Here is a 72089-nt window from a genome sequence, read left to right on the forward strand (position 1 = left end):
ATGCTTGCAATGGGAGGAGGGAGGAGTCTGCGAGTCCCACTCAAGACTGGCTGATATAGCCCAGGCTTCACAGGTGCACTCGCAGACTCCTCCCTCCTCCCATTGCAAGCATGGCCACATGCTGGAGGTAACTGGTGAGCTGTTTGTGTGTCGGCCTTATGCTCCTGTAATTTGCCCACTGGTTCCTGGTATCGCCCATACGGCTCAAGTAGGAGAGTGTTAGGTCCCGGGCTACTTGAGAAACCTTGGCGTGGTGCCCGGGCTTAGACATGTTCTACACCGTAGGACATGTTGACTAATCTCTCAATTTTAAAATCAGTTTGAGGGTTTAGTTAGATTGTAGAGTGCACCTGTATTTGTTATTGTTTTGTTATATTGGATCATGTGATGGACCATGTGATGAACGCAGGGACATCATCAAAAGGTCCTATTGCTCACAGTTAAAGACAGAAGAGATGCCGGCTGCGCGAACAAGTGGATTAAGGCGAGTTACATTTATTTTTATTTTTTTTAACCCCTCCATCCCTATTTTACTTAGCATTCTGTATTCAGAATGCTATTATTTTCCCTTGTAACCGATCCCAAGCCCGAACTTCTGTGAAGAAGTTCGGGTATGGGTACCAAACAGGCGCGATTTTTCTCACTCGAGTGCAAAACGCATTACAATGTTTTGCACTCGCACGGAAAAATCGTGCATGTTCCTGCAACGCACCCGCACCTTTTCCCGCAATGCCGTGTGAAACCAGCCTTAATGTAGCAAAGTTGGAAGATTCAGAGTTGATGTAGTGGAGTGGCAGAGCCAATGTTGCTGAGTTGTTTGTGGCAGTGCTGATGCAGTGGAAGGAGCAATACAGCAGAGTTGGATGCACAGTGTGCACAGCCCCATAGAAATGAATGGGTCATGATTCAGTGCGGGTGCAATGCGTTCAACTCGCGCATCGCATCCGCGCAGAATACTCGCCCGTGTGAAAGGGGCCTAACTCTACCACTACATAAACTCTCTTCTACTTCCAACTCTGCAACATTGGCCCAGCCACATTAACTTCTCTGCATGTCCACAGCTCTGCATGGATCCTGCAGTACTATATATATAAGTTTACTACACCAAGTGTGCTTCAACCCTGCTTCATCGCTACATGTCTGCAATTCAGCATCTATTTAGCACTACTACAGGTCTGCTGCACCAGGTATTCCATAACTCTGCATTAGTATCACCACTCCAACTCTACTGCATCTGTACTTCTGCTCTGCTGCACCAGCACCACCTGTCTGTGTTGCACAAGACCTGCTCCCCTGGACCAGTGGCTGGAATTGGCTTAGGAATAGCCAGCATGCCTTTAAAAGGGTTGTGCCAAGTGTGAAAGGAATATCTAACTCCTGGGGCAGAATGGGGATCTCATGAAGTGGCAAGACACATATGCACCCTGCCCTGGTGCTTTATTCATTCCATGTGGGACTGCTGGAAATAGCTACCCCAGCAGTCCCACAGAGAATGAACGGTGCGCCAGGGTGGATGCTTGGTTGGCCGCTTTATCAGGACGGGATCCATGAGGAACACCTAGAGGTCAGAACCTCATCAATCATGTTATACACTGTCTTGTACAATACTGTACATATCATACTTGGCACAACCCTTTTAAAGGGTGTTATCCGGTGCTTTTTTTCACGTGACCCTATCCCCTGTTTTAATTTACAATGCTCACGGAGTGCGCATGTGCACTTAGGTAGTCTCAGGCGTGGAGTGCATTTTGGGTTAAAATGGGGCTATATCACCACTGTGGGTGAGATGACAAAAAATATTACCGGATAACCTCTTTAACAGATCATAAAACACTGACCAGTGTAGATCATGACACTGTGTAAATTGGGAAGTCTTAGGCTAGGTCTACACGACGACATAGGGCGCAACATTTGTCGCGCAACATTTTGTTGCACCAATGTCGCGCAACAATTTTTATAATGGCAGTCTATGGTGTCGCACTGCAACATGCGACATGCTGCGACTGCGACGCAACAGTCGCAGAAAAATCCATCTCGATGGATTTTCTGCGACTGTTGCGTCGCAGTCGCAGCATGTTGCATGTTGCAGTGCGACACCATAGACTGCCATTATAAAAATTGTCGCGCGACATTGGTGCAACAAAATGTCGCGCGACAAATGTCATCGTGTAGACCTAGCCTTAGGCCTCTTTCACACGGGCGTTGCGAGTGACGTGCGGGAAAAGATGCTGGTGCGTTGCGGGAAAATGAACAATTTTTCCCCGCGACTGCAAAGCGTTTTAATGCGTTTTGCACGCGTGTGAGAAAAATCAGCATGTTTGGTACCCCGACCCGAACCCGGACTTCTTCACAGAAGTTTGGGTTTGGGATTGGTGTTGTGTAGATTTTATTTTTTTCCCTTATAACATGGTTATAAGTTGCTTGCAGATGCTTGCGATCTTCACGCAGCCCCATTCACTTCTATGGGGCCTGCTTTGCGTAAAAAGCGCACAATATAGAGCTTGCTGCGATTTTCACGCAACGCACAAGTGATGCGTGAAAATTACCGCTCATGTGCGCAGCCCCATAGAAATGAATGGGTCCGGATTCAGTGCGGGTGCAATGCGTTCACCTCACGCATTGCACCTGCGCAGAAAATTTGCCCGTGTGAAAGGGGCCTTAACCACTTAAGGACCACAGGTTTATACCCCCCTAGTGACCAGGCCCTTTTTTACAAATCGGCACTCCACAACTTTAGCGGTTTATTGCTCGGTCATGCAACTTACCACCCAAATGAATTTTACCTCCTTTTCTTCTCACTAATAGAGCTTTCATTTGGTGGTATTTCATTGCTGCTGACATTTTTACTTTTTTTGTTATTAATCGAAATTTACCGATTTTTTTTAATTTTTTTTGCAAAAAAATGACATTTTTCACTTTCAGTTGTAAAATTTTGCAAAAAAAACGACATCCATATATAAATTTTTCTCTAAATTTATTGTTCTACATGTCTTTGATAAAAAAAAAATGTTTGGGTAAAAAAAAAAATGGTTTGGGTAAAAGCTAAAGCGTTTACAAACTATGGTACAAAAATGTGAATTTCCGCTTTTTGAAGCAGCTCTGACTTTCTGAGCACCTGTCATGTTTCCTGAGGGTCTACAATGCCCAGACAGTAGAAAACCCCCACAAATGACCCCATTTCGGAAAGTAGACACCCTAAGGTATTCGCTGATGGGCATAGTGAGTTCATAGAACTTTTTATTTTTTGTCACAAGTTAGCGGAAAATGATGATTTTATATTTTTTTTTTTCCTTACAAAGTCTCATTTTCCGCTAACTTGTGACAAAAAATAAAAAATTCTAGGAACTCGCCATGCCCCTCACGGAATACCTTGGGGTGTCTTCTTTCCAAAATGGGGTCACTTGTGAAGTAGTTATACTGCCCTGGCATTTTAGGGGCCCAAATGCGTGCGAAGTAGTTTGAAATCAAAATCTGTAAAAAATGCCCTGTGAAATCCGAAAGGTGCTCTTTGGAATGTGGGCCCATTTGCCCACCTAGGCTGCAAAAAAGTGTCACACATGTGGTATCGCCATACTCAGAAGAAGTTGGGCAATGTGTTTTGGGGTGTCTTTTTACATATACCCATGCTGGGTGAGAGAAACATCTCGGCAAAAGACAACTTTTCCCATTTTTTTTTTTATACAAAGTTGGCATTTGACCAAGATATTTATCTCACCCAGCATGGGTATATGTAAAATGACACCCCAAAACACATTCCCCAACTTCTCCTAAGTACGGCGATACCACATGTGTGACACTTTTTTGCAGCCTAGATGCGCAAAGGGGCCCACATTCCTTTTAGGAGGGCATTTTTAGACATTTGGATCCCAGACTTCTTTGCACGCTTTAGGGCCCCTAAAATGCCAGGGCAGTATAACTACCCCACAAGTGACCCCATTTTGGAAAGAAGACACCCCAAGGTATTCAATGAGGGGCATGGCGAGTTCAAAGAATTTTTTTTTTTTTGGCACAAGTTAGCGGAAATAGATTTTTTTTTGTTTTTTTCTCACAAAGTCTCCCTTTTCGCTAACTTGGGACAAAAATTTCAATCTTTCATGGACTCAATATGCCCCTCAGTGAATACCTTGGGGTGTCTTCTTTCCAAAATGGGGTCATTTGTGGGGTGTTTGTACTGCCCTGGCATTTGAGGGTCTCCGCAGTCATTACATGTATGGCCAGCATTAGGAGTTTCTGCTATTCTCCTTAAATTGAGCATACGGATAATGAGATATTTTTTTTTCCATTCAGCCTCTGGGCTGAAAGAAAAAATTAACGGCACAGATTTCTTCATTCGCATCGATCAATGTGGATGAAAAAATCTCTGCCAAAAAAAAAAAGGAGGGGAAAGGCGTCTGCCAGGACATAGGAGCTCCGCCCAACATCCATAACCACTTAGCTCGTATGCCCTGGCAAACCAGATTTCTCCATTCACATCAATCGATGTGGATGAATAAATCATTGCTGGGATTTTTTTTTATTTTTTTATATATACAAAGTGTTTGCCAAAGCATATGAACACCGCCGCCTCCTCAGCTCATATGCCTCGGCAAAAGTATCTTTTACTGCAGAGGAGAAATCTCGTCTTGCAGCGCCGCATACACCGACTTGTGTGTAATCTGACAGCAGCGCAATGCTTCTGTCAGAATGCACATCAGTGCTGCAGCTAGTCGATCGGTTGGTCCACCTGGAAGGTAAAAAAAACAAAAGAAAAAACCAGGCTGCAACGCAATAAATTTATTAACATTAACTTTAGAGAACATTAACTTTTATAAACTTTTGAAACAGAACAATAACTCTTTTGCTTACCGGTGATTTTTTTTGTTTTTTTACCTTTATAGGACAAACCTCTCCTTCCCCATGGGACAATGTGCAAAGCGCAAATCGCCCAGAGATGTGGCAAAGTACATTATGCACTTTGTTCCAGGTGAAAGGAGAGGTTTGTGGCAGCTCTGTGTGAAAGGGCCCTAAGACCCCTGTGTGCCTGTCCTGTGTGACGCAATCCCTATACTAATAGTGTACCTGAGTGTGGAACTTGCGGAAACACTCCCCTATGCATAGGGCAGGCTGGTCAGGACAAAAAAAGGTGGTGTCACGCCTTATTCCACCCCTGCTACAGACACTACATCTTTTTCTTGGGGAACGTTGAGTTGGGGTACCAGGATAGACAGACGGGAAGTGTCTGCCATGTAGCCGGCTCACTACATCAGGGACTTGGGGCACGGACCCTCCTGGATACAGGAGTTCCGAAATGATCTCTTCCTGGAATTTTAGGAAGGATCCTGTTCTCCCAGCCTTACTGTAGAGAACAAAACTATTATACATCGCCAATTGAATTAAATAAACAGACACCTTCTTATACCAGCGTCTGGTGCATCGGGAAACTAAATAGGGAGCCAACATCTGGTCATTGAAGTCCACCCCTCCCATGTGAAGGTTATAGTCGTGGACAGAGAGGGGATTCACAATGACTCCAGTTGCCAGTTCAATTTGGACAGTCGTGTCTGCGTGAATGGTGGACAGAAGGTAAACGTCCCTCTTGTCCCTCCACTTCACCGCGAGCAGTTCTTGGTCACACAAGGCAGCCCTCTTCCCCCGTGCAAGTTGGGTACTAACGAGCCGTTGGGGGAAGCCCCGGCGACTAGGTAGCGCGGTGCCACAGCATTGAATTCCGTCTAGATGTAAGTGCCGAAAGGGGGCCACGCTTGAGTAAAAATTGTCCACGTATAAGTGGTACCCCTTGTGGAGTAAGGGTGACACCAAGTCCCAGACAATCTTGCCACTGCTCCCCAGGTAGTCAAGACCTCCGACCGGCTCCAGTTTTGAGTCTTTTTCCCTCATAGACCCTAAAACGATATGTATAGCCTGTGGCCCTTTCACAGAGATTATACAGTTTGACCCCATACCGGGCACGCTTGCTGGGGATGTACTGTTTTATGCCAAGGCGCCCCGGTAAAATGCACTAGGGACTCGTCTATGCAGATGTTTTGATTAGGGGGAGGTGCAGCGTACTCAAGTTGTGTGCAATAGGTGTTTCTGGGTGTAGTAGTGCAATATACACTAACCTGGTACGGCTGACTCTCTGCATAGGCAGGTAATGGTAGAAATTGTTCGTGACGCCAGTGCCAAGTAAACGGTGGCACGCCGTTTGCGGAAAGCAGGAATAAATTGAGGAACACGTGGTATTAAAGCAGAACTCCAACTTTAGTAGTTTTCAGGCAGAGACAATATTGGAATCGCAGTTCCTCAGCATGCAGTCGATTATGTAATACGGTTGATGCAGGCAATTACAGCTTGAGCAAGGTTATTACAGAGTGTTAAACACAGGACTTGCAGTACAGGAGCTTGCACTCTATTTCTGTCTGATCCTGGAATATAGCAAATCTTCTCCAAGGCCCATTAACCTAGTTCTGGCTTTATATCCTTGGCTGTAGCTTTACAAAGTACCGCCTCTGTTCTTTTGAGTACCTCTTGCTTCTCTGCACTTTGCCTCTGTCTCTCTCAGCTTCCTCAGGTTCTAGAAACTTCTGCACTCCACACTAGATCAGATTACACTGACCCTCCCTTCCTTGTCTGGGCCTTATATAAACTAGGGCTCCCTAGCTCCCTCTAAGGACTAGAAGCTGGAATAACACCCCTAGCAGGCCTGTACATGCAAGTTTCAAGTAACAGGGAAATACATGCATTACATTACATGACATTTTATAAAACTGACATATACCAACTTCTCCATAATTAAGGAGGGACGACAGCACACCAAGTGACCTTTGGTAGTGACGGGTATTACAGTCCCCGTACACTACATACCCCACTGCTTTAAGCTGAGTACGACCTCGTACTCCATCATGGGTCGCCCAACTGGAATCTCTACCTGAAATAGAAAAAGAGACATGCAGGCATACATACATGTAATTCATCTGCATTTACATTCATATCAGGTCCAATTGGAAAAGGTGCAGGGTAGTGACAAGGGGCGTCGTTCTCTTCTCTCAGGATAGTGAATGGAACGGGGGCGCTGACCTGGCACAGCGTAACATTATAACCAGGATAGTCCATGACAATGAATAAGTCCATGATAAAACAGTAAAATGGATAAAACAGTATAAAAGTTTTTGGAGGCTCAAAGAACAAACATGAGTCCGTACCCAGGTTACTTTTTTTAGTAAATCACAGAGGCTCTCATGCGGTGGAGTCCATCTCTGGGCACATTTCCTTAATATGAAGTTGCACAACAAAATGACAGCATAATAACGGAACTACCCAGGGGTTTCCTGTGGGTGTAGCACAGGCAAGGGCTCACGTGGGGGAGTCCATTCTTGCGCACAAATGTCCAACAAGGTATTCCCAGTAGCAACGGTTTGGGAGGAGACGCCACCAGAATAGTCAAAGTCTCCTAAACGGACTGGCGGGCGTCCCCTGGTCATCCGGGTAGACCTTCTCAGTACAGGGGTCTCCTCTTCCCTTAGCAACGAAGTAGAAGGGACAGGAGCAACAGGAGGGTCTCCATCAGCGAGACCCTGGTCAGGAACAACTGGAACAACTGGAACAACAATATCCACGAGAGGGGGAACTGGATCCGGGGCATCTTGAACCGGCTCTTCTGGAGGTGAAGCTACGGTAGGTGCCGGAGCAGGCACCAGCAAGTTCAACCAAGGTGTCAGAAGCCAATGCATGGGATCAGCGTCATACCTCAGATTACTAACAGCCTGCATAGGATCCTCGGGCTGTATTGCTGACTCTGACACAGGATATTCAGATCCAGAACTCTCGGCACTAGGTTCTGGTGTCAGGCAGAGCTTCAACCGGTTTCGGTGTACAATTTGGGATCCCTTGTCTTCCCGGGTGATCTCATAAGTGTGAGTTCCAACATTTGGGATTGCAGTGACAACATAAGGACTTCGCTCCCATTTACTGTCCAATTTACTGGTACGGCGGTTATTCTTTAACCATACCACGGCCCCTATGGTCAAGGGTTCGGCATGGGCTGCCTGATCATAGTCTCTCTGCTGTCGGTCTCTAGCAAAGTCCATACGTTCCTGAACAATGGCTTTGGCTGCATCCAATCGCCTTTGGTGCTCAGCAACCCAGTCGGTGTTAGGTAATGGGTTAATGCAATCAGGTACGTGTATGTCCAATGAATGATCAGCAGGCAATGTCCCTTGGCGCCCAAACATAAAGTAAAAAGGGGTATACCCGGTGGAACAATGTATGGTATGATTGTATGTGAACATGAGCTGTGGCAACAGACTGGGCCAATCTCCTCTATTTTCAGGAGGCACGGCCCTCAGCATCTCTATCAAGGTCTGATTCATTTTTTCACATAATCCGTTACCTTGAGGATGGTAGGCCGTTGTCCGGATCTTCTTACAGTTGTGTAAGAGGCACAGTTCATGGAACAGATGGGACTCAAAAGCAGGTCCTTGGTCGGTGAGGATCTTTTCTGGACATCCATAGGGCAGGAGGAAGTGCTTCCAGAACATTTCGGCTGTAGTCTTGGCTGTCTGGTCTCTCACAGGCACTGCTACAACAAACTTTGTGAAATGGTCAATAATAGTCATGGCATAAGCATACCCTGAGCGACTAGGCTCCAGTTTTACATGGTCGATGGCGACAAGTTCAAGAGGACGGGTACTTACAATGGGTCTCAGTGGTGCCCTCTGATCATGGTGCTCACTTCGTTTCAAGGCACAGGCTACACACTCTCGACACCACTTCTCCATGTCTTCTCTCATGCCCACCCAGTAAAACCGCTGGCGGATAGTAGCCTCAGTCTTTTGGACCCCAAAGTGACCGGATTGATTGTGGTACATCTCCAACACCATACCTGCATCTCGTCGGGGTATGAGAATCTGGTGTACTCTTTCGTTGGACACTGGGTCTAGGCTTCTCCGTAGCAATAGGCCTTTTTGTATGAAGAGTTGATGGCGCTGTCTCCACAGTTTGATGAGCTCAGGATCTGCACTCTTACGCCGAATCCTCTCAGGGGCTCTGCCACTAGTAATGAAGTCCAACAGCTCACCCAGCACTCTAATTTCAGACTGTAGTTTCACCCACCTTTCTTCTTTAGGTTCAGGCCTATTGGAGGATGAAGGAACTGCAGTTCTGTTATTGGTAGCTCGAGCCTGATCCTGTTGAGCAAATTTGTTATAGAAAGCCGGCATCTCTACATCTTCCCAATCATCTCGCACATCATCAGGAGCTGTCTCTGTGGGAAGCCTGGACAAAGCATCAGCATTATCATTAGTACGTCCAGCACGATATTTTACAGAGAAATTATAGTTGGCAAGGCGAGAGGCCCATCTCTGCTCCAAGGCCCCCAATTTAGCTGTATTTAGATGCGCCAGAGGGTTATTGTCAGTGAATGCAATGAACGGGGTGGCGGCTAGATAATCCTTGAATTTTTCTGTCACCGCCCACACTAATGCCAGGAACTCTAGTTTAAAGGAACTATAATTCTGGTCATTTTTCTCAGCTCCTTTCAGGGAGCGGCTTGCATATGCTATCACTCTCTCTTTTCCCTCTTGGATTTGGGCTAACACAGCTCCCAGGCCTCGCTTGCTAGCATCGGTATACAGATGGAAGGGCTTGCTATAATCTGGATAACCTAACACAGGAGGCTCGGTCAGTTTCTTTTTTAGCAATTGGAACGCTATCTCTCTTTCCTCATTCCACTCAATGGGCACAGGAGTTCTAGGACTCTTTTTGGGCTGCCCCCTCAAGAGTTCCTGGATAGGATCAGCTATTTGAGCAAAATGGGGGATAAAACGTCTATAGTAGCCGGCAAAACCAAGGAAACTCCTCACCTCCTTGACGGTAGTAGGAACCGGCCAATTACGGACAGCTGCTAACTTATCAGGGTCAGGTTGCACGCCCTCTCCACTTACCACATGCCCCAGGTATCTTACTGCAGGTTTGAGCAGGTGACACTTGGATGGCTTCACCTTCAAGCCATATTTGATAAGGATTTCAAATACTTCTGCCAAATGTTTCAGATGGTCTTCATATGTTTTTGAGTACACAATGACATCATCTAGATACAGCAGCACTGTTTCAAAGTTTTTGTGACCCAAACACCGCTCCATTAGTCTCTGGAAAGTTCCTGGGGCATTACATAGCCCGAACGGCATACAATTGAATTCGAACAGGCCCATGGGAGTGGTGAAAGCAGTCTTTTCCCTATCTGCAGGGGCCATGGGTACTTGCCAGTAGCCACTGGTCAAGTCCAAGGTGGAGAAATAGGCAGAGGAGCCCAGAGCAGTTAGTGACTCCTCAATGCGGGGCAGTGGGTATGCATCTTTGTGGGTTATTTGATTAATTTTCCTATAATCCACACAGAAACGGATACCACCGTCCTTCTTCTTTACAAGGACTAGGGGTGCCGCCCACGGGCTACGGCTGTCCCGGATTACATTAGAGTCTTTCATCTCCTGGATCATTTCCTTTACAGTCTGATATGAAGTAGGCGGTAAAGGTCTGTATCTCTCCTTGATAGGAGGATGCGAGCCAGTAGGTATGGTGTGTTGTATGGCACTCACCTCTCCATAATCAGTGGCATGCTTACTGAAGGCCTGGTGGTGCTCCTTGACAAGCTGAAGAATCCCTTCTTGTTGATGTTGGGGGGTAGTCTCGTCCCCCACATGGAGCTCTTCCCACCAGGGCACTTGTGGCTGGGTCACCGGCGAACATCCGCTGTCTGCAGCTGGCGGCTTTTCTGTCACTGGAAGACGAATGATGTCTTGGAAGGACACCTGGGACAGCTGGGCAACACGGCAATGCTTAGTAAGCGCAACAGGATGATTACTCAGGTTAATCAGACGGACAGGTACTTTACCTTGGGAGACGTTCACCAGGCACTTGGCAGCTCTCACATAAGGATAATCCTCCATCTGGATTGGTTCCACCAGGGCTGGATAATCTCGGCCTTCGACTCCCAGGACAGCACGACACCATAAGAGAGTTTGAGAATTAGGAGGCAAAGTCACAGGCTTAATATCACGAATCTTGGCAGTACAAATTTCTCCTTTCCCATTAGCAAACCTCTGCTGGGCACTTAACACGGTAATAGTCTTTTGAATCACCCTCCTGGATGCAGAGGAAGCAGTGGGCAAAGTCTGATGTAATACAGCAAGTATTTCTGAATAACAGTTTTTGAAGACATTGGTGCCTAGAATGACAGGATGTCCTCCTCTGTCACCGGCTTGTACTACGATCACTCCCTGTTGAGGCAGGGTTACTTCTCCCACCTGCAGGGTGGGTTCCCAGTATCCATGAACCTTTACTGGTTTGCCATTGCTGGCGATAATCTCCACCCAGGATTCAGGCGGCTGGGTCAATTGGTTGGTGTCCCAGAACCTTTCAAAGGCGGGCAGCTGAATAGTAGTGACCTGAGACCCAGTATCTAATAAGGCTTCAAAGGGGACCCCGTTGATCTCTATATTGATTTTAGGATGGGATCCTACATACCGCGGCATCCAATTTGGATCATCTGGACCTAGTGTTCTACCTCCCGAGGGGTGGTCCTCAGCCTCAGGGGTTGCCCGTTTAACTGCCAGCACGTGGATTCTGTGTGTCCCAGCTTTTTGCAGTATGTACACACGGGCCGCTTGCGATCTCTATTACGCCTCCCAGGATCCCTGGGGTGAGTCTCTTGGTAAGGAGGTGGGAACGGCCTAGGAGGTGACAGGAATTCTTCTTCTAGCATTATGGGTTTTTCCCATTCCTCTATTTTTCTGCACACCTTCTCTAGACTTTTAGTGAGGTGATTTACTTGCTCTGTCAGCATGGCAATAGTATCGGTAGCTGACACTTGAACAGCTTGGCCGGCCTCAGCTCGGTTAGTGACAAGCGGTTTCGGTCTGCAGGCTGATGACTCAGGTGGGGTGCTCAACTCAGGAGGTACTGCGGACCCCAGAATTTTTATAGCCAGTTCTTTAAAGTCCAGAAAGGCACTGTTAGGGTGCTGGGCGGACAGCATCTTTAATTGGGTCCTTGTTTGCTCACTAGACACCCCGGTTATAAATTGTTCCCTTAGGGTCTGGTCCCGGTTATCAGCCTCTTTGGGATCTATCTGAATTACAGCCCCTAAAGCCTCCTGAAGGGATAGGGCATAGTCACGGAGGGACTCACCGGACTTCTGTTTCTTGCCAAAGAAGTGCATCTTTATCTCTGAGGCAGTCCTAGTTTCAAAAGTGGCTCTGAGGCGGGTGAATATCTGTTCTAGAGTACTCCGCTCAGTAGCAGGCCAGGATAACACTTCCCTGCGGGCAGCTCCCTCCAGTTGCGCCAGCAGGATTTCCATTTGCTGGTCGGCATTTATAGGGTACAATCGGAATAGTGCCAGCAACTTTTCCTCAAAGTCCCTTAGGGTATGGGTCTCTCCCCTGTAGCGAGGGAACCATGGGGCCCCGAAGTAGTAAGGCATGGTAAAGGGCATCATGCTGGGGGCTGTAGGATGATTAGGAGCCGCAAGCTCTCCCGGGGCCGGCTGCTCAGGCACTCCTGGCTCTGACATGGTAGTCTATTGAGAGGTGGCCGCTGGCGACTAAAGGGGCCGGAACACTCCCCTTCCCTCCGGTTACAAGTGCTTACCGGTATCGTCGGCTTGCGCAGGCCAAGTCTCGCGAGATCCCGGACGTCCTGAGAACGCGGTGACGTAGGAGGAGCAGGGCCGCGGCGGTGCGATGATGACGAGGGGCGGGATTCTCTGTGTCTTTGCAGGGATCCGCCCACGAAGGTCCTCAGCGGCGCGGGAAACTTCACTCCAGGCAGCCGGTGGCCATCTTTAGCAAAACGCTGTCCATTCACTGACAGCAAGCAGGGTTGTAAAAAGTCCACAAAACCACACTCCAATGTGGCGATTTTCTTCCTCTGGGTAGCGCAACACTGCACAGCGCTTTTTAGAAGTTTTTGGTACACTTTGGGTATAATTTTCAGTCCACAAAGTCCACTTGAATAAAACAGGCAATTTGTCACTTTGGTCACAGGGCAACTGTATAAGGCACAAAGTTCACGCTTCTTGCACTATAAAGCGTGCGGATCCTGTTCGTGACGCCAAAAGAGAGGTGCAGCGTACTCAAGTTGTGTGCAATAGGTGTTTCTGGGTGTAGTAGTGCAATATACACTAACCTGGTACGGCTGACTCTCTGCATAGGCAGGTAATGGTAGAAATTGTTCGTGACGCCAGTGCCAAGTAAACGGTGGCACGCCGTTTGCGGAAAGTAGGAATAAATTGAGGAACACGTGGTATTAAAGCAGAACTCCAACTTTAGTAGTTTTCAGGCAGAGACAATATTGGAATCGCAGTTCCTCAGCATGCAGTCGATTATGTAATACGGTTGATGCAGGCAATTACAGCTTGAGCAAGGTTATTACAGAGTGTTAAACACAGGACTTGCAGTACAGGAGCTTGCACTCTATTTCTGTCTGATCCTGGAATATAGCAAATCTTCTCCAAGGCCCATTAACCTAGTTCTGGCTTTATATCCTTGGCTGTAGCTTTACAAAGTACCGCCTCTGTTCTTTTGAGTACCTCTTGCTTCTCTGCACTTTGCCTCTGTCTCTCTCAGCTTCCTCAGGTTCTAGAAACTTCTGCACTCCACACTAGATCAGATTACACTGACCCTCCCTTCCTTGTCTGGGCCTTATATAAACTAGGGCTCCCTAGCTCCCTCTAAAGACTAGAAGCTGGAATAACACCCCTAGCAGGCCTGTACATGCAAGTTTCAAGTAACAGGGAAATACATGCATTACATTACATGACATTTTATAAAACTGATATATACCAACTTCTCCATAATTAAGGAGGGACGACAGCACACCAAGTGACCTTTGGTAGTGACGGGTATTACAGTCCCCGTACACTACATATACGCATCTGCAAATCTGGATGACAAATGGTCTATGAGGTGCCGAATTTTATGGAGCCGGTCATAAGCAGGGTGGCCTCTTGGATGACAGGTGCTATTGTCCTTAAAATGCATAAAGCACATGATGGCCTCAAAACGTGCCCTAGACATTGCAGCAGAGAACATGGGCATGTAATGTATTGGGTCTTTAGACCAATATGACCGCAATACATTTTTTTTAGTTAGACCCATGCTGAGGAGAAGGCCCAAAAAAAATTTTAATTCGGAAACTGTGACTGGTTTCCACCGGAAAGGCTGGGCATAGAAGCTTTCCGGATTGGCGGTAATAAACTGTGTGGAGTAGCGGTTGGTTTCTGCCACAACTAGGTCATAGAGATCCGCGGTGAAGAACAGCTCAAAAAACTGAAGGGCTAATCCTAAATGAGCCGTCTCCACGTGAACTCCAGACTGGGCGGTGAAAGGGGGCAATACGGGTGCGGCGGAAGCAGGGGATTGCCAATTAGGATTTGCCAGCACCTCTGGGAGACTAAGGGTTCTACGGGCCTGTGAACGCGGTGGCTGCGACAGGGGAGTTATTGCACGTGCCACCGTACCAGCTGGAACTGCCCTTCTGGTGCTCGCCACTTCACCAGGGAATACGGCAGTGCTGGTAGAAGGTCCAGGGTGTGCTGCGCTGCTGGTGTATGCCACACCATAAACAAGATCAGCGCTAGCATCACTCTGCTGTAAATGAGGATCATCATGCAGGGTAGGCAGAACTCTTACATGGGATCGGGTACGTCTGACCGTAGCAGGGACCTCTACCTCGTCATCTTCGCTAGCGGTTAGAGTGCCACTGCTGTCTACAGGTTCATATTCTGAACCACTGGATTCAGCGGATGAGGCGTCCCCATCACTTTCATCCATCACGGCCAGAATCCTGTAGGCCTCTTCAGCGGAATACCCCTTGTTTGACATTTTGGGTTCACTAAATTTAGGGGGTATTCCTCTGAGACTACCCGGGAAAAAGAGCAAACCTACCTAGTAAAAAGGAGTGCTTGCGAAGTAAAGCTGTGATCGCTAATAAAGATCCAAAAAGCTTAAAAGTGATCTTTATAGCGGCGCAGCGATTTTACGGTGTTTTGGCAGTGATCAGAAAAAAATAATTTCTGTCACTGCGGTGGGGCGGACTGAACGCAAGTGTGCGCAAAAGATCAGGCCTGATCGGGCGAACACTGCGTTTTGTAGAGCCTAAGGTGACCCTAATGTACTTATATAGATCTGAATGCGATCAGTATTGATCACTTACAGATACTATAAAGTACTAGTGCTGATTAGCGACAGCGATGACGCTAATCAGCGACTAATCAGTGACTGCGGTGGGCTGGGCGCTAAACTACCTAGCAAGTAGCTAACTACCTGGCAGGGATGAGGGACCCTTACAGGGGGGGTGATCAGTGACAGGGGGGTGGACAAGGGGGTGATCAGGGTGATCAGGGAGTCTAATATGGGTGATCAGGTGCTAAATAAGGGGTTAATAAATGACAGGGTAATATCTAATGTGTAGTGTGGTGATTTGGTGCTACTTACAGAGCTGCCTGTGTCCTCTGGTGGTCGATCCAAGCGAAAGGGACCACCAGAGGACCAGGCAGCAGTTATATCAGACACTATTTTCAAAATAGCGTCTGACATAACCATTTCATTCGTCGATTCAAAAATCCGCAGGCTGTAGATGAACTTGTGCACTACGCGATCCTGTGAACGCGCGCTCCTGTGTGCGCGCGTTCACAGGAAATCTCGGCTCACGCGAGATGACGCCAATCGGCGTTAGTGTAGCCGGAGAGAGCCGCAGCAATGACGCCTTTCGGCGTTACGTGTGCGGCAAGAGGTTAAGGTGTCGATGCAACTTCAATATCGGTCAGCCAAAAGCTATATGTTCCTCCTTGCCCATACGCATAGACTTTCAGTTTGACTAAGTGTGTATGTGTTCTCTGTGTTGAGAGAGGGCAAAGCTGCTGCCAGATACCTCTGGTGAAAGCTTTTCTCCCCAAAATAACAAAAGGATTGAGCATTGAAATTTATCTTGAAATCTGACATCATCTGTTGTGCGAGATCTGGGAGATTCCTATTCACATTGGATTGTTGACTGTTTCCACCAAAAATGTGTTTCAGTCAAATATACACTAATGTGTATGGGGGCCTTTAGTCTTTACCGCTGGTGGAGAGCAGATTATGCATGTTCACTGGCTCCGGGCTTTTAATATTGATAGGATAGGTCATCAATATCAGATCGGCGGAGGTACAACACCCGGCACTTACGCCGATCAGCTGGTTGAAGGGAAAGTGCAGTATGGCCGTGCCGTCTCCTCTCTCTCTTCCCGATGATAGGTCATTAATAGGGATGAGCATTAAAATTGCTGCATTGACGAATCCGTTCTTCCGGTCCACGTTTTTCTGGATGACACCGGAGAGACAGGTATTTCAATGCATTTGTCAGACGTAGGGTTGTCCCGATACCGATACTAGTATCGGTATCGGGACCGATTCCGAGTTTTCTCGGCGGTACTCAGCCGCCGATACCCCGCCCCGATACATAAATAGAATACTTTTTTTTTTTCCATCGGGAGAGAGGAGGGGCTGGAGTCCGTAACTATGGGCGGGGCCCGGTGCAGTCACTGTACTCTTACACCGGGCCCCGCCGCTCACCAAAGTATTTATAAACGTGAATCCTTATCCTGTTATTAAGTTGAACTAACGCTGCGCTCTCCCATGTTCCCCTGTATCCCCCTGTATCCCCACAGCACTTACTTAAGCTTCCATAGCAGGCAGAGCAGACGGCAGCAGTAACGTCACTCACTGACGTAGAGCGCCTGCTCCGCCCACTTTATGAATGAAGCAGGCGGAGCAGACGCGCGACGTCAGTGAGTGACGTTACTGGTGCCGTCCGCTCTGCCTGCTATGGAAGCTTAAGTAAGTGCTGTGGGGATACAGGGGGATACAGGGGAACATGGGAGAGCGCAGCGTTAGTTCAACTTAATAACAGGATAAGGATTCACGTTTATAAATACTTCGGTGAGCGGCGGGGCCCGGTGTATTGGGGGACACTGTTATGAGGGGGATCTGTGGATGACATATAGCAGTGTCATCCACAGATCCTCCCCATAACAGTTCCATCCACAGATCCCCTATAACAGCACCATCCACAGATCCCCCACCAAATAACAATGCCATCCTCAGATCCCCCCACCCCATAACAATGCCATCCACAGATATCCCACCCCATAGCAGTACCATCCACAGATCCCCATAACAGTGCCATCCACAGATCCCCCATAGCAGTACCATCCACAGATCCCCATAACAGTGCCATCCACAGATCCCCCATAACAGTGCCATCCACAGATCCCCCATAACAGTGCCATCCACAGATCCCCCATAACAGTGCCATCCACAGATCCCCCATAACAGTGCCATCCACAGATCCCCATAACAGTGCCATCCACAGATCCCCATAACAGTGCCATCCACAGTTCCCCCATAACAGTGCCATCCACAGATCCCCATAACAGTGCCATCCACAGATCCCCATAACAGTGCCATCCACAGATCCCCCATAACAGCGCCATCCACAGATCCCCATAACAGTGCCATCCACAGATCCCCCATAACAGTGCCATCCACAGATCCCCCATAACAGTGCCATCCACAGATCCCCCATAACAGCGCCATCCACAGATCCCCCATAACAGCACCATCCACAGATCCCCATAACAGTGCCATCCACAGATCCCCCATAACAGTGCCATCCACAGATCCCCCATAACAGCGCCATCCACAGATCCCCCATAACAGTGCCATCCACAGGTCCCCCATAACAGTGCCATCCACAGATCCCCCACATGACAGTGCGTCATCCACAGATCCACAGATCCCCCAAAACGGTCACATGACATTTAAAAAAAGTATCGGTATTCGGTATCGGTGACTACTTGAAAAAAAGTATCGGTACTTGTACTCGGTCCTAAAAAAGTGGTATCGGGACAACCCTAGTCAGACGGATCCGCATCCGGATCCGTCTGACAAATTCCACCCGTTTGCGTCCGGATTGCCAGATCCAGCAGGCAGTTCCAGCGACGGAACTGCCTGCCGGAATCCTCTGCCGCAAGTGTGAAAGTACCCTTAATTAATTATTTCTGTAAAAACCTTGATACCGAACTCCAGCAGCAGTATACTGATGTTTTCCATGACTTAGGCCTCATGCACACGGACGTTTTTTTCCACGGTCCGCAAAAACGGGGTCCGTAGGTCCGTGATCCGTGACCGTTTTTTCGTCCGTGGGTCTTCCTTGATTTTTGGAGGATCCACGGACATGAAAAAAAAGTCGTTTCGGAGCCAAACGGATCCGTCCTGAATTACAATGCAAGTCAATGGGGACGGATCCGTTTGACGTTGACACAATATGGTGCCATTTCAAACGGATCCGTCCCCATTGACTTTCAATGTAAAGTCTGGAGTCCCTTTTATACCATCGGATCGGAGTTTTCTCCAATCCGATGGTATATTTTAACTTAAAGCGTCCCCATCACCATGGGAACGCTCTATGTTAGAATATACTGTCGGATATGAGTTAGATCGTGAAACCTCATTTCCGACAGTATGTTCTAATACAGAGGCGTTCCCATGGTGATGGGGACGCTTCTAGTTAGAATATACTACAAACTGTGTACATGACTGCCCCCTGCTGCCTAGCAGCATCCGATCTCTTACAGGGGGCCGTGATCAGCACAATTAACCCCTCAGGTGCCGCACCTGAAGGGGTTAATTGTACTATCATATCCCCCTGTAAGAGATCAGGGCTGCCAGGCAGCAGGGGGCAGACCCCCCCCCCCTCCCCAGTTTGAATATCATTGGTGGCCAGTGCGGCCCCCCCCTTCCTCCCTCTATTGTAATAATTTGTTGGTGGCACAGTGTAACCCCCCCCGCCCCCCCCCCTTCCTCCCTCTATTGTAATAATTCGTTGGTGGCACAGTGTGCGCCCCCCCCCTTCCTCCCTCTATTGTAATAAATCGTTGGTGGCACAGTGTGCGCCCCCCCCCTTCCTCCCTCTATTGTAATAAATCGTTGGTGGCACAGTGTGCGCCCCCCATTGGCCCCCCCTCCCTCTATAGCATTAACAACATTGGTGGCCAGTGTGCGGCCTCCCATCTACCCCCCCCCCCCCGTTCATTGGTGGCAGCGGGTTACTAGCAATAGTACAATAGTAAAAGATTCATACTTACCTGGGAGCTGCGATGTCTGTGTCCGGCCAGGAGCTCCTCCTACTGGTAAATGACAGTTCATTTAGCAATGCGCCGCACAGACCTGTCACTTACCAGTAGGTGGAGCTCCCGGCTGGACACGAACATCGCAGCAGCCGGTAAGTATGAATCTTCTACTATTGTACTATTGCTAAGTAACCATGGCAACCAGGACTGTAGTAGCGTCCTGGTTGCCATGGTTACCGATCGGAGCCCCAGCGATTAAACTGCGACTCCGATCGGAACTCCGCTGCCACCAATGATGGGGGGGGAGATGGGAGGCCGCACACTGGCCACCAATGTTGTTAATGCTATAGAGGGAGGGGGGGCCGATGGGGGGCGCGCACTGTGCCACCAACAAATTATTACAATAGAGGGGGGGGCCGCACTGGCCACCAACCTATTATTACAATAGAGGGAGGGGGGGGCCGCACTGGCCACCAATGATATTCAAACTGGGGAGGGGGGGGGTCTTCCCCCTGCTGCCTGGCAGCCCTGATCTCTTACAGGGGGCCGTGATCAGCACAATTAACCCCTTCAGGTGCCGCACCTGAAGGGGTTAATTGTGCTGATCACGGCCCCCTGTAAGAGATCGGGTGCTGCCAGGCAGCAGGGGGCAGTCTTGTACACAGTTTGTAGTGTATTCTAACTAGAAGCGTCCCCATCACCATGGGAACGCTTCTGTGTTAGAATATACTGTCGGTTCTGAGTTTTCACGAAGTGAAAACTCAGCTTGGAAAAAGCTTTTATGCAGACGGATCTTCGGATCCGCCTGTATAAAAACTAACCTACGGCCACGGATCACGGACACGGATGCCAATCTTGTGTGCATCCGTGTTCTTTCACGGACCCATTGACTTGAATGGGTCCGTGAACCGTTGGCCGTGAAAAAAATAGGACAGGTCCTATTTTTTTCACGGCCAGGAAACACGGATCACGGATGCGGCTGCAAAACGGTGCATTTTCCGATTTTTCCACGGACCCATTGAAAGTCAATGGGTCCGCGAAAAAAAACGGAAAACGGCACAACGACCACGGGTGCACACAACGGTCGTGTGCATGAGGCCTTAACAGGAAAGTGCTAGGTGCTGGTAGAGGCTATTAAGGCATCAATAGACCACATCAATTTATAGCACAAAACTAACAGAGCATTGAACTGGTATGTCCTAGGAGTTATGTCAATAGCAGCATGCTGATGGGTTCCCATGTAGTAATTTCTTGGTGAACAAAAAAAGCTCATGATCATATAGTTAAAAGTTGGAGTGAAGAGGAGTTCTATTTGAGCAGACCTCTCCAATCACAGCACAAAATGATTGGAAATGATAGAAACGACATATGTATGGACTTGTACTTATTATCTGCAGAATATGTCTGCCCTGCTGGAAGCTTTATTATTACAAGCAATTATTAGGTTAGGGAGATGTTCCTTGAAGGGAATGAAGCCAAAAATCGTAGCTTTTTGCTGCTTTCAATGGAAATTATATCTGTCAACACAGAGTACAGATATTTTTATTTTGTGCAGTGAAGATGCCTCACCTTCTCTTTCCTCATAAGCCTTTATTAACTGGAGGCAGAGATTATTTCTGTGTGCAGTTCAAAAAGAGCAATAATGATTCGAGGCTCACCGCGGGGAACGTTCTCACTGCACGCGGACATCTTCTGTATATGTGTTTGGAATTAGTCTCTGCACCTTTGTTACCCTATAATTACCTGGGCCTGAGAAAGGATAAAAGATAACATGCAAAAAATAGTTGTACTCCAGCTAAGGAATCATTTATGAGTCAATAAATTTCATTTAATGAGCAGAGATTAATTTAGATAATGGGGCTAATGTAGTACGGGATGAAGTATTACGCAGCCATCCATAGAGAAGAGCAGAGCAAGGGCAATATTCAGAGCAGTACAGGGACCCTGCAATCATGAACCTCTGCTAATGATTAATGGGTAATAATTCATAGATCCTATTGACCTAATAGACTGCAATGAGTCTTCTGTACAACTCACAAAAGTCCTACTAAATACATGGTCATTAGGGATGAGCGAACCAGTGGAAGTTTGTACACATGCGGTTTCAGAGCTGTGGGGTTGTGTAACAACCTCTGAGGTTTTCCGCATAACTATTTGTGGGTGTCAACAAAGACTCTTCAAAGGGAGTGAATAAAATTGCTGCCCTGTCTGCAGTCTGATGGGATACTCATGTTTTATGTGTGGGACTACAAGTCCCAGCTGTACAATACAATTTCATTGCTGATACACACAGGATATTCCCCCTTCCAGTTATTGTGCAATGCTCTGCAGACACTTCCTTACAGTCAGCAGAAGAGTACAGAGGAGAGAACTCCAGTCTTTGTCAGCTCTGTGTCTGCAGGGTGAGGAGGGAGGAAAGATCCTGTGCACAGGATTTTTCTCTTCAGTGCCTGAAGAAGAGGAATCTCTGCAGATGCTCAGTACCTGAAGCAGAGCCTCCAGCCCTGAGTCTGTGCTGCTTATGGTAGAATGGGTTAAACCAGTGGGAGGGGAGACACAGGGCAGACAGCTCAGCCAGCAGATTGGGCAGTTCAGGGCATGTGAGATTCCATCACCATGGTAAAAGATCATGTGTTGGACCATGTGATGAGCGCAGTGACGTCACCACAGGTCCTTTACCCAGGTCCTGAAGAAAGAAGACAGAAGAGAAGACTGGCTGCGCGAACAAGTGGATTAAGGTGAGTTAAATTATTATTTTTATTTTTTTTAACCCCTCCAGCCCTATTGTACTATGCATTCTGTATTAAGAATGTATTATTTTCCCTTATAACATGGCTATAAGGGAAAATAATAGCAATCTACAGAACACCTAACCCAAACCCGAAATTCTGTGAAGAAGCTCGGGATTGGGTACCAAACATGCCGATTTCTCGCACGCGCGTGCAAAACGCATTACAATGTTTTGCACTCGCGTGGAAAAATCGTGCATTTTCACGCAACGCACCAGCATCTTATCCGGGCAAAAAACATGACGCCCGTGTGAAAGAGGCCTTAGTTTTGCAACAACAGGGTTCAGTTGCGGACAAGAAAAGGAATAATCTATTAAGTGCCGGCGATGTGCGGTGTCAGTGTTTTGCAGACCGCAAAACGCTATGGATGTCTGAATGGACCCTTATCAGAATTATTTATCTGTATAGCATATTATGTTATTTTTTTGTGCATAGTGTATGGGAGAAGCACTATATGGTGGAGTTACTGGTGTGTGCAAGGTTTAACAACATGATTGGTGTGTAACATGTAATAGATCATATTTTTTGTGTATAATGTATGATGTTCACGCTTTTATTTCTTGCACGTTATGACAGCAATATCAACTGTAAGTCATTACTCATGATAAATGGCTATTTTTTCTCATGGTAAACTAAGCATCAGCAGCAAGGAGTTAAAGGGGTTATCCAAACCATATAATCCCACGTCACTGATGCCCACATGGCCGCCACAGCATCCCCCCCCCCCCCCCCCCGGTGACATGAATGAAAACATCCGGAGACGTGGGGAGCAGTCAATAGCAGGCCACAATGGGAACGAGCCTCCTTAGCATTACGGGTGACGCTAGGAAGGCTAATTTACTTCACGGCCTGCTATTGGCTGCACCATTTAATATGGCATGCAATGTAGTGGGAAGCAGGCAAAATATTCCAAATGGGGTGGAATTGAAAAAAAAAAAATAACGCAATTCCTCCACCATTTCACAGGTTTTGTTCATATGGCGTTCCCTTTGCGGTGAAACTGACCTGTGGCTTTTTTTTCTCTGGGTCAGTAGGAATATAATGGGGGTGTGGCAGGGGAGGAGCCAGGGCAGGTGGTGGGATGGGCCAGGGGTGGGCAGTGGGCGGAGTTAGGGGGCCCAATTCAGATTCCTGCTATGGGGCCCAATGATTTCTATGTTCGCCACTGAAGTAAAAGTTCTGTTATTTACAACAATTGACTCCTCATACTTTCTACCACCTTCCTTTGCACCTAACGGTGCTGGCGTCAGGAACACCACATCACACCTGCGTGCTGCCCACATCCTTAAGTTCGTTCTGCAGCCCTGCAAAAAATAGAATGTCCTATTCTTGTCCATTTTATGGACAAGGATAAAACATTTTTGCAGGAGCAAAAAAAAAAATGGCGGCATGCACTTACATAGTATATAAGGCCTAAAAAAGACATTTGTCCATCCAGTTTGGCCTGTTATCCTGCAAGTTGATCCAGAGGAAGGCAAAAAAAAAAACTGTGGTACAAGACAATTTTCCCCACTTAAGGGGGAATAAATTCCTTCCCGACTCCAATCAGGCAGAATAACTCCCTGGATCAATGACCCCTCTCTAGTAGCTATATCCTGTAATATTATTACGCTCCAGAAATACATTCAGGCCCCTCTTGAATTCCTTTATTGTACTCATCATCACCACCTCCTCAGGCAGAGAGTTCCATAGTCTCACTGCTCTTACCGTAAAGAATCCTTTTCTATGTTTGTGTTCAAACCTTCTTTCCTCCAGACGCAGAGGATGTCCCCTCGTCACAGTCACAGTCCTGGGGATAAATAGATGATGGGAGAGATCTCTGTACTGACCCCTGATATATTTATACATAGTAATTAGATCTCCCCTCAGTCGTCTTTTTTCTAAAGTGAATAACCCTAATGTTGATAATCTTTCAGGGTATTGTAGTTGTCCCATTCCAGTTCACAGGAGCCCAGAACTGTACACAGTACTCCATGTGTGGTCTGACTAATGATTTGTAAAGTGGTAGGACTATGTTCTTATTACGGGCATCTATGCCCCTTTTGATGCAACCCAATATCTTATTGGCCTTGGCAGCAGCTGCCTGACACTGTTTTTTGCAGCTTAGTTTGCTGTTTATTTAAATTCTTGGATACTTTTCCATGTCAGTGTTACCGAGTGTTTTACCATTTAGTATGTACGGGTGATTTGCATTATTTCTTCCCATGTGCAAAACCCTTACATTTGTAAGTGTTAAACCTCATCTGCCACTTATCTGCCCAAGCCTCCAGTCTATCCAGATCGCTCTGTAGTAGTATAGTGTCCTCTTCAGTGTTAATTACTTTACACAGTTTAGTGTCATCTGCAAAAAATGTATATTTTACTGTGCAAGCCTTCTACAAGATCATCATTAATAAATATATTGAAGAGAATAGGGCCCAATACTGACCCCTGAGGTACTCCGCTAGTGACAGTGACCCAATCTGAGTGTGTACCATTAATAACTACCCTCTGTTTTCTATCACTGAGCCAGTTACTTACCTACATACAGACATTTTTTCCCATGTTTTGTGGATCCACAATTTGCAGGCTGCAAAACATCTACAGCTGTGTGCATGAGCCCTATGTATGGGAGTCAGGGTGTAGGCTCAGGTCTTAAGGTGGATACAAAAAGTTCAGTCAGATATCAGGTTTATATCCCAAGGGCCCATTATTTAGTATCATACTGTATGTCCTTCTACAGATAAAAATCAGGGTAGAGGCACTAAATTAGGTGGAGGCTAGACCAAGACATTTTCAACACACTACAAAAAAATCACTCTCTATTGGGAATGCAATGGGTAGCTTGACAATTGCTGCAACCAAGTGATTAGCTGGAGTACTGTCATGAACAAGCCGGTGTGAACCCACTGTGCCACATGTTCTCCTCTAAGGGCATTGTCTAAGTGAACTAAGTAGATCTTTACAGTACCCTTGATGGTGGGGATAGACTTTCCTGAGGGGAACACCAGGTTGCTACCTCTTGAGGAGGATGGGCACTCAAGGTAGCTGGTCCAGGCGGACCAGGAGGTACTTGAGAAAGGTACCAGAGGTGCAGGACCTAAGGATGAGGCAGAGGCGTAGTCAGACAGGCAAAAGGTCAGGGCAGGCGGCACAGGTTCAGGTCAGGCAATGGGGGTCGGAAACAGGAGAGTCAAGGCAAGCAGATAGGGATCTAACAGGTAGCAGAGTCCAGGAATACAGATACAAGTCAGGAACACTAGCGTAAACCAGGAACCTTAGCAGGACACAAGGACCTTGACACTGAGGCATCTGGGAATGGGGCTGAGCCACTTATATATGTGCAGGAGCGCTAGGATAGGTCAGCGAGGTCACATGACCTAACCCATAAAGCCCAGGAAGTGACACGCGCCGGCCCTTAAGGAAGTTCTGCAGGAAACAAGCAGCAAGCATGCTGTGGCCTGGGCTGAGAGCAACCTGTGGAGAGGATCTCAGGACAACAGCACTCACACAGACAGAGCCCAGGATTGCAGCGGTGAATGGGAAGCACCAGCCGCAAATCAATGCTAAACATGGAGCCCGAGACCGCAGTGGTAAGCAGGGGAACAGCGGTGCACAGCAACCACTATTACAAGTACAGTGGTGTAACAAAAACGAGGCAGACCACATGGTGGCTATGGCGGCGGCGCCTACCAGGCAGGGGGGCTCAGCTGGGCTAAAATGCTCCAACCCTTTTCTATTACCATCCCTGCTCTTTTCTGAGTCTGCACTCTGACATGAAGGATGGGCCTTAGTAATAAATGTTAAGTAAATATTATTTTGAACCCAGGACCACATGCTTAACCATAGTGAATGGAGGAATTTCTCTGACTAATAGTGTTGAGCGTGAATATTCGAATAACGAATATTTTTAGCGAATATCGCAACTTCAAGAATTTGCGAATTTCTTCTAATATAGTGCTATATATTCGTTATATCGAATATTTGTCATTTTCTCCATCTGAACACATGATTCCTTCCTGCTTAAAATGCTTGTGGGCCAATGACTCATTGGCACACAAGCAAGAAGCAGGGAGGAGTCAAGAGTTTAGATGGTAAAAAATTACGAATATTCTAAAAAACTAATATATAGCACTATATTGAATATATAAGTTTTTTTGAATATTCGTCATTGACGAATATTCTAAAAAACTAATATATAGCACTATATCACATATATTAGTTTTATAGAATATTCTTTTTTTTCCCCCCAATTAGTACAGTTATTGTCCTTCGGCATACTCCTCCCCAACAAGCGTCCCTGTCACCATGGGAACGCCTGGTGGTTAGAATATACCATCGGATCTGAGTTTTTGAGATCTAACTTAGATCCGATGGTATATTCTAACCACCAGGTGTTCCCATGGTGATGGGGACGCTTGAACTTATAATATACCGCCAGGGCGCTGTGATCCGCGCAATTAACCCCTCAGGTCCAGGTTAATGGTGCTGATCACAGCGCCCTGTGCGCCTTCCCCCCCCACCTCCCCAGTATTAAAATAATTGGTGGCCAGTGCGCCCCCCTCCCCAGTATTAAATTAATTGGTGGCCAGTGCGCCCTAATCCCCCCTCCCCCCTCCCCCCAGTATTAATATCATTGGTGGCAGTGGCCACAGGGTCCTCCTTCCTCCCCCCCTCCCCCGTCATTGGTGGCAGCAGGCAGTTTCACTCAGCAGCATTTACTTACCTGCGGGGCTCTCCTCCTTCTGAGAACTCACAGGTCTATGCGCCGCATATGCCTTCAGCAATGCGCCGCATAGATCTGTGAGTTCTCAGAAGGAGGAGAGCCCCACAGGTAAGTAAATGCTGCTGAGTGATTAACGAACCATGGCAGCCAGGACTTCAGTAGCGTCCTGGCTGCCATGGTAACCGATCGAAGCCCGGCCATTATGCTGGGACTCGATCGGAACTGCCTGCTGCCACCAATGACGGGGGGGAAGGGGGACCCTGTGGCCACTGCCAGGGGGGGGAGAGGGACCCTGTGGCCACTGCCAGGGAAGGAGGAGGACTCTGTGGCCACTACAACCAATGATTTTAATACTGGGGAGGGAGGGGGGTTAGGGCGCACTGGCCATCAATTATTTTAATACTGGGGAGGGGGGTTAGGGCGCACTGGCCACCAATTATTTTAATACTGAGAAGGGGGGTGCACTGGCCACCAATTATATTAATACTGGGGAGGGGGGCGCACTGGCCACCAATTATTTTGTGAGGGCGCACAGGGCGCTGTGATCCGCGCAATTAACCGATCACAGCGTCCCCGTCACCATGGGAACACCTGGTGGTTAGAATATACCATCGGATCTGAGTTAGATCGTGACAACTCAGATCCGATGGTATATTCTAACCACCAGGCGTACCCATGGTGACAGGGACGCTTGTTGGGGAGGAGTATGCCGAAGGGCAATAACTGTACTAATTGGGGGGGAAAAAATGAATATTCTAAAAAAACGAAAATATGTGATATAGTGCTATATATTCGTTTTTTAGAATATTTGTCATATTGTAAAACAAGAATATTTAGCAACATAGCAAATATTTGTAAAATGCACACATAGACTGCAATTTCACTAATGTAGTGCTATAACCTTTTTTTTTTTTTTTTTTGTCAATTTTTTTTGTCTCTTTCTGATTCAGAAAGAGACTAAAAAAATTAGACAAAAAAAAAGATTATAGCACTACATTAGTGAAATTGCAGTCTATATGTGTATTTTACGAATATTCGCTATATTGCTATAACTTTGTTTTTTAGAATATTCGTCATATTTGTCATATTCTAAAACAAGAATATATAGCAATATGGCGAATATTCGTAAAATACACAATCGCAATACGCGATTAATTAAATCGCATATTATTCGCGATAAATAGCATAATGACGAATATTTGATTTTGACGAATATAAGATGAATATTCAATTGAATATTTGCGAAATATCGCGAAATCGAATATGGCACCTCCCGCTCATCACTACTGACTAAGAAACTCGATAGAATTCTTCCCGTACATAATGTACATATATACAGCCAACCATGCTGTGTATACCCCTGCTGAAGCGATATAATTGCTAGAGATTACGCTGTGATTTCACAGTGATTTTATTGGCAATTGAATTTCATAGCACTCTTTGGAGCTGCTATCCCAGCTTAAAAAAAATCGTTTGCTACTCATTTGTCTACAACAAATTCACATGGATTTTATCTCTAGTGAGAAAATCGCTGCAGCAATACTTACTATTCCCTATGGACTGCGATTTCACAATGAATATAAAAAAAGACACAGTATTCTATAGTGTTACCTGAAGCCTGATTATGGTGCTGGTTCAGTGTTGTAATAATGATTTTAAGGTGAGATTCAATACCTCCCCCAATCTACCGCCGTTACAAATCAAAATAATTTAACCGCCTCCGGACCGCCTAACGCAGGATCGCGTTCCGGAGGCGGCAGCCCTGCGCACAGTCACACATATATGCGTCATCTCGCGAGACGCGAGATTTCGCTCAAAGCCGGCCCGCGCATGCGCATCGCGGGCCGGCAAAAGTTAGAGAAGTATTTCGTCACCAGCCTGCCAGCCAATGATCGTGGCTGGCAGGCTGGCGATTTTCAAAAAATCAAATCAAAAGCCAGATAACACATTATATTAGTAAATATGATGTGTTAAATGGCTTGTCTGCTCCTCTGCTGGTCCTTTTCGTCGGTTGGTTGCAGCAGAGGAGCAGACATCACAGTGAGTAGCACCAAACACTACACCTTAGCCCCAGATCACCCGAATTAACCCCTTGATCACCCCTTGATCGCCCCTGTCAATCACCTAGTGAAAAGAAAAAAGTGATCAGTGTAAACTGTCACTTTTTTTTTTCACTGGTATTGACTGTTAGGTTTTAGGATAGTTTAGGCCCCTTTGGTAGGTAGTTTAGCGTCAGTTAGCGCCCAGCCTACCGCACCGCAGTCACTGATTCGCTGATTAGCGTATCGCTAATCAGCATTTGTACTTTTATAGTATCTGTAAGTGATCAAAACTGATCACAGTCAGATCTATAATTGTATTAGTGTCACCTTAGCTCGCCCTCCACCCAAAACGCAGTGTTTGCCCGATCAGGCCTGATCGGTCGCCCACACGTGCGTTCACCCACACCCGCCCCGCCGCAGTGACAAAAAATATATATTTTTTTGATCACTGCACAATCACTTTCCAAGCGCTGCGGCGATAAAAAAATCAGTTTTGATATTTTTTATCAATCGCAGCGGCCTCCGGTACTTCGCTAGCCTCCCATTTGTAAGACAGACTTGCTTTTTTTCTTGGGTAGTCTCAGGGAATACCCCTAAATTTAGTAGTCCAAATGTCAAACAGGGGGTATTCTTCTGAAGGGGCCTACAGGATTCTGACCCAGTCGGATGAGGAATGGGAACCCTCATCTGACGAATCTAGCGGGTCAGAATATGAACCTGTAGAAAGCAGTGGCAGTCTGACCCAAAGTTCGGACGAGGAGGTTGAGGTCCCTGATAGAACCAGGCGTACCCGTCCCCGTGTCGCTAGACCACAGGTTGCGCAGGATCCGCTTCAAGAGCAGCAGACTGGGGCTGGCGCTGTCGGATCACGTGGTGAGGCATACACCAGCAGCGCAGCCCTCCCTGGACCTAGTACCAGCACTGCCGTACAACATGGTGAAGTGGCGAGCACCAGAAGGGCAGTTGAAGCTGGTACGGTGGCACGTGCAGTAGTTACCCCGTCGCAGCCACCGCACAGACAGGCCCGTAGACCCCCTAGAGTCCCTGAGGTGCTGGCAAATCCTGATTGGCAGTCACCAACTTCAGCCGCACCATTAGTTCCCCCTTTCACCGCCCAGTCTGGAGTTCGGGTTGAGACAGCTCAGATCGGTTAGGCCCTGGGATTTTTTGAGCTGTTCTTGACTGCGGAGCTCTTGGACTTAGTCGTGGCAGAAACAAATCGGTATGCCACTCAATTTATATCCGCCAACCCGGGAAGCTCTTATGCCCAGTCTTTCCGGTGGAAACCAGTCCAAGTTTCCGAAATTAAAATTTTTCTGGGCCTTCTCCTCAACATGGGTCTAACCAAAAAGCATGAATTGCGGTCATATTGGTCCACGAACCCGATTCATCACATGCCCATGTTCTCTGCTGCTATGTCCAGGGCATGATTTGAGGCCATCCTGCGTTTCCTGCACTTTAGCGACAACACCACCGCCCGTCCCAGAGGCCACCCAGCTTTTGACCGGCTCCACAAAATTCAGCCCCTCATAGACCACTTCAACCAGAAATTTGCAGATTTGTATACCCCAGAGCAAAACATCTGCGTAGACTAGTCCCTAATACATTTTACCGGGCGCCTTGGCTTCAAACAATACATCCCAAGCAAGCGCGCCCGGTATGGGGTCAAATTGTATAAGCTCTGTGAAAGGGCCACAGGCTATACCCACAAATTTCGGATCTATGAGGGAAAAGATCAGACCCTGGAGCCGGTCGGTTGCCCTGACTACCTGGGGAGCAGTGGGAAGACAGTCTGGGACTTGGTGTCACCCTTATTTGGCAAGGGGTACCATCTTTATGTGGACAATTTCTACACAAGTGTGGCCCTCTTCAGGCATTTGTTCCTAGAACAGATTGGCTGCTGTGGCACCGCGCGAACTAGTTGCGTGGGCTTCCCCCAACGGCTCGTTACCACCCGTCTTGCAAGGGGGGAGAGGGCTGCCTTGTGTAACAAAGAACTGCTCGCGGTGAAATGGAGAGACAAGCGTGAAGTTTACATGCTCTCCTCCATTCACGCAGACACGACAATACAAATTGAGCGAGCAACCCGTGTCATTGAAAAGCCCCTCTGTGTCCACGACTATAATTTGCTCATGGGAGGGGTGGACTTCAATGACCAGATGTTGTCTCCGTATTTAGTTTCCCGACGCACCAGACGCTGGTATAAGAAGGTGTCTGTATATTTAATTCAATTGGCGATGTACAATAATTTTGTTCTCTACAGTAAGGCTGGGAGAACACGATCCTTCCTCATATTTCAGGAAGAGATCATCGAGAACCTCCTGTATCCAGAAGGTTCCGTGGCCCCATCCACCAGTGTAGTTAGCCGTCTACACGAGCGACATTTCCCCAGTGTCGTTCCTGGTACCTCAACCCAACCGTCACCCCGAAAAAGATTTTGTGTCTGTAGCAGGAGTGGAATAAGGCGTGACACCCGCTATTTCTGTCCTGACTGTCCTGACCACCCTGCCCTATGCTTTGGAGAGTGTTTCCGGAAGTACCACACACAGGTACACTTAGCATAGGGATTGCATCTCACAGGACAGGCACACAGGGCTATTAGGGCCCTTTTACTCACAGCTGCTGCAAACCTCTCCTTTCACCTGGGATAAAGTGCATAATGTACTTCGCCACATCTTTAGCCGATTTGCGCTTTGCACATTGTCCCATGGGGAAGGAGAGGTTTGTCCTATAAAAAGTAAAAAAAAAAAAAAAAAAAACACCAGTAAGCAAAAAAGTTACATTTCAGTTCAAAAAGTAAAAAAAAAGTTTATATGTTCTGTTCAAAAGTTATTATAAAGTTAATAAAATTTATTGCGTTGCGGCCTGGTTTTTTCTTTTTTCTTTAGTTTTTTTTACCTTACAGGTAAACCAACCGATCGACTAGCTGCAGCACTGATGTGCATTCTGACAGAAGCATTGCGCTGCTGTCAGATTACACACAAGTCGGTGTATGGGGCGCTGCAAGACGAGATTTCTCCTCTGCAGTAAAAGATACGTTTGCCGAGGCATATAGAAACATAGAAACATAGAATGTGTCGGCAGATAAGAACCATTTGGCCCATCTAGTCTGCCCAATATATCTGAATCCTATTAATAGTCCCTGGCCCTATCTTATATGAAGGATAGCCTTATGCCTATCCCATGCATGCTTAAACCCCTTCACTGTATTTGCAGCTACCACTTCTGCAGGAAGGCTATTCCATGCATCCACTACTCTCTCAGTAAAGTAATACTTCCTTATATTACTTTTAAACCTATGCCTCTCTAATTTAAAACTGTGTCCTCTTGTGGTAGTTTTTCTTCTTTTAAATATGCTCTCCTCCTTTACCGAGTTGATTCCCTTTATGTATTTAAAAGTTTCTATCATATCCCCTCTGTCTCTTCTTTCTTCCAAGCTATACATATTAAAGTCCTTTAACCTTTCCTGGTAAGTTTTATCCTGCAATCCATGTACTAGTTTAGTAGCTCTTCTCTGAACTCTCTCTAGAGTATCTATATCCTTCTGGAGATATGGCATCCAGTACTGCGCACAATACTCCAAGTGAGGTCTCACCAGTGTTTTGTACAGCGGCATAAGCACTTCACTCTTTCTACTGCTTATACCTCTCCCTATACATCCAAGCATTCTGCTGGCATTTCGTGCTGCCCTATTACATTGTCTTCCCACCTTTAAGTCTTCTGAAATAATTACTCCTAAATCCCTTTCCTCAGATACTGAGGTCAGGACTGTGTCAAATATTCTATATTCTGCCCTTGGGTTTTTACGCCCCAGGTGCATTATCTTGCACTTATCCACATTAAATTTCAGTTGCCAGAGTTCTGACCATTCTTCTAGTTTTCCTAAATCCTTTTCCATTTGGCGTTTCCCTCCAGGAACATCAACCCTGTTACATATCTTTGTGTCATCAGCAAAAAGACAAACCTTACCATCGAGGCCTTTTGCAATATCACTTATGAAGATATTAAACAAAATTGGTCCCAGTACAGATCCCTGTGGAACCCCACTGGTAACATGACCTTGTTTTGAATGTTCTCCATTGACTACAACCCTCTGCTGTCTGTCACTCAGCCACTGCCTAATCCACTCAACAATATGGGAGTCCATGCTCAATGACTGCAGTTTATTGATAAGTCTTCTATGTGGGACAGTGTCAAAAGCCTTACTAAAATCTAGATATGCGATGTCTACTGCACCTCCACCGTCTATTATTTTAGCCACCCAGTCAAAAAAATCTATAAGATTTGTTTGACATGATCTCCCTGAAGTAAACCCATGTTGTTTTTCATCTTGCAATCCATGGGATTTTAGATGTTCCACAATCCTATACTTTAATAAGGTTTCCATTAATTTGCCTGCTATTGATGTCAGACTCACTGGTCTATAGTTGCTTGATTCCTCCCTACTACCTTTCTTGTGAATGGGCACGACATTTGCCAATTTCCAATCTTCCGGGACGACTCCTGTTACTAATGATTGGTTAAATAAATCTGTTAACGGTTTTGCCAGCTCACCACTAAGCTCTTTAAATAATTTTGGGTGTATCTCATCAGGCCCCTGTGACTTATTTGTCTTCACTTTAGACAGCAAACTTAGAACATCTTCCTCTGTAGAGCTGATGGAGCTGAGGAGGCGGCGGTGTTCATATGCTTTGGCAAACACTTCGTATAAAAAAATAAAATAAAAAATCCCGGCAATGATTTATTCATCCACATCGATTGATGTGAATGGATAAATCTGGTTTGCCATGGCATACGGGCTAAGTGGGTATGGATGTTGGGCAGAGATTTTTTCATCCACATTGATCGATGCAAATGAAGAAATCTGTGCCATTCATTTTTTCTTTCAGCCCAGAGGCTGAACAGAAAAAAAAAATCTCATTACCCGTATGCTCAATATAAGGAGAATAGCAGAAACTCCTAATGCTGGCCATACATGTAATGATTGCGGAGACCCTCAAATGCCAGGGCTGTACAAACACCACACAAATAACACCATTTTGGAAAGAAGACACCCCAAGGTATTCGCTGAGGGGCATATTGAGTCCATGAATGATTGAAATTTTTGTCTCAAGTTAGCAGAAAGGGAGACTTTGTGAGAAAAAAACCAAAAAAATCAATTTCCGCTAACTTGTGCCAAATTATTTTTTTTCTATGAACTCGCCATGCCCCTCATTGAATACCTTGGGGTGTCTTCTTTCCAAAATGGGGTCACATGTGGGGTATTTATACTGCCCTGGCTTTTTACTGGCCCTAAAGCGTGAGAAGAAGTCTGGGATCCAAATGTCTAAAAATGCCCTCCTAAAAGGAATTTGGGCACCTTTGCGCATCTAGGCTGCAAAAAAGTGTCACACATGTGGTATCGCCGTACTCATGAGAAGTTGGGCAATGTGTTTTGGGGTGTCATTTTACATATACCCATGCTGGGTGAGATAAATATCTTGGTCAAATGCCAACTTTGTATAAAAAAATGGGAAAAGTTGTCTTTTGCCGAGATATTTCTCTCACCCAGCATGGGTATATGTAAAATAAAACCCCAAAACACATTGCCCAACTTCTCCTGAGTACGGAGATACCACATGTGTGACACGTCTTTGCAGCCTAGGTGGGCAAAGGGGGCCACATTCCAAAGAGCACCTTTAGGATTTCACCGGCCATTTTTTACAGATTCTGATTTCAAACTACTTACCACGCATTAGGGCCCCTAGAATGCCAGGGCAGTATAACTACCCCACAAGTGACCCATTTTGGAAAGAAGACACCCCAAGGTATTCCGTGAGGGGCATGGCGAGTTCCTAGAATTTTTTATTTTTTGTCACAAGTTAGCGGAAAATGATGATTTTTTTTCTTTTCTTTTTTTCTTACAAAGTCTCATATTCCACTAACTTGTGACAAAAAATAAAAACTTCCATGAACTCACTATGCCAATCAGCAAATACCTTGGGGTGTCTTCTTTCCAAAATGGGGTTACTTGTGGGGTAGTTATACTGCCCTGGGATTCTAGGGGCCCTAATGTGTGGTAAGTAGTTTGAAATCAAAATCTGTAAAAGATGGCCGGTGAAATCCGAAAGGTGCTCTTTGGAATGTGGGCCCCTTTGCCCACCTAGGCTGCAAAAAAGTGTCACACATGTGGTATCTCCGTACTCAGGAGAAGTTGGGCAATGTGTTTTGGGGTGTCATTTTACATATACCCATGCTGGGTGAGATAAATATCTTGGTCAAATGCCAACTTTGTATAAAAAAATGGGAAAAGTTGTCTTTTGCCGAGATATTTCTCTCACCCAGCATGGGTATATGTAAAATAAAACCCCAAAACACATTGCCCAACTTCTCCTGAGTACGGAGATACCACATGTGTGACACGTCTTTGCAGCCTAGGTGGGCAAAGGGGGCCACATTCCAAAGAGCACCTTTAGGATTTCACCGGCCATTTTTTACAGATTCTGATTTCAAACTACTTACCACGCATTAGGGCCCCTAGAATGCCAGGGCAGTATAACTACCCCACAAGTGACCCATTTTGGAAAGAAGACACCCCAAGGTATTCCGTGAGGGGCATGGCGAGTTCCTAGAATTTTTTATTTTTTGTCACAAGTTAGCGGAAAATGATGATTTTTTTTCTTTTCTTTTTTTCTTACAAAGTCTCATATTCCACTAACTTGTGACAAAAAATAAAAACTTCCATGAACTCACTATGCCAATCAGCAAATACCTTGGGGTGTCTTCTTTCCAAAATGGGGTTACTTGTGGGGTAGTTATACTGCCCTGGGATTCTAGGGGCCCTAATGTGTGGTAAGTAGTTTGAAATCAAAATCTGTAAAAGATGGCCGGTGAAATCCGAAAGGTGCTCTTTGGAATGTGGGCCCCTTTGCCCACCTAGGCTGCAAAAAAGTGTCACACATGTGGTATCTCCGTACTCAGGAGAAGTTGGGCAATGTGTTTTGGGGTGTCATTTTACATATACCCATGCTGGGTGAGATAAATATCTTGGTCAAATGCCAACTTTGTATAAAAAAATGGGAAAAGTTGTCTTTTGCCGAGATATTTCTCTCACCCAGCATGGGTATATGGAAGCAGAGAGCCCAAAATAGGCATTTAAAACTGTTATATAATGTTCCTACTGTTAGTATAGTGATTAGAACTGTATACTGGACCAGTTATATGTGTGTTTAATTATAGTTCCACCAAATACAAATTGCAAGCTACAAATTGCAAGCTACAATTGCTACAAAGTTCACAATTCAAATTCCATATTGCAATCCAAATTGCATACATTCATAACAGATCATACTCAATCAATCTGCAAATAGTTACTGTAAACTGCAAACCCAGTTTAGCCAGTAGAACTGTTAAATCTCAGATATACCTCTCAGAGAGATTATAAAGTGCTTAAATAACTGAAAATTACAGTACAGATACTGAAGAGTGAAATATATCCACCATTTTATGTTGAATGACAAGATTGAACGTTGAACCACCATCTTATGCATACCGCCATTTTGTGATATCTTTTCAACACGTGTTTTGTACATGGACAATCTGATGCCGAGGCGGCAGTGTTATATGAAGAAAAGTTGAAGTTAATAAAGAAGTTATTTAAAGCATTTGGTGTGCTCTTTAAACCTACTGTTTCCATAGAATGGCGCTAGAGAAATTACAGAGTAATAGACAGTCTGGTTAGACTAAAAGTCAGAATTCTTCTAATGCCACAGCGCAAAAGGCTCTTCATAGTGCTGCGCCTGCCACAGTGGAACTATTACCCTCAGAGGGCAAAGCGATAGCGCTCCTCAACTTGCACAGTAAAGATCGCATTAGAGCAACGGAGTGCCAGCATATACCGCCACGCAGCACCTGTTCCCTGAGTGAGCAAGCAAAGACATCTCAGCAGAGCTACCATAAAGGCCATGGAACGTGTGTTCAGATAAAAACTTTAAAGTAAAACAAAGGACAGTTTGTATTACACAGACTCTATTGCATTTAAAGTGAAAGTCATTTATTGCCTGTATTTATCGCTTTTACATTTAAAGTGAAAGTAATTTATTTCTGCATTTGTCAATATTGCATTTAAAGTGAAAGGACTCTTAATATTTGTATTGATTGTTATAGCATTTAAAGTAAAATATCTGAGCTTAGTATTACCATGCACTGTTAGAGGATACAAAGATAGATAGAGTAGAGGGGGAAGAGCAAGGGAACCTGTCTGAGGTAGAAGAGTCTTGTGCAGCATTAGTCTTGCCTCAAACAAATATAGCCCAAACAGATGAACAAAGACATTCATCACGTGCCATAAAACCGACCCAAAGATACTGGAAAATTTGGAGCAAGAAGCAGTATTAAATGAAAAAAAATTCACCAGAATGTATGAGAAGTGGAAATTATACATTAAAGGCATTCGAGGAAAGTTAAAACAAAAAAGTATAAAAGGGAACTTGAGTGATATTGTAGAGACGGTAGAAGAATCTGAATAAGAGCTTATGGCAGCATATGTCAACCTGCGGTCACTTACGACACCTTCCCAGGACATTGTAAGGAATATGGACACATGTACTGCAGTCACTAAAGATTTAGTAAAGCTTATGAGAGAACTTTCATCTGCAGCTAATTATGATGAAGTTAAAGCAAGAAGTAGAATGAACGAGGTTTTTATGAGAGACTATGTTAGGTCCTTAGGGGAAACCACAATCTCTAGTGTGACTTCCTTCGCTAGCAGAAGTGCCACCCACATATCAGAGTCCTCAAATACTTCAGCCAAAAGAAAGGAATTAGCTGAACAACTTGCTGTCAAGAGAGCAGAAATTGAAATGGAAGCTGCCATTGATGCGCAGCACCAACTGATCGCTGAAAAGGAAGCTGTCACGGCCATGCCCATGACCGTGACTTCTCTTACCGCATGCGGTTGTCTGCGGTTTTGTATGGGCGTTCAACCACGGGTGAGGGCCGCTTGTCTGTGGTCTCACTTGTGGTTGCCGCGGACAACCAGTGTTGCAATTTGCAGCAGAGCAGCCTGAGCGTTGCTAGGTAGCTTGCTGCCCTGGCATGCGGTCACACCTAGCAACCCTATTGTTAGGTGTGTGTGTTGTGTGCACTGTGTTGTAAGTTATTGTGTGCACTTTCCCTTTATGTATGTTTGTTTTCCCTTCTGTGTTACTGGAAGGGTTAACTTCCTTCCCAGTGTGTGTGTGATGTCACTGGGTGTGTCCAATCCTTGGGTGTGGCCACTTGGGCCTATAAAGACCCTCTCTCTTGCAGAGCTCAGTAGGTTGCTTCAGCATGCTTGCTGATAGCAGCCTCCTGTGTTTGTCATCCGCCAGTGAGAGCCACCACTGTGGTCATAGTTTGAGTTTTAGTATAAGTTAAAGTTTTATGTATGCCTATGTCTTTATGTGTGTCTTGTAGCAAGTTTGTCTGTTGGGATTTTCATATGTGTTTGTGCAGCATAACGGTTCTGGATCCCTGTCTGTTTAGGGATCCAGTCAGCAGGGCTGTGGCAGGTTGGTGAATGTCTGTTCACCTGCCATTTCCGTATTGCTGTTTCTGTTCCCCTTTTCCCAACAGCTTGGCCATTGAGGCTCCTGCTCCTCCGTGTCAAGGAGGAGTAGGTTGCCTTACCCAGCTCCTAGCTCAGGGATCTGCGGAGGGTAAGATAGGGCTCCGAGGTTCCGGCGCATGGGCCCTCCTACCTTAAAGGTCGGCCCATGCAGGTTAGGAGTTAGGGTCAGGGTAGGGACGCTGTAGGAGGTGACCTGCTCCCTGTCCTGTGGCTTCATGGCCGAGTAGCTACTTCAACACCTGGCACCTCACGGCTGAGGGTTTCCCCCATCCACAGCCGTGACAGTATGACCACAGAGGCTTCCCGCGTGGCGTTCCCTCGAAAGAGGGTAAAGCATGCACCGCTATCTGCGGATGGGGTGCATGCGCGTTCTCCGGAGGGAGAGCGTTATGGGGCTTTCACCATTTACGGCGCGGTGAGTGGCATTCCCCGCCATTCCTAGCTCACCGTTGTCCGTGTTGGTGTCCCCTTTTGTTTGTCTTTCCCCTCCCCCCCTCCCATTGTTTCCCATGCCTCACCAACTTTCCCCTTTTGTTGTTGGGAGGGGCTTTGAGGGGTGGGAGTATGCATTCCCTCGAAAGAGGGTGTAGCATGGCCTGCCGTCTGCTGATGGGGTCCATGCGCGCTCTTCGGAGGGAGAGCGTTCTGGGCGTTTCGCCGCTGACGGCACGGTGAGCGGCTTATTCTCCGCCACTTTCTCACCGTGTTCGTTTGGCGTCCCCTGATATTTTAGCACACGTGGTGTTTGTTTGGTGTGCGGTCTGCACGCCTTCGGAAGAGGGTGCAGCATGCAGTGCCATACCCTTGTGGCCTGCATGCGCGTTCTCCGGAGGGAGAGCGTTCCTGGGGGTTCTCCGTTTACGGCACGGTTGGTGGCCTATTCCCCGCCACCTTACCTTCCGTGTCCGTGTTGGGGATCCCTCGTCCCTCTCCATGTTCCCATCTCTGGTCGTCTGCTGGCAGCACTCCGTAAGTGGTCCGGCTGCGTGCTGCTTGGGAGTGTCTGCTGGCAGCGACTGGAGTGGGGACGTGAGTGGAGAGTCCCCTCGTCCACTCTCTGTGGTTCCATTCCTTGTCGCTGGTGCGGGCTGCAGGCCTCGTCGGACTGGCTAGTGTGAGCTGGGAGAGGATGCAGCTGACAGTGACCTCCTGGAACCATGTCAGGAGAGTGGACGTCTCCTTCTCCCATCCCCTTGTGTGAGTTCCTCACCAGTTTCCTTTTTTTTTGGTGGGGGGGCTTTGAGGGGTGGGAGTGTCACGGCCATGCCCATGACCGTGACTCCTCTTACCGCATGCGGTTGTCTGCGGTTTTGTATGGGCGTTCAACCACGGGTGAGGGCCGCTTGTCTGTGGTCTCACTTGTGGTTGCCGCGGACAACCAGTGTTGCAATTTGCAGCAGAGCAGCCTGAGCGTTGCTAGGTAGCTTGCTGCCCTGGCATGCGGTCACACCTAGCAACCCTATTGTTAGGTGTGTGTGTTGTGTGCACTGTGTTGTAAGTTATTGTGTGCACTTTCCCTTTATGTATGTTTGTTTTCCCTTCTGTGTTACTGGAAGGGTTAACTTCCTTCCCAGTGTGTGTGTGATGTCACTGGGTGTGTCCAATCCTTGGGTGTGGCCACTTGGGCCTATAAAGACCCTCTCTCTTGCAGAGCTCAGTAGGTTGCTTCAGCATGCTTGCTGATAGCAGCCTCCTGTGTTTGTCATCCGCCAGTGAGAGCCACCACTGTGGTCATAGTTTGAGTTTTAGTATAAGTTAAAGTTTTATGTATGCCTATGTCTTTATGTGTGTCTTGTAGCAAGTTTGTCTGTTGGGATTTTCATATGTGTTTGTGCAGCATAACGGTTCTGGATCCCTGTCTGTTTAGGGATCCAGTCAGCAGGGCTGTGGCAGGTTGGTGAATGTCTGTTCACCTGCCATTTCCGTATTGCTGTTTCTGTTCCCCTTTTCCCAACAGCTTGGCCATTGAGGCTCCTGCTCCTCCGTGTCAAGGAGGAGTAGGTTGCCTTACCCAGCTCCTAGCTCAGGGATCTGCGGAGGGTAAGATAGGGCTCCGAGGTTCCGGCGCATGGGCCCTCCTACCTTAAAGGTCGGCCCATGCAGGTTAGGAGTTAGGGTCAGGGTAGGGACGCTGTAGGAGGTGACCTGCTCCCTGTCCTGTGGCTTCATGGCCGAGTAGCTACTTCAACACCTGGCACCTCACGGCTGAGGGTTTCCCCCATCCTCAGCCGTGACAGAAGCTGAAAAGGATGCACAATGTCTTTAGATGGAAGCTGAAATGGATGCACAACTGTCACCGCCAGTTCTGTGAGAAGATCTGGCAGACGTTTTTCTCTAACTCTTGTATGATATTCTTTGTTTTGGTTTCACTTTCTCATCTCCTTTCCTTCTGCCAGGTGTCACTTATTTCGACTAATCGTCTTCCTTTATAATCCTTCCCATAATGCCTCACCTTGCGGTTTATACAACTTCCTGGATGAGGTGTTCACTGCTAGAGGCTGCTTCTGCTGTTTGTACAGATAAGTCTTTTACTTTATTATGTTTCCTTGCTGGCTTGACCCTGACTCCGTCCGTATTAAGTGCAGGGAGCCGGTGGTCGTGTCCCCTCACTATTATAGGGTTTTCAGGTGTCACACAGTATTAGGTACGCGGGCATGCAATCGTCTACCATACAGACTCTTGCATGTGCATAGCAGTCAGGGAGAGCTCTTAGGGTTTTATAGGGCTCACCTATAAGCTCCTTAGTTTGGGATCAAGCCAGTCGCTCGTTTATTTATATGTTCCAGCTATCTGCTAACTTCATCCGTGACAACAACGCCATCAGATGGAAGCTGAAATAGATGCACAGCGCCAACATATGAAAAGTCTGGAAAGGCAAAAAGAAGTTAAGATCATAGAAGCCAGACTCAGAGTACACAAAGAGGATATGAATCAGAGTAGTCATAGGTTCAAATCTGTACTAAGTGAAGAAGCAGACTCCTACTTTCCTACTTACGCCCATGAGAATGGAAGAGAATCTCCAGCATTTAGTAAGAGAATAAGTTATTATCCTGCCATCCCTGCTCAGAAAAACATAGAGAGGCCTAGTCCAGTGCTAGGAAAAAGGTGTGTGAATTTACCCTCTATCTCTACCAGAAAAGATAAAGAAAAGGACTCACCTAATTCAGAACTAAGTGAGAAAATAGAACCGGATGATTCTATTCTTAGATGTCACGGCAATGCTCAGGAGAGTGTTACAACTATTGTCCCAACAGGACAACAGAGAACAGTCCTCGCTAGACTTCCTGTGCCGAAACCCACTGTATTTTCAGGAGACCTACTGAAGTTCATAAAGTGGAAAGCAAGTTTTGAAATGATCATTGAGCATAATTGCTTCTGTCCAATCGACAAGTTATTCTACCTTCAGAGATATGTTAGTGGGGAAGCAAAGAAAGTTCTTGAAGGTAACTTCTATAGAAAAGACGAAGAAGCCTACAAGCAAGTTTGGGAAAAATTAAATACAAAATATGGTCATCCTTTCTTAGTACAAAGAGCTTTTAGAGAGAAATAATAACTGGCCTAAAATAGGTCCTAAAGAACACTTCAGACTCCAAGTGTACGGTGACTTCCTGCAAGCATGCAGCAATGCCATCCCACACGTTCAAGGACTGGAAGTACTGAACGACTATCTAGAAAACCAAAGGATGCTAACTAAGCTTCCTCAAGAAGTGGCTTCTAGATGAAATCGCTATGTGACTGAACAGTTAGATCTAGGCAAGAACTTCCCAAGTTATAAAGAGTTCTCTGAGTTCATCAATAAGGAAGCACGGGTAGCATGTAATCCAGTAACATCATCTTACGTCTTGAAATCCTTAGAAGAAAGGCCTGTAAGAGATATAAGACGTGCAAAAGCAACTAGCTTTGCAACCAACACAGCAGCTAAAGGTCAAGATTAGGGTTAAGCGAACCCGAACTGTAAAGTTCGGGTTCGTACCGAACGTTAGGATTTTTGGACCCCGGACCCGAACCCGAACATTTCAGTAAAAGTTCGGATTCAGTGTTCGGCTATTTTATTTGGCTTTTTGTAAGGCTGCAGAGCAGCCAATCAACAAGCGTTTAACTCAGTGCCCTTAGAAGCCATCACAGCCATGCCTACTAATAGCATGGCTTTGATTGGCCAGTGCAGCATGTGACCCAGCCTCTATATAAGCTGTAGTCACGTAGCGCTGCACGTCACTCTGCTCTGATTAGTATAGGGATAGGATGCTGCTGCTGTGAGGGAGAGAATAGGACAGAATCTTTAATCAGAAGTGCTTGTTAACTCAGCGATCTATCTAGATTTTGTTTTGTGGGTGCAGTGCACAATCTTTTTACCCTGCCCTGAGCCCAGTGACCCAGAAAAATAACTTTTATCCGTCTGTTAGTTAGGTGGGCAGCGTCGGCCATTTTATGCAAGTTCTGTGCAACAGCACAGCATATGTGCATTTGTGACAGTCAAATAGCAGCTTGAACTACTACAATTATATTCTGGATTTAAAAAAATCACCCTTTTTTAGCAAGACACTACATCTGTGACCTTTGCAGCATTAGTCAGTGTGCAATTTATGCTAGAAATACAGCAATAATTTTCTGGATTTTAAAAAACACCCTTTTTGGGCAAAATACTCAATTTTACAGCCCTTGCTGCATCTGTCAGTGTGAAAGTCAAGCGTTATATATTTCTGTCATATTCTGTTTAGTAAAAAAAAACACCCATTTTGGGCAAAGTACTTAATATTGCAGCCTTTGCTGCATCTGTGATTGTTAAAAACAAGCTTGAAATACTTAAATACTTTTCTGGGTTTTAAAAAACACCCATTTTTGGCAATACCCTCCATCTGGGGCTTCTGACGCATTAGTCAGTGTGCAATTTAAGCTAGAAATACAGCAATAATTTTCTGGTTTTTAAAAAACACATTTTTTGTGCAGAATACTGAATTTTACAGCCCTTACGGCCTTGTCTGCATCTGTCAGTGTGAGATGCAAGCTTTAGATACTGCTGTGCTATTCTGTTATTAATAAAACACCCATTTTGGGCAAAATACTTAATTTGCAGCCTTGTCTGCATCTGTCAGTGTGAGATACACGCTTTAGATACTGCTGTGCTATTCTGGTATTTAAAAAAAAACACCCATTTTGGGCAAAATACTTAATTTGCAGCCTTGTCTGCATCTGTCAGTCTGAGATACACGCTTTAGATACTGCTGTGCTATACTGGTATTTAAAAAAAAACACCTATTTTGGGCAAAATACTTAATTTGCGGCCTTGTCTGCATCTGTCAGTGTGAAATTCAAGCGTTATATACTGCTGTCATATTCTGTAAAAAAAACACACTTTTTGGGCAAAGTACTTAATATTGCAGCCTTTGCTGCATGTGTGATTGTTAAAAACAAGCTTGAAATACTTCAATATGTTTCTGGGTTTTAAAAAACACCCATTTTTGGCAATACCCTCCATCTGGGGCCTCTGTGGCATTAGTCAGTGTGCAATTTAAGCTATAAATACAGCAATAATTTTCTGGATTTTAAAAAACACCCTTTTTGGGCAAAATACTCAATTTTACAGCCCTTGCTGCATCTGTCAGTGTGAAAGTCAAGCGTTATATATTTCTGTCATATTCTGTTTAGTAAAAAAAAACACCCATTTTGGGCAAAGTACTTAATATTGCAGCCTTTGCTGCATCTGTGATTGTTAAAAACAAGCTTGAAATACTTAAATACTTTTCTGGGTTTTAAAAAACACCCATTTTTGGCAATACCCTCCATCTGGGGCTTCTGACGCATTAGTCAGTGTGCAATTTAAGCTAGAAATACAGCAATAATTTTCTGGTTTTTAAAAAACACATTTTTTGTGCAGAATACTGAATTTTACAGCTCTTACGGCCTTGTCTGCATCTGTCAGTGTGAGATGCAAGCTTTAGATACTGCTGTGCTATTCTGTTATTAATAAAACACCCATTTTGGGCAAAATACTTAATTTGCAGCCTTGTCTGCATCTGTCAGTGTGAGATACACGCTTTAGATACTGCTGTGCTATTCTGGTATTTAAAAAAAAACACCCATTTTGGGCAAAATACTTAATTTGCAGCCTTGTCTGCATCTGTCAGTCTGAGATACACGCTTTAGATACTGCTGTGCTATACTGGTATTTTTTTAAAAAACACCTATTTTGGGCAAAATACTTAATTTGCGGCCTTGTCTGCATCTGTCAGTGTGAAATTCAAGCGTTATATACTGCTGTCATATTCTGTAAAAAAAACACACTTTTTGGGCAAAGTACTTAATATTGCAGCCTTTGCTGCATGTGTGATTGTTAAAAACAAGCTTGAAATACTTCAATATGTTTCTGGGTTTTAAAAAACACCCATTTTTGGCAATACCCTCCATCTGGGGCCTCTGTGGCATTAGTCAGTGTGCAATTTAAGCTATAAATACAGCAATAATTTTCTGGGTTTTAAAAAACACCCTTTTTGGGCAAAATACTAAATTTTACAGCCCTTGCTGCATCTGTACGTGTGAATTTCAAGTGTTATATACTGCTATCATAGTCTGTTATTCAAAAAACATCCTTTTTGGGCAAAATACTTAATTTGTGGCCTTGTCTGCATCTGTCAGTGTGAGATACACGCTTTAGATACTGCTGTGCTATTCTGTTATTAAAAAAACACCCATTTTGGGCAAAATACTAAATTTGCGGCCTTGTCTTCATCTGTCAGTGTGAGATACACGCTTAGATACTGCTATGCTATTCTGTTATAAAAAAAATACCCATTTTGGGCAAAATACTTAATTCTGCATCCTTTGCTGCATCTGTACGTGTGAATTTCAAGCGTTATATACTGCTGTCATATTCTGTTATTCAAAAAACATCCTTTTTGGGCAAAATACTTAATTTGTGGCCTTGTCTGCATCTGTCAGTGTGAGATACACGCTTTAGATACTGCTGTGCTATTCTGGTATTAAAAAAACACCCTTTTTGGGCAAAGTACTTAATATTGCAGCCTTTGCTGCATCTGTGATTGCTAAAAACAAGCTTGAAATACTTCAATAATTTTCTGGGTTTTAAAAAAACACCCTTTTTAGGCAAAATACTCAATTTTACAGCCCTTGCTGCATCTGTACGTGTGAAATTCAAGCGTTATATACTGATGTCATATTCTGTTATTCAAAAACACCCATTTTGGGCAAAATACTTGATTTGCGGCCTTGTCTGCATCTGTCAGTGTGAGATACACGCTGAGATACTGCTGTGCAATTCAGTTATTTAAAAAAACTCCTATTTTGGGCAAAATGCTTAATTTTGTAGCCTTGGCTGCATCTGTCATTGTGAGATACACCCTTTAGATACTGTTGTTCTATTCTGCTATTAAAAAAAACACCTATTTTGGGCAAAAAACATAATTTTGCAGCATCTGTCATTGTGTGATACATCCTTTAGATACTGTTGTTCTATTCTGCTATTAAAAAAACACCTACAGTCAGGTCCATAAATATTGGAACATGGACACAATTCTAACATTTTTGGCTCTATACACCACCACAATGGATTTGAAATTAAACAAACAAGATGTGCTTTACCTGCAGACTGTCAGCTTTACTTTGAGGGTATTTACATCCAAATCAGGGGAACGGTGCAGGAATTACAGCAGTTTACATATGCGCCTCCCACTTGTTAAGGGACCAAAAGTAATGAGACAGAATAATAATCATAAATCAAACTTTCACTTTTTAATACTTGGTTGCAAATCCTTTGCAGTCAATTACAGCCTGAAGTCTGTAACGCATAGACATCACCAGACGCTGGGTTTCATCCCTGGTGATGCTCTGCCAGGCCTCTACTGCAACTGTCTTCAGTTCCTGCTTCTTCTTGTGGCATTTTTCCTTCAGTTTTGTCTTCAGCATGCTCAATCGGATTCAGGTCCGGTGATTGACTCGGCCATTGCAGAAAATTCCACTTCTTTCCCTTAAAAAACTCTTTGGTTGCTTTTGCAGTATGCTTTGGGTCATTGTCCATCTGCACTGTGAAGCGCCGTCCAATGAGTTCTGAAGCATTTAGCTGAATATGAGCAGATAATATTGCCCGAAACACTTCAGAATTCATCCTGCTGCATTTGTCAGCAGTCACATCATCAATAAATACAAGAGAAGCAGTTCCATTGGCAGCCATACATGCCCACGCTATGACACTACCACCACCATGCTTCACTGATGAGGTGGTATGCTTAGGATCATGAGCAGTTCCTTTCCTTCTCCATACTCTTCTCTTCCCATCACTCTGGTACAAGTTGATCTTGGTCTCATCTGTCCATAGGATGTTGTTCCAGAACTGTGAAGGCTTTTTTAGATGTCGTTTGGCAAACTCTAATCCGGCCTTCCTGTTTTTGAGGCTCACCAATGGTTTACATCTTGTGGTGAACCCTCTGTATTCACTCTGGTGAAGTCTTCTCTTGATTGTTGACTTTGACACACATACACCTACCTCCTGGAGAGTGTTCTTGATCCGGCCAACTGTTGTGAAGGGCGTTTTCTTCACCAGGGAAAGAATTCTTCGCTCATCCACCACAGTTGTTTTCCGTGGTCTTCCGGGTCTTTTGGTGTTGCTGAGCTCACTTTATGCAGTTCCTTCTTTTTAAGAATGCTCCAAACAGTTGTTTTGGCCAGGCCTAATGTTTTTGCTATCTCTCTGATGGGTTTGTTGTGTTTTTCAGCCTAATGATGGCTTGCTTCACTGATAGTGACAGCTCTTTGGATCTCATCTTGAGAGTTGACAGCAACAGATTCCAAATGCAAATAGCAGACTGGAAATGACCTCTGGACCTGTAATTCCTGCACCGTTCACCTGATTTGGATGTAAATACCTCAAATTAAAGCTGACAGTCTGCAGGTAAAGCACATCTTGTCCGTTTCATTTCAAATCCATTGTGGTGGTGTATAGAGCCAAAAATGTTAGAATTGTGTCCATGTCCCAATATTTACGGACCTGACTGTATTTTGGGCAAAAAACATAATTTTGCAGCCTTTGCTGCATCTGTCATTGTGAGATACACCCTTTAGATACTGTTGTTCTATTTTGTTATAAAAAAAAACCACCCATTTTGGGCAAGATCCTTAATTAAAAAAATTAGAGGAGAGCGTCAAATAAGGAATGTGGCCCCGGTCGTGGTGCTGCTTGTAGAGCTCCTGTTGCAGGGAGAGGACATGGTCGATCTGTGCCAGCTACACGTACAAGTGAAACACCTTCCTCATGTACGAGTAGGCGACAGAACCTTCAGCGGTATTTGGTCGGGCATAATGCAGCTCTACGAATGGTGAGGCCAGAACATGTACAGGCGATAGTAGATTGGGTTGCTGACAGTGCCTTCAGTTCCTTTACATTGTCTCCCACCCAGTCTCTTGCTGAAAGATCAGAGTTGGCACCTGCAGATGATGTTCATCAGTCTTTCACCTCACCCCCTTGCAAATCAGCCAAGCAGTCTGAGCCCCAAGTCATGCAGCAGTCTCTTCTGCTTTTGGATGACTCTGCTGGCAGATTTTCCCAGGGCGATCCACCTAGCTCTACACCAGAAGTGGAAGAGAATGACTGTACCGATGCCCAACCACTTATGTTTCAAGATGAGTACATGGGAGGACCACTGCAGCACGTCTCGGATGATGACGAAACACAGGTGCCAACTGCTGTGGCTTTCTGCAGTGTGCAGACCGACAAGGAGGGCAGGGGTGAAGACTGGATGGAAGATGATGTGGAGGACGATGAGGTCCTTGACCCCACATGGAATCAAGATCATGCGAGTGACCCGTGTAGTTCGGAGGAAGAGGCGGTGATCGCACAGAGCCACCAGCACAGCAGAAGAGGGAGCAGGGTGCAAAAGCGGAGCAGCCATCCCCTAGACAATACGCCTCCTACTGCCCACCGCAGCAAGGGACCGAGCACACCAAAGCCAGCTCCAAGGAGTTCACTGGCGTGGCAGATCTTCAGACAATGTGCTGACGACAAGACACAAGTGGTTTGCACGCTGTGCAATCAGAGCCTGAAGCGAGGCATAAACATTCTCAACCTGAGCACAACCTGCATGACCATGCATTTAAGTGCAAAGCACGAGCTGCAGTGGAGTAGACACCTCCTCCCGCTTCCTCTTCTGCTGCAGTCTCGGCATCTTCATCCACCTAACTTGTGCTGATTACTGGGTGGCCACACTGTTGGATCCCCGTTACAAGGACAATGTACTGTCCTTAATTTCATCACTGGAGCGTGATCGTAAGATGCGCGAGTACAATCGCACGCTGGTAGACACGCTGCTGGTGGCATTCCCACCTGACAGCGGGGGCACAGTGGAAGCACAAGGCTAAGGCAGAGGAGGAGGAAGAGGTAGCCAACACAGCTGGGGCACCACCAGCACCTCAGAAGGCAGGGTTAGCATGGCCGAAATGTGGAAAAGCTTTGTCAGCACGCCACAACAACCAGCACCCACAGCAGCTGATATGGAACATCTTAGCAGAAGGCAGCATTTCAGCAACATGGTGGAGCAGTATGTGTGCACACGTCTACACGTACTGAATGACGGGTCTGCCCCCTTCAACTTCTGGGTCTTCAATTTGGGAACATGACCTGAGCTTGCCCTTTACGCCTTGGAGGTGCTGGCCTGCCCTGCAGTCAGTGTATTGTCTAAACGTGTGTTTAGCACGGCAGGGGGCGTTATCACAGACAAGCACAGCCGCCTGTCCACAGCCAATGTGGACAAGCTCACGTTAATTAAACTGAACCAGGCATGGATCCCAAAGGACTTGTCCGTACCATGTGCAGAATATACATGTATACCGGCCTTAACCAGCCATTGTTATACTACAGCGCAATTGATCATTGTTGTATCTTGGATATTTCACACTCTTTTGCAGTGTACTCTAATAAATAAGAAAAAAAGAAAAAAACAGTGTTGGCTACCTCGTCTTCCACCTACACCGCTACGTCCACCGCCTCCTCAAACTCCAACTTCATATAGGCCTCCACCTCATAAATGAAGTTATTTTTTTTTAAATTTGTACATATTTTATTTTATTTTATGTCATTTCACTAATTTGTCTGTTACATATTCAGGTGAAATTCACAAATTTTTGGGTGTGATATACCCCGGCTGTACCTAGTAGACAGGTAAAAATATTTCACAAATTTGTCTGTTACATTTTCGGGTGAAATTCACCAACTTTTGGCTGTGATATACCACTCCTATACCTAGTAGACAGGTAAAAAAAAATTATTAATTTGTCTGTTACATATTCGGGTGAAATTCACCAATTTTTGGGTGTGATATACCCCTGCTCTACCTAGTAGACAGGTAACATTTCACAAATTTGTCTGTTACATATTCAGGTGAAATTCACCAATTTTTAGGTGTGAAATACCCCTGCTCTACCTAGTACACAAGTAAACAAATTTCACTAATTTGTCTGTTACTTTCTCAGGTAAAATTCACCAATTTTTGGCTGTGATATACCCCTGCTATACCTAGTAGACAGGTAAAAACATTTCACTATTTTGTCTGTTACATTCTTGGGTGACATTTGACCATTTTTGCTGTGATTAAACCCCTGCTCTGCATAGGTGATAGGGACATAAATTTCAAAAAATCGTCTGTTATATTGTCAGGTGACATTTTACCAATTTTGCCATATACAAACCCCTGCTCTGCATAGGTGACAGGGAATTAAATTTCAAAAATTCTTCTTTAATTGATGCGTGCCCCCTCCTTTCATTAAATGCTTAAACTTCAATAACTTGGCCCACATTTGCACTTCAATAATTTGTTCCCCTTTTCCGCTCGATCATATTTAATAAAAAAAAATTAACCTCCCTTGGATGTGGTCTCTCTTTCACATGCTCCCTCTCCGGCGTGGAACCCTGATTCGCCGATCAACATGGTAGACTCAGAAAAGAACATTGAAAGTTGATAGAGAAGATATCCAAATGGATCGTGGACGATCAGGCAGAAGTTATCTAGAGTAAAAAAGAAAGATATCTAATCACCAGTCCGCAAAAATGTTGCGCTGCAGGTCCGAGGAGTGTTGTGGGGTCAATCACACTTTCATGGAGTGTGTATATATATATATATATATAAGGTTCGGACCGCGCGTGTCATAAACAGACGGTATGCAAACAGTTTTTTTTTCTTTTCTCCTTCTCCTTTTAGAAAAAAAACCGAGGGCTGCAAATGTACTATTTGTGGATATCCTGCAACTGAAAAAACTAAAATAGTGTAAATCCGTACGGTTGTTTTGCCCTGCAGTGCACAGGTTGTACTTACACGGCACTCCACCAACAAAAAGCGTGCATGCGATATCCTCCGTGGCTACTTTTTGCGGCGAAGATCAACGTTCATACACGGCCAAAACAGGGTTCAACCACGGACTTGGTTCCAGTACACACCAGATGAGTCTGCTAATATTCCCAATTTCTTTTCCTAAAAGTTTCTGTGGATACAAGTGGCTCCTACCATAGTGAAGCTCCGGTGACTGTTTTTAAAATGTTTAGCAGCCCTCGGTTTTTTTCTAAAAGGAGAAGGAGAAAAGAAAAAAACTGTTTGTATACCGTCTGTTTATGACACGCGCGGTCCGAACCTTATATAGAAGTTATCTAGAGTCAACAAAGCGGCAGCACGGCCTCTCCTGTCTAACGTTTCCAAATCCTAAATACCCCAGTGACATTCCCTATAATTTTTTATTAATCATTCCAATAACAGGGCATCTTAAGAGTCCTGTATTGTTATTTATCGTCACTACCTTCCTAAGTTGGGAGTGGGTAATTGCCGCGCGACCCCTCCTTTCCTTCGATTTTTCCGTTTTAATAACTTTTCCCTCGCTTGGATGTAGTCTACATTTCCCTCGCTTGAATGTAGTCTACATCTCGCTTGGATGTAGTCTCTCTTTCTCACACTCCCTCTCCGGCGTGGAACCCTGATTCACCGCTAACCGTGATCAACATGATAGGTGCAGAAAAGAACATCGAAAGTTGATAGAGCAGATATCCAATTGGATCGTGAACATCACGGGGACGTGCGACATGGTGGGGCAGTATGTTTGCACATGAACTGACTGATGGGTCTGCCCCCTGCAACTTCTCCAAATTGGGCACATGGCCTGAGCTTGCCCTTTACGCGTTGGAGATGCTGGCCTGCCCTGCAGCTAGTGTATTGTCTGAACGTGTGTTTATCACGACTGGAGGGGGTTATCACAGGTTATATTTCCCAATGTTTTGGGGTGTACCCTAAGTAAAAAAAAAATATTTCAACCAAAAACCAGTGTAGGCTACCTCCTCCTCCACCGCCGCTTCCACCTACACCGCCACATCCACTGCCTCCTCAACCTCCTACTCCATATGGACCTCGTCCTTCTAGTTTAAGATTAATATTTTTTATTTTTACGTATTTTATGTTATTTAAAGTCATTGCCCTATCCACATTTGTTAGCAGAGCACTTGCCATACTCTTAACCACATTTTGCAGCCCTCTAGCCCTTTCCATGACATTTTTAGAGCCATTTTAGTGCTCAAATGTTCTGGTCCCAATTGACTTCAAGTTCGGGTCAAGTTCGGGTCACGAACGCAAACTTTTTTGTGAAGTTTGGCCGAACCCGTCGAACCCGAACATCCAGGTGTCCACTCAACTCTAGTCAAGATACCTACGAGAGCAAGTTCAAAGTCACTACTGGGATCAGTAGAGAGACAGAACCAACAAATCTTCAGACTACCTTCAAGTGTATATTCTGTGGAGAGAACCACTCCATACACAAGTGCCAACAATTGAAGAAGTCCCCAGATGAAAAGAAAAGGTTTGTACTGGATAACCAACTGTGTTTTGGATGTCTAAGAAAAGGCCATGTTACTAAGGAGTGTAAGAAAAAGGCCACATTCAGCGTTTGCAAAGGACACCATCCTACACCACTACATGAAGAACGTCCAAAGAAAGATAAATCCTCAATACCGAAAGATACTGAGGAAGGAAAGAAAGTATCGGTATTCTCTTGCAAAGTGAGGGAAGGTGAAAGCAACGACACATCAATGGTTGTACCAGTTTGCATTTCAAATCCTAAAAGGAGGAACAAAAAAGTATACGCCTATGCGCTACTGGATGCCCAGAGTGACGTCACCTTCATTGATCAAGGAATCTGCAAGAAATTACAAGTGGCTACAGAACCAGTGAAGCTCAAACTCTCCACAATGACAGGGAGAGGCACATTAGTGAACAGTCAAAGGGTCAAAGGACTGAGAGTTAGAAGACTTCATTCAAACTGCACATTTGATCTACCTCCAACTTATACATAAGACAATTTACCTCTAGATCGAGATTGCATACCTACCTGTGAAACAGCAAATGAATGGGAGCACCTATCTGTCATATCTCATGAAATGTCCCTGCTGAAGGAATGTTAGTGTTGGACTGTTGATAGGTTACGATTGTACCGAAGCCTTGGTACCAGGAAAGGTAATCACAGGAGAAAAGGGTGAACCCTACTGTCACGCCTTGCCCAGTGAATGTGCGGAGATCTGCCAGGCTGGCTGCACATGTTTGACTCGTCTCTTTGTTTTGGTTTTAGTTGAGCTGGATCCACCTTCCCTCAGGTGTACTGGGTTCATTGTTAGCGAGGCTATTTATTCCTCCTTCACCCAGTGGCCTGTGCAGGTTATAGTTCATTCCTGTGGGCTTTGGATGTGTTGTGGATGGTCTGCTCCAGCTCAGCTCAAGATAAGTCCTCTCTGTTTCTTCCCTTGTTGTCTTTTGTCTAGACCTCTAGGGAGATGCTTGCTTCCTCGTGCTTGAGGAAGCAGCTCGCCTCTTTCCCTTCTGCTCAGGGTTGTCCCAGGGAATATAGACGTAGTTATGAGGTCATGTGCATATCCACCATAAGAGTATGCACATGTGCACAGCAGTATAGGGAAATCTTCAGGGATCGCTAGGAGGTGACCCTCTCTCCCTAGCTTTTGGGCCTAGTCTATTGTTCTGTTTGTTTTCCCTGTGTTTGGTTATTTCCCTGCTGATATACCTTCCGTGACACCTACGCTGTTCAAAGTGATCTAGGATGGGTTGTTGTTGGAGGAAAACAGCAGATCCCAAACTGAAGACAGGTGAAAGGATTGTGTCATCAAATATCTGTCCAAGAGTTACCAAATGTAAGTCCCGCAAAAGTAATCAAGATCCTTGAATCCGACTTTGCAGACATAAGTTCTAAAGAAAAGAGTGTATCTCAAGAAGACATAAAGTTCGTACACACTCTAGAAGAAAGTATTCAGCAGAATCAACAAGGTCATCTTGGAATGCCCTTACCTTTTAGAGAATGACCTCGTCTGCCAAATAACAGAAATCTTGCCCTAACAAGATTGAAATGTTTGAAGAAAAAGATGGGAAGAGATCCCAAATTCAAGCAGGATTATTTGAAATTCATGGAAGGCATCCTCGAAGAAGGACATGCAGAGAAAGTTCATAACAAACCTAAAGAAGGAGAAGTGTGGTACATCCAACATCAAGGTGTTTACCACTCAAAGAAACCAGATAAGATTAGAGTAGTATTTGATTGCTCAGCAAAGTACAATGGTGTTGCATTGAATGATCGTCTACTAAAAGGACCAGATCTTACAAACACTCTGCCTGGAATACTCTGTAGATTCAGAAAGTATCCGGTAGCGGTCATGTGTGACATTGAAAAGATGTCACACCAGTTTCATGTGAAGAATGAAGATAGAGACTTCTATGGTGGGAGGATGGAGATACAGATGCAGAGCCAGCAGATTACAGAATGAAAGTACACTTGTTTGGAGCAGCATCATCTCCAGGTTGCGCCAATTATGGTATGAAGTACCTGGCTAATCAGAATGAAAAGGATTGCCCATCAGCAGCAAATTTTCTGAAGAAAAACTCTTATGTAGATGATGGTCTCATAAGTCTAGAGTCTATAGAATCTGCAATCAAACTAGTGAAAGAAAGCCAAGAGTTATGCACAACAGGAAACCTCGACCTTCACAAATTCATCTCAAACAACAGAGAGGTACTGGAATCCATCAGTGACTCTGAACATGCAGCAACAAATAAGAATGTAGATCTCAATTATGATCATCTTCCAGTTCAGAACGTACTTGGATTGAGATGGAATGTAGAGAATGACAAGTTCTTTGAAGTATCTATTAAAGAGAAAGTTGCAACTAGACGAACCATTCTTTCCGCAGTGGCTTCTATATTTGATCCATTGGGATACTTGGCCCCAGTAATCCTCAGAGCAAAATAAATACTGAAAGAATTATGCAGACAGAAGTTGGGATGTGATGAGCCCATACCTGAAAATTTGAGGCCAAGGTGGGAGAGTTGGATAAGAGACTTGGAAAACTTGAGAGAAGTTCGGAGACCCAGATGTTTTGTACCTCATGATTTCGGAAAGTACAAGAAAATAGAACTTCATCACTTTTCAGATGCCAGTAGTTATGGTTATGGTCAGTGCTCCTACATCAGAGTGATAGGAGAAGAAAAGATACACTGTGCCCTGGTTATGGGCAAGGCCAGAGTTGCACCTACCAGTATTCAGACAATACCAAGACTTGAACTGACAGCAGCCGTAGTTTCAGCATCAGTAAGCAAGTTTCTGAGAGAAGAATTGGAATAGGAAATAGATGAAGAATATTTTTGGACAGACTCACAAGTTGTCCTAGGATACATAAACAATGAAGCTCGAAGATTCCATATCTTTGTCGCCAACAGAGTTGAGAAAATTGGGAAATAACAGATCTGGAACATTGGCATCACATTGACACAAAGAATAACCCAGCAGATCATGCTTCAAGAGGCCTGAATGTAACAGAATTGAAAAATTCTAATTGGTGCACAGGCCCAGAGTTCCTTAGGGAAAAGGAAATCACGTCCAGTAAAGGTAACACAGAATTGTCTATGGGTGATCCAGAAGTAAGAGTTGTACAAACATTGAGCACTGCTGCCAAGTGTCAAGATGACACATACTTGAAAGACTAGTTAGATGTTCAAAATGGAATACAGTCATAAACGTAGTAGCTTAAATTCAACATTTGGCAAAGGGATTCAGAAAGAAGGAATTGTTGAATGTAGAAGAAAGAATGAAAGCTGAAGAAACAGTCATAAGACTCATTCAACAGAGATTCTACAGTGAAGAGTTGAAGAGACTTAATCAAGAACCTAAAAGGTTTCCAAACAACCACCCATTGTACAAGCTTAATCTTGTTCTGCAGGATGGTATACTGAAGGTGGGAGGGAGACTGGAAAATGCATCGTTACCTAGCATAGTGAAGCATCAGGCAATTCTCCCCAAAAACTCTACCTTCACAAGATTGATTATTGATCACTACCACAACATATCCTTGCATCAAGGAAGAAGCTTTACCCAAAGCTGTTTGAGAGAAGGTGGTTACTGGATTGTGAAAGGAAGCACAGTTATAGCAAGGTATATAAGTAATTCTGTAGTCTGCAGAAAGGCACATAGACCTACAGAAGAACAAAGAATAGCAGATTTACCGGCAGATCGTGTAAAACCATCACCACCATTTCTTTATAGCGGAATTGATTGTTTTGGTCCATTCATCACCAAACAGAACCGCAAGGAGTACAAGAGATATGGACTAATATTTATATATCTAAGCTGCGGAGCAAATTACCTGGAAATGTTAGAAGATATGTCAACTGACCCATTCATCAACCCTTTAAGATGTTTCATAGCCATTAGAGGTACCGTCAGAGATCTTAGATCTGACCAAGTTTCTAATTTTGTCGGAGCAAAGAATTAATTGACGAAAGCTCAAAGAGATTAATAAAGAAAAAGTAACAGAGTATTTGTTAGAGAAACAGTGTGATTTTCATATGAATGCTCCACATGCAAGCCATACAGGAGGAGTTTGGGAAGACAAATCAGAACTGTGAGAAATGTGTTAGGTTCAGTGTTAAAAAAGAACACCGGAAGAATAGATAATGCTTCACTAAGGACCCTATTCTATGAAGTAATGTCTATTGTTAACAGTCATCCACTTACAGTTGATAACATCAACGATCCAACAAGTTTGGATCCTTTAACTTCCAACCATCTACTTTACCTTAAGTCTAATTACACACAGCAACCACCTGGCAAGTTCACCAAAGAGGATTTACAGGGAGTGCAGAATTATTAGACAAGTTGTATTTTTGAGGATTAATTTTATTATTGAACAACAACCATGTTCTCAATGAACCCAAAAAACTCATTAATATCAAAGCTGAATATTTTTGGAAGTAGTTTTTAGTTTGTTTTTAGTTTTAGCTATTTTAGGGGGATATCTGTGTGTGCAGGTGACTATTACTGTGCATAATTATTAGGCAACTTAACAAAAAACAAATATATACCCATTTCAATTATTTATTTTTACCAGTGAAACCAATATAACATCTCAACATTCACAAATATACATTTCTGACATTCAAAAACAAAACAAAAACAAATCAGTGACCAATATAGCCACCTTTCTTTGCAAGGACACTCAAAAGCCTGCCATCCATGGATTCTGTCAGTGTTTTGATCTGTTCACCATCAACATTGCGTGCAGCAGCAACCACAGCCTCCCAGACACTGTTCAGAGAGGTGTACTGTTTTCCCTCCTTGTAAATCTCACATTTGATGATGGACCACAGGTTCTCAATGGGGTTCAGATCAGGTGAACAAGGAGGCCATGTCATTAGATTTTCTTCTTTTATACCCTTTCTTGCCAGCCACGCTGTGGAGTACTTGGACGCGTGTGATGGAGCATTGTCCTGCATGAAAATCATGTTTTTCTTGAAGGATGCAGACTTCTTCCTGTACCACTGCTTGAAGAAGGAGTCTTCCAGAAACTGGCAGTAGGACTGGGAGTTGAGCTTGACTCCATCCTCAACCCGAAAAGGCCCCACAAGCTCATCTTTGATGATACCAGCCCAAACCAGTACTCCACCTCCACCTTGCTGGCGTCTGAGTCGGACTGGAGCTCTCTGCCCTTTACCAATCCAGCCACGGGCCCATCCATCTGGCCCATCAAGACTCACTCTCATTTCATCAGTCCATAAAACCTTAGAAAAATCAGTCTTGAGATATTTCTTGGCCAGTCTTGACGTTTCAGCTTGTGTGTCTTGTTCAGTGGTGGTCGTCTTTCAGCCTTTCTTACCTTGGACATGTCTCTGAGTATTGCACACCTTGTGCTTTTGGGCACTCCAGTGATGTTGCAGCTCTGAAATATGGCCAAACTGGTGGCAAGTGGCATCTTGGCAGCTGCACGCTTGACTTTTCTCAGTTCATGGGCAGTTATTTTGCGCCTTGGTTTTTCCACACGCTTCTTGCGACCCTGTTGACTATTTTGAATGAAACGCTTGATTGTTCGATGATCACGCTTCAGAAGCTTTGCAATTTTAAGAGTGCTGCATCCCTCTGCAAGATATCTCACTATTTTTGACTTTTCTGAGCCTGTCAAGTCCTTCTTTTGACCCATTTTGCCAAAGGAAAGGAAGTTGCCTAATAATTATGCACACCTAATATAGGGTGTTGATGTCATTAGACCACACCCCTTCTCATTACAGAGATGCACATCACCTAATATGCTTAATTGGTAGTAGGCTTTCGAGCCTATACAGCTTGGAGTAAGACAACATGCATAAAGAGGATGATGTGGTCAAAATACTCATTTGCCTAATAATTCTGCACGCAGTGTATATGCTAAAAGAAGATGGCGAAGAGTTCAATATCTATCAGAACAGTATTGGAATAGATGGAGAAAAGAGTACTTAGCCAATCTTATGCTAAAAAGTAAATGCAAACACCCAGAAAAAAGCAATGCTCATCTCACTGTTCCCATTCCCAAGCTTACCGAGTTCTTGCTGGTCTCTACTTTCTGGTAAGGCTACTTTCACACTTGCGTTTGGTGCGGATCCGTCATGGATCTGCACAGACAAATCCGTTCAGATAATACAAACGTCTGCATCCGTTCAGAACGGATATGTTTGTATTATCTTTAACATAGCCAAGTCTTGAACACCATTGAAAGTCAATGAAGGACGGATCAGTTTTCTATTGTGTCATAGAAAACGGATCCGTCCCCATTGACTTACATTGTGTGTCAGAACGGATCCGTTTGGCTCAGTTTCGTCAGATGGACACCAAAACGCTGCAAGTAGTGTTTTGGCGTCCGCCTCCAAAGCGGAATGGAGACGGAACGGAGGCAAACTGATGCATTCTGAGCAGATCCTTTTCCATTCAGAATGCATTAGGGCAAAACTGATCTGTTTTAGACCGCTTGTGAGAGCCCTGAACGGATCTCACAAACGGAAAGCCAAAACACCAGTGTGAAAGTAGCCTAACGCTTGATACACCAGAAATGGTTGCTTAACCAATCGCTGAAGTAGGTCTCTGCCAGTGATCTGCTGAGAAATCATTTACTGTACTGCACGTCAAGAGGAACCCATAAGTGGACCACCAACAAACCCAGAAAACATTAGAACAGGAGTAATCGAGGATCAGGGAGTTTAGCTTCACTTTTTTGTGTTTCTTTAATGTAATCCTGACTATATTTTTTAAATTTCATTTAATATATAATTTTAACATGGAACCATTGGCTCAGAGAGAAGATAGAAATACAAGTGATACCATGATCACAGTCACATTCCTAATACCATCATTTTTTTACAGATGGTGGAGGATTTTTTAATATCCTACTCACTTTGCATAATATAGTGTTAAGTTATTAAATAACATGAACAATCTTCAGATCAAGAGATGAGCTGACAGCTAAATCCAGCAGTAATTCTATAAAATTACAGATAAAAGAAGAGAAATTGTCATATAATGGCACCGTTATCGGACAAATTGTCACATTGCCAGTGTTATTAGATGTATGGAGCACGTGTCAGCTCTTGTAGAAGCTTCACAATGAATCTATTGAGATAAAATTGTAATGTAGCCATCCACAACTTAAGTTTGCAAAAATTCTGCATGGGTGCTAAAAACTTGAATGATTGATTTCTTTATCTTAAAAATTGGCAGTAATCACTTATGTGTTTCGAGTCTAAGCAAAATGTAAGAGGTTACTGACAATTTTTAAGATGAACAAGTAAAGCTTTCAAATTTTAAAAGGATTTTTAAGAACTTATGGGGTCATTTATCAAACTGGTGTAAAGTAGAACTGACCTAGATGCCCATAGCAACCAATCAGATTCCACCTTTCATTTTCCAAAGGAGCTGTAAAAAAAAATGAAAGGCGGAATCTGATTGATTACTATGGGCAACTAAGCCAGTTCTACTTTGATAAATGACCCCATTAATTAGTAAACTCTACCTCAACTTTTGGATCCCCAAGTGCATCAACTAAAATTCCTACATGGAGAACACTGTTTTGAATTTACTCTGCTAATACCCAAGCTTTACCCAAAACTTCACTTGAAATTCCTATAATGTAGTCACTTTGATAAGAATAGAACATCATAGGATTCGGGTTCTACAATAGAGGAGAAGAGATGAGAAAAAAATCCACACTCGATTGTATGAATGTTTATATTCTTGTGTAGAAGAACGAGAGTTGGGATGTAGAATCTGAAGATACACCAGGAGAGGGCACCATTGGGACTACCGCTCTGTTTATGTTCAACACTTGGCATCATGGTTCCAAACTGTGACCCTTTCCAGCCCATTAAAATTATTCCATTTCAATGCTCTCATCTCTGGATTTATTTTGGCTGAAATTGCTCATGAAATCTTTCATTACATAAAAGCTGAATTTAGGAGTGTGGAAATAACAGCATAAAAAATAACCAAATAAAGCTGAATAGAAAGGTTACAATATCTCTGCCGTCTCCGCAGCAAACCACAGGGGTTGTCTGCCATTCTTTCTTCCCAGCCGTCTGCAATACAGGAAAGTAATATTACACATCAGCATTGGGCTAACATGAATAATTCACGCCAGCCGGGAACATCTGCTCATATTATTGCTTTCTCCTAAATCTGAAGGGCGGAGAACAGCAAAGAAGAACTTAAGACACCAAGGGAGAAAAGATGAATGGCCAATTCCAGCTTCCCACTCCATAACATCTGCAGCCGTCGCATTTAGTATGGTGATGCAATTCGGGAGCCTCCAGTCAACAACCTAACAAATTGCTTCTTGGGGAAATAACAGAAGGAATGGCAGATATAACAGGGCAGGTCATGCAGGATGTCTGCAGTGGCAAGACAAGCCAGAAGATTGCATTACTAATGTGGTCACACGTTATTCACATAAATATGAACTCTGCTCACAGGCCTATAAATTCCTAGGTCATTATGAATTTAGGTTGTAAGCTTTCTAGACCAGCAGTTTCCACTATAATATATGCACATATTATCAATATTCTGTGAAGCATCCTATACAAGCCTATGGGTCCATAATGTATCTCTGTGTGCCTTCAAATTCAGAAGGAATTACATGTAATGTTACTGAGCCATTCTGAAGACGCTACCATGCATGGTTTTGTAATGCGGCATGGTGACACTGTACAAGCTCTTTTGTACACAGTCCTTCACTATGCCTTTAAGGAGGAAGCAAAAGAGATGATGGAGGGGTGGATGTGATGTACACAAACTACCCAAATTTGTCCTTCCTGAAATTCAGATTTGTAGAATTGTATTACAGAATTGCTGTCAACAATACGTTTACAGCACATTTGGCAATAATTAAATATCTACCACTTCACTGTGACCTTGTCCCTTTTTGACTTTTAAAAGGGTTTCCCAGAATTACCCATTAGGCTACAGGCACACAAACATATTTTGTTTCCGTGTCCGTTCCGTTTCTTTTGCGGATAGGATGCGGACCCATTAATTTCACCACCACGTGCTGTCCACATCAGTATGTCAGTTCCTTAGCCCTGCAAAAAAATAGAACATATCCTATTCTTTTCCGTTTAAGGCATTGTTACAATGGATCCACAAAAAAAAACGGATGGCATATGGATGTCATCCGTTATTTTTGCGGATCTTCAATTTGCGGACCGCAAAACACATACGGTCATGTGCATGTAGCCTTAATGGCATATCCTTAGGATAACGTATGATCACCAAGTGGTAAAAATTTCAGAAACCCGAAAAATCAACAGTACCTTCAATGGGGATTTGCTGTAGTACCAGGCACAGCCACATGTAACATTGAGCCCCTGGAGACGTAACTTCACCACTGAATGGCCTATCCTCAGCCTAAGGCCTCATGCACACGACTGTGTCCATTTTGCGGTCCTATTTTTGTCTGTGATACGGAGAAGAATAGAACATGTTCTATTTTTTTTTGCGTGGCCGTGTAATTGACGTGTGGAAGTGGATAGCACATGGAGTGCTGTCCGCTTCTTTTGCTGCACCATTGAAGTGAATTGGTCCACATCCGACCTGCAAAAAATGCAGCTCAGATGCTGACCCAGTCTTCACATGAACGTGTCCATATTGCGGTTCGCAAAGCACGGATCCAGAAAATACAGACATATTCCATGTGCAATATTTTTCTCACTCCCATTACTAGAAATGATGATTCTTGTCTGCAATACAGATAAGAATAGAACATGTTCTATATTTTGGGGACACACGCAGATGCAGACAGCACACAGATGACATATGTAGAGCAATGGAGCGGGGCACAGCCATAGCCAAATGCGGCTTGACTTAGGGGGAAGTTAGAAGGCAAGAAAGGTTAAAGTGTTCAGGTTAAGGTTCAGTGTCTGGCTGTAAGGGTGGTGGGTCAGTTGTAGGGTTTGGCAGGCTATATATAAACTAGTATGGGAGGGCTGTGTCTGTTCAGTGCAGCGGGTAACTGGAAAGTTGTCCAGCATGGCCTCCTTGGATCAGTTATTGGCAGCGGTTAGGGCGGCAGTGGAGGAGCATGGGACCGATTGTCTGCAGAGGTCATTACAGGTAGCGGTGGGTGTCGAAGTAGCCCCGGTCCAATCCTCCTGAGCATTTGAGCCCAAAGGTGACCCCCAGGTTTGGAGGCACTTAGGGAGCCCTAGCAGGGACCCTTCACTGTGGGAGGTGGGGACTGGTTGCTCTTCAGCACGCTGCCGTGGAAGGAATACAGGTGCGCACGCCGAGTTCATGGGAAGGGGAAGGGTATCCACCCGTCTCGCTTCCCCTTGTCGCGGGGGGGTGGGGAGTAGGAGGACAGCATTCTCCTTGCAGGATGACTGCTGCAAGGAGTGAGCCAGTGGGGGTATTTTCAAGCGGAGGCAGGCGCAGGAGAAGCTATGAGTCTTGGTGTAGAAGCGGCCCCCCTAGAGGCCAGAGGGGGCCTTGCAGGCAGGTATGGGTCAGGAAGAAATTATGTAGCGCTGCAACCTCGCTCAGGAGGTCAGCAGCTTGACAGTGAGATTAACACAGGGGGAGCAGGTTTAGTACCACCCACTGGGCAGGTGCCGGCAATTGATACAGGAAGGTGTGGTGTGACAGCTTTTGACAGTGGTGTCAGGGAGTGGGTGGCCATGTTGCGGTGGTCAGGTGTCTACTTCAACTTCACTGAGTCACCCCACTCCTCGGGAGCCTAGAGGTAGGTCGCCAGTGGTCCAGTCGGTGGAAGACGGGGAGTTGAGCCAGGAGTCTTGGAATGCGGCGGACAGAGCAGACGGCTTGGATGCAACTGGAGTCTGTCCTTCAACAGGAACAACGGCTGGGATGTCACCAGGAGGATCTTTACAGCGGTCTGCGGCTGCTGGGAGTACGTCCCACGGAGAGTCATGTGGGAGGACGCCGAGTCAGGCAGTTGTTACATAGTTACATAGTTAATACGGTTGAAAAAAGTCCATCAAGTTCAACCAAAGGATAGGTGGAGAAGCGAATCCCAGAAGGAATTGAGACTCAAATTTCTACATGTTTTCATAAGCATTAATGTTGTTTGCTTTTAAGAATTCATCTAAACCGTTTTTAAAACTGTCCACTGTTCCTGCTGTGACCACGTCCTGAGGAAGTCTATTCCACAGCTTCACAGTTCTTACAGTAAAGAAGCTTTGACGCTTCCGGAGACTAAACTTTTTCCTCTCCAATCGGAGGCAGTACCCCCTTGTCTTTTGAGCGCATTTTACATGGAACAGTTTTTCACCATATTTTTTGTATGGCCCATTTATATATTTGTATAGGTTAATCATGCTCCCCCTTAGACGTCTCTTTTCAAGACTAAATAAATTAAATTATTTTAATCTTTCTTCATAACTAAGACCCTCCATTGCCCTTATGATTTTAGTTGCTCTCCTCTGTACTTTTTCCAGCTGTAGTGCGTCCTTTCTATTGACTTGTGCCCAGAACTGAACTGCATATTCCATATGAGGCCGCACCAACTCTTTGGAAAGTGGTAGTATTACCTCCCAGCCTCGCGAGTCCATGCCTCGTTTAATGCATGATAATATGCTGGTGGCCTTAGAAGCAGCTGATTGACATTGTATGCTGTAATTTAATCTACCATCCACAAGGACACCCAAATCTTTCTCTATAAGTGACTCTTCCAGTGTTACATCACCTAGGACGTATGAAGCACAGAGATTATTACTACCAAGATGCATAAGTTTACATTTGTCCACATTGAACCTCATTTGCCAAGTTGATGCCATTCACTCAATGTTCAAGTCAGCTTGTAGTATATGGACATCTTCCATAGACTGTACAGTACTACATAGCTTAGTATCATCTACAAAAATAGAAATGGTGCTATTAATCTCGATATCCTCGATATCATTGATAAATAAATTTTATAATAAAGGGCCCAGCACTGAACCTTGGGGTACACCACTTATTAACCGGGATCGTTCTGAATAGGAATCATTGACCATAACTCTCTGGACATGGTACTTCAGCCACTTTTTAATCCAATTACAAACTTTACTTTCCAAGTCTATAGGTCTATAATTACCTGTGAAGGACCTTGATCCTTTTTTGAATATGGGCACCACATTTGCCTTGCGCCAATCACTTGGCACTATACCAGTACATAGAGAATCTTAAAAATTATAAACAGGGGCACAGCAATGACTGAACTGAGCTCTTTAAGCACTATTGGGTGTAATCCATCTGGACCCGTAGCCTTGTTCACATTTACCCTATTTAACTTGTGTTGGACTATATCTACAGTTAGCCAATTTAGTATATTACTGGATGTACTAACAGCCCCAGCACCACAGATACTATATCAGCTCCTTTCTCTTCTTTTGTATATACACAGCTAAAAAAAACATTTAGTAACTCTGCCTTCTCATTATCCTAAGTGACTATCCCTCTTTACCACTATTTAGTGGACCTAACTGCTCAGACCTAGGTTTTTTCGAATTTATATATTTAAAGAATTTTTGGGGATTTGTTTTGCTCTCTTTTGTTACCTGCTGTTCGTTTTGTATTTTTGCTAGTGTTGATCGAGCACCAAAGTGTTCAGTGCTCGAGTAGAACACCTCGGGATGCTCGGGTGCTCTACCGAGCACCCGAGCACAATGGAAGTCAATGGGAGAACCCGAGCATTAAACCAGGCACCCCCTGCTCTGAAGAGGGGAGGGTGTCTGGTTCACATGAAAAGGTCAGCAATTGATGGAAACACCACTGAAATGGTTCGGGAACAGCATGGGGAGAATTTCTGGATGCATCTTGGAATCCCAGGTCGCTACTGGGAACGAAATTGTTCGAGTAGTATGCCAATTTTACAGACTGACAATAATACGCACAAAAGCGAAGATAAAATCGTATTTAGAGGAAAAATTGTTAGGAAACAATCTTTTCTGTATATTTACTTGTATATAAAGTGCAAGTGCTGCCAAAATTTACAAGGAAGATGCACTCCGATACAACCTGAATATCACATAAAGGAGGGCCTCATTCACATTGTGGTACAATTGTTCAGGTAGTTGGACTCCTACACTCATAAAGCCTATGCACTAAGTGAAAGGGCTGCCAAAAATTACAAGGAACCGGCACTCCAATACACCCTTTATTAGACATAAAGGAGGGCATCATACACACCCTTGAAAAATTATGATTTCTGGCATGCTGGTGACCCTCAAAAACATTAGTAGCAAGGGCCTGCTGGTGACCCTCTAAAACATTAGGGGCAAGGGCCTGCTGTTGAGCTGACCATCGAAAAAATTATGGTTGAGGGTCAGCTGGTGAGCTGACTCTAAGGCCCCTTTCACACAGGCGAGATTTCCGCGCGGGTGCAATGCGTGAGGTTTGCATTGCATTGCACCCGCACTGAATCCGGACCCATTCATTTCTATGGGGCTGTGCACATGAGAGGTGATTTTCACGCATCACTTGTGCGTTGCGTGAATATTGCAGCATGCTCCTCTTTGTGCGTTTTTCACGTAACGCGGGCCCCATAGAAATGAATGGGGTTGCGTGAAATTCGCAAGCATCCGCAACAAAGTGCGGATGCGGTGCGATTTTCACGCACGGTTGCTAGGTGATGATCGGGATGGGGACCCGATCATTATTATTTTCCCTTATAACATGGTTATAAGGGAAAATAATAGCATTCTGAATACAGAATGCATAGTAAAATAGGGCTCGATGGGTTAAAAAAATAAAATAAAAATGTAACTCACCTTAATCCACTTGTTCGCGCAGCCGGCATCTCATCTGTCTTGTTCTGTGAGGAATAGGACCTTTGATGACGTCAATACGTTCATGACATGGTCCGTCACATGATCCATCACCATGGTGTATTAAGGTGAGTTTAATATTTATTTATTTATTTTAACCCCTCCAGCCCTATTTTACCATGCATTTTGTATTCAGAATGCTATTATTTTCCCTTATAACCATGTTATAAGGGAAAATAATACAATCTACACAACCTTGAAACCAAACCTGAACTTCTGTGAAGGTCTGGGTACTACAGTCAGTTTTTTATCACGCGCATGCAAAACACATTGCACCCGCGCGATAAAAACTGAACAACGGAACGCAATCGCAGTCAAAATTTACTGCAATTGCGTACCTACTCGCGCGGGTTTGCCGCAATGCACCCGGACGCATCCGGACCTAATCCGGACACGCTCGTCTGCAAGGGGACAAAAAAAATATATTAGGGGCGAGTGCCTGCTGCTGAGCTGACCATTGAAAAAATTATGAGGACCTGCTGCTGAGCTGAACATCGAAAAAATTATGGTTTAGGGTCTGCTGCTGAGCTGACCCTCTAAAACATTAGGAGCGAGGGCAGCCTAATAAGCATGTTGATATGATAGAGGAGGAGGACGAGAAAAGGAAGATTGTGCCATATACCCTTTTTTGTGGTGGACGGGGTGCATGGGAATACAGTGTATTCAATAAAGCATAAAATCCACATTTAAAGTGCCTTTATGTTCAGCCGCTTTCTTCTGGTGGAGTCGAGAACTCAGGGGAAATCCAGGCCTTGTTCATTTTGATAAGAGTCAACCGGTCAGCATTTTCAGTTGACAGTCGGATGCGCTTATCAGTTATTATGCCCCCAGCAGCACTAAATACCCGCTCTGACAAAACGCTGGCGGCATGGCAGGCCAGCACCTCCAAGACGTAGAGCCAGTTTGTGCCACGTGTCCAGCTTGGACACCTAATAGTTGTAAGGCACAGAGGGTTTATTGAGGACGCAGACACGGTCTGCTACGTATGAACTCCTTCACCATCTTCCAAAATGTTTCCCTCCTTGTGACACTAGGCCGCGCATCAGGGTGAGGGTGCTGGCGGGGTGTCATAAAACTGTCCCAGGCCTTGGAGAGTGTTGCCCTACCTCTGCTGTGTGTTCCCCTCGTCACCCCTCCTCGGTTGTCCAAGGAACTACGTACTCTGCCGCCAGTGTTGTCAGCTGGAAATTTTTGGAGCAATTTTTCCACGAGGACCTTCTGGTATTGCACCATTTTGCTAGTCCTCTCCAATACAGGAATGAGAGATGAGAAGTTCTCTTTGTAGAGGGGGTCGATAAGGGTGAACAACCAGTAATTGGTGCTGGCAAAAATGCGTATAATGCGAGGGTCACGGGAAAGGCAGGATAACATAAAGTCAGCAATGTGTGCTAGAGTCCCAACAGACAAGACTTCGCTGTCCTCATCAGGAGGATGACTCTCGATCTCCTCACCCTCTTCCTCCTCTTCGACCCATCCACGCTGAACAGATTGAATAATCTCACCATCGCAGCTCACCATCTGTGTTGATTTCTCAAAGTTGCGTAAAACCTCACAGAGGTCAGACATCAATGCCAACTCGTTGCTTGTGAAGAGCGGAAGCTGACTGGAAAGGAGACAACCATGTTGCAGCTGGTATTCCACTACTGCCCTCTGCTGCTCACAAAGCTTGGCCAACATGTGGAACATGGAGTTCCAGCGCATGATCACGTCGCACAACAGTCAGTGAGCTGGCAATTGCAAGCTCTGCTGCAGCATTGTCAGACCGGAGGCCGCTGTAGATAACTTTTGGAAATGGGCACACACATGGCACACCTTCACCAGTAGCTCAGGCAAATTGGGTTAGGTTTTGAGAAATCACTGAACCACTAAGTTGAACATGTGGGCTAGGCATGGTATGTTGTTGTGCATTTTCATACGTATACAATATTATCTAATGACATTATAATCAAAATGAATGCTCATCTCATTGCCTTTAAGAATAAGATCAGCTTGAACCAAAATTATATTATGTGGCTGAGGAGGCCAAGATGAGTTCATGGCAAGTTCAGTCTATAAAAAAAATATATATATAATTGCGAACATAAACGGGCATTGTATTAAAAGTTAGTGCTGAAGATATGAGACCATCTGTTAAGGAGTAAGTCAACTCCCTAAAACATGGAGGGGACGTGGTTACTTGATAAGGACTCATGTCCTTGGAGCACACCTGCTGTATGAGCTTCAATTTATATATTCATATATTATATATATATATATATCTCTGTATGGTATATTTAGTTTACAACATATGTTAATCAATAATTCATATAATGTGTTATCTATGTGTAACAATGTATCGATTTATATGTATGTCATACTATGTATTTACCATTTAGAAGGTACAGAAACAACTCAGTAAGTTTAAGTTAATTGGATTTCAAAACAATAGTTATTCATGGGAGTACATAAGTGAAATCTACAAGTTCCGATGCCCAGCATCAAAGCCGCTACATAAAGTTTTCATCAAGTCAACCCATATTTCAAAAAGATAAGAGAAGACAGTCAACTCCGACAAATCCAGGATATAGGTAATTAAAAGTGTAAGGAAAAAGACCTTCCTCAGTGATTTATGGTAGGAAGGTCAATGAGGTCCTGTGAAAGTATTATTAGATATTTAATTTTAATGCTTAAAAAGTTGTTATATTCACCTACAGTACCGCAGTGCCATCTGGAGGCAGATGGGCAACATTATATTATTTCATTATTTGCTCTATACCATTTTAGGAGTTGAGATCACGTCATGATGTTATTAGCATGCAAATACACCCACCCTACCTGATTGGGAATCCATAATCTAAAGGGGATGATTCTTAGATAAGGGGGGGAATAATTACTCGTGTGCGGAGTAGCAGAGGAGGTTAGCAAGAGAAAAAAAAAAAAACTAGAGAAAAGATCCATTGATCCATTCATTCAATCAAAAAGAAAACTTTACCAGAAGAAACTTGGATTACTCTTTTTGGATTACTAGGAAAGTTCCTCAGAACTGGTCCCATCTGAACTCTGTCTACCTTTGACCCGGTAACGTATATTTTGCCTACTACTCATGATATTAATAAGATATTTCTTTCGGTATATAGTCAAGAGTTCCCATATTGTGGGAATATATAGTGTTAGGTGCCTCCATAATGCTGATTATTCTCTTAGCAAAGATGCATATTGTTAATGGAAGATCTGACATTATTTGAAAAGAGGACCAAATCCTTGGGAAGTTATTTTCCTTAGCCTGATTGCCGAGCTGAATATTTTATCATATTAATATCATATATTTTTGATTGGTCATAGGAAAACAGAGTCAAGGGATAACAGTTATCTTCCTGTAAATCCGTGTTTTATTGTTATAGTCTGTTTGATAACAGAAGATCCTAAGTTTCTCTTGGTATATGAGTTCGTTTGTTAAAAGTATGACACTGGTTGTCATGTATCAATAAATCATACTGTGCTGATCAGATAGGGGTGTGTTCACACCACCGTGTGGTACATTTTGGATATTACGTTGTAACTTCATCATTTGTTTTGCAGTTGTATTGTTTTTATATTCTTTGTTTTTATAATAAACTATTATATATTTTGCATATACAATTGTTCCTTTGTTTCACTGCTTGCACAAATCAAATTAAGATACTTGATAAAAAGAACTTAGAGGCGTTTTTTATGTCCGCCTGAAGGATAATATATTTTTATATTTTTTTTTATCCTCTCTTTTATATGAAGATTCTTTTCATATAGAAGATATATGACATAAATGGAGGTCCGCACCGAGATCGAGTAATTCTTTAATTGATTGTGCAAATAGTGAAAGGTTCCACATTTCTTCTTGGCCAGTGTGGTGTTACATCTGAGTATTGATTATTGATCAGAAAGATGGGTGTTACAGGCAGTGACCCGGGTAGTGACTATGCTACAGCAGGCAGTCCACCCAGCCCAGCGCAGCTCATCCATAATGTTGTTGAATATGTACACTCACGGAATAAAATTGATAAAGATATAAATGAATGGATTAATGAGCTACAGGAAAAAGCCAAGGAAGAACGTGGGGATATATGGCAGTTAGGTGGCATGGTTGAAAGATACCTGACATATATTGATGTGTTGCAAGATAAAAACAAAAAGGACCAACACCTTTTATGCACATTGCCACCTGTATTATATGCATTACTGGCGGTCAGTACTCACTCACAAAAGAGAAGTGAATCTGTGCAGGAGATGGAGATCTATGTAGCCCAGCTAAAAGCAAATCTCAAAGTCGCAGAGACCGAGATTAAGGACTTAAAATACAACCTTGATCTCAGCCATGATGCGTATCAAAGGGCAAAAAGTGACGTAGAGGAGTTACATCTCCGGCATTCCAAAATTCAGCAGGCAGACAAATCAAGCCATACTATAATTGATATTGATCAAGATCCGTCTGATACTGAGGGATTTCCAGACCCCCAAATCTCACGCCCCAACATCTAGACATGTCGTCATATGCTCTTAAAGTAGACTGCATTCCAGACCACAAGCCACCAAGAAATGATGGCATGATTAGACAGGAGGCATTAACCCAATTAAAACGGGCATTCCAAACTGTAACCACCTTACTAGGTGCCAGCGACATAGAAGCCCCTAGAAGTTTCTCTCCACACATTCCCCTGGAGAGAGATGCAAGGGTTAAATCCCCTGCGCCATATGTGTCTCATGGAAGTTTCTCTCCACACATTCCTCTGGAGAGAGATGCAAGGGTTAAATCCCCTGCACCATATGGGTCTCATGGAAGTGATCAAAGTGCATATAATTCTGACAGTGATACGGGAAAGCGTGTGTCTTATTCCCTACCACGCAAGCATGAGTTTGCCCATAAGAAAGATCAGGGTCCCAGGCGACCAACATATGCTGAAGTGGTCTCTAGAAAGAAAAATCCTCAGTATTCAGAAAAAGATCAGAGTTCCTCAAGCATCATTAAGTTTCTGAATGCCACTGTACCCAAGTTCTCTAAGAAAGGTTCTACTCAAATAGCAAACCACTTAGAACTGTATGAATCCACTATGGATTCTTTAAAGTTGTACTCTGATGTTGACAGGATCAGATTCCTACCATGGGCATTTGATGACAGGTACCGTCATTATTTTACTTCCTTTAGGGATAGAGGAATTCAAAATTGGCAAGATGTTTTGCATGAAATTAAATTAGAATTCGGACCTTACCGAACCATTACTGCTGCAAAACGTGAGATATATAAGCTTACATGTAGGCCCAATCAGAGCCCCCGGGAATTCCTCTCTGTCCTTAAAAATGCCTATGGGTTAGCATATAGGTCCCCAAATTGGGAATCTGAAGAGTTTAAGCAGCTGTTCTATGATGCAATGCCAACCCAGATCAAACTTAGCCTAGCTAGAGATCTTGATATTGAAGCTCCCTTGGATAGGTTGGTGACGGCTGCCACCACAATGTATAATATCAGTGAGTGCCATGAAACAGGTGAGAGGAGGTTCAAAAAGTCCCCAGAGCAAAATGTAGCTGAAGCTAAGGTAAACCCTAGCTTGGGATTTGAAACACAGCCGCGTAAATACCCTCAATCAACAGGACCTGTCCAACAAACCCAGCAACAACAGGTAGGACCCAAACAGATAAAACCCCAAAACCTCAATGGGTCAGAGGGAGATAATTCTGGTGCTGAAAGGTCTAACTACCGTCCCTATTACAATAGGGGCCCCCAGGGATCCAGGCCCTTTAACAATAGAGGGGGGTACAGGAATTGGAACAACAGGCCCAGACAACAAAGGGAAGATAGGCAGGAACCCTCAAGTTCACCTAGAAGTAGGTCACCCACCAATAACCAGGCCGCCCCACAAAATCAAAATGTACGCAAACCAAACAGGTTTGATCAGCTGGCTGAACAAATGACCCAGCTGTATGACATTGTAAGTAAGTTGTCCCAGGGGTCCCAAGGGAAACAGCCTGAACCTTTTTTAGGGGCAACTCCAGGTCCCAGCTCAGCCCCATAAAACAAATAGGGCAGGGTCAGAACCCAGGCCAACGCAAGGTAATCAAGGTGGTTGAGGAAAAATCTAAACTGATTTCTAATCATATTTTACCTTGCAGTGCTCCTGACCCTAAAGTTGGGGCCAGGGAGGAGGTGTCTAATATGTTATCTA

Source organism: Bufo bufo, chromosome 6 (assembly GCF_905171765.1).
Source record: "Bufo bufo chromosome 6, aBufBuf1.1, whole genome shotgun sequence".
In the NCBI taxonomy this organism is placed as follows: Eukaryota; Metazoa; Chordata; class Amphibia; order Anura; family Bufonidae; genus Bufo; species Bufo bufo.